At 36.4% G+C, this 60,767-nt stretch overlaps 3 protein-coding genes across 5 annotated transcripts; 1 reads left to right on the top strand and 2 right to left on the bottom strand.

The window, feature by feature from the left end:
• Positions 1 to 10,822: 10,822 nt before the first annotated feature.
• LOC113041406 (hormonally up-regulated neu tumor-associated kinase homolog A) lies at positions 10,823 to 32,255 on the top strand. 2 transcript variants are annotated; one of them, XM_026199900.1, is made up of 10 exons: positions 10,823 to 10,935; positions 21,675 to 21,967; positions 24,320 to 24,375; positions 24,855 to 24,993; positions 25,117 to 25,244; positions 25,950 to 26,085; positions 26,189 to 26,366; positions 27,092 to 27,175; positions 27,280 to 27,502; positions 29,616 to 32,255. In XM_026199900.1, exons 2-10 carry the CDS (start codon positions 21,735 to 21,737, stop codon positions 30,371 to 30,373), a joined length of 1,935 nt encoding a protein of 644 aa, XP_026055685.1. In that variant the 5' UTR covers positions 10,823 to 10,935; positions 21,675 to 21,734; the 3' UTR covers positions 30,374 to 32,255. The 2 variants fall into 2 exon arrangements, with proteins under 2 accessions (XP_026055685.1, XP_026055684.1); XM_026199899.1 differs by lacking the exon at positions 10,823 to 10,935 and adding an exon at positions 19,668 to 20,219.
• A 3,068-nt stretch (positions 32,256 to 35,323) lies between these two features.
• Positions 35,324 to 44,883, bottom strand: selenoi (selenoprotein I). 2 transcript variants are annotated; one of them, XM_026199928.1, is made up of 10 exons: positions 44,686 to 44,867; positions 42,170 to 42,238; positions 41,395 to 41,503; positions 40,655 to 40,729; positions 39,941 to 40,203; positions 39,332 to 39,440; positions 39,153 to 39,201; positions 38,834 to 39,014; positions 38,485 to 38,667; positions 35,324 to 37,685 (listed from the first exon to the last, which is right to left on the bottom strand). In XM_026199928.1, exons 1-10 carry the CDS (start codon positions 44,740 to 44,742, stop codon positions 37,578 to 37,580), a joined length of 1,203 nt encoding a protein of 400 aa, XP_026055713.1. In that variant the 5' UTR covers positions 44,743 to 44,867; the 3' UTR covers positions 35,324 to 37,577. The 2 variants fall into 2 exon arrangements, with proteins under 2 accessions (XP_026055713.1, XP_026055714.1); XM_026199929.1 differs by having other exon boundaries at positions 37,620 to 37,685; positions 44,686 to 44,883.
• A 1,433-nt stretch (positions 44,884 to 46,316) lies between these two features.
• On the bottom strand, positions 46,317 to 59,302 carry si:ch211-197l9.2 (protein SOGA1). The gene is made up of 11 exons (XM_026199882.1): positions 58,337 to 59,302; positions 57,290 to 57,514; positions 55,510 to 55,665; positions 53,724 to 53,789; positions 52,426 to 53,571; positions 51,859 to 51,945; positions 51,474 to 51,635; positions 51,059 to 51,310; positions 49,354 to 49,397; positions 47,898 to 49,269; positions 46,317 to 47,278 (listed from the first exon to the last, which is right to left on the bottom strand). The coding sequence occupies exons 1-11, from the start codon at positions 59,114 to 59,116 to the stop codon at positions 47,132 to 47,134; spliced, it is 4,437 nt and encodes a 1,478-aa protein (XP_026055667.1). The 5' UTR covers positions 59,117 to 59,302; the 3' UTR covers positions 46,317 to 47,131.
• Between the last annotated feature and the right edge of the window lie 1,465 nt (positions 59,303 to 60,767).

The raw sequence follows: 60,767 nt of genomic DNA on the forward strand, positions 1-60,767 counted from the left end.
ATGAGGCTGGGAAACATATGTTTGATATTTTCAGTATGGAAAACAAAACCTTAACACTTTACTTTGAAACAAATAATTTCTATTACATTAGGTTATTAAAATTCATTATTATAAAATAAATTTTATTAACTTTGCCTAAAATTCAATTATTTTCGTTCTAGATATGGGTTATGGTTGTCTTAAATTCAAGGACGAATAATGAACCAAGTTAGGTTATACTGTTAATGTGACTTTATTATGACGGCTGTACATTATCACCACAATACTTAATTCTCGTTATCATTACTATCATCATCACCATCAATTAAGGCGTGACCACCTTAAGGAAATGAATATTCTTATTCAGCCATTACCTATATTATTATTTGGGTTTTTAATATTTGTATGTTGATTATTAATTAATGTACAACTAGTGCAACTTTGATTTGTATGTCTTTATGCTGATTTGATCATTATTGTATTGCTGTTGCCGAATATGTATAAGCTATACAACATATTCTAAATGCTCTAAACTTTTTAGAATGATGAAGTTGATGTACAAAAATATTTAGTGTTCTCCAACTTGTATAGGCGGGTTTATTATGCAGAATATAATTCTGTATTGATAAACAGTAATATTGATATTATTCAGTAATAATACTGAATATTTCAGGCTTATTTCGTTTTTGATTGAGCTAAAACACCCTCAATGCATGTGTGGAATGAGTTCAGAGAATGACACGTGCATATAACGGGCCTCTTCAGCTCATTATAACTTACCTTGTGATATAAAGCAGAGGAAACACTGCGTGCGCCTTTTCTTTATCCTGCCGCGCGCAGTAAACACATTTCTGTGTAATTGTAACTAAATTTAGGCTTATTTATAATTACATTTAACGGAGTATTTTTCATAAAAGTCTTCGAAATATTAAACTATAAATAACAAATGGCTTCCTTTTCGTCTCTCAGGTGTGAAGCATCAATAAAAATGAATTGCGCACTTATTGCACAGATGAGACTGCACTCGAGTGTAAAATGCGTTTGTTTACTAATCCTCGCTCTGTAACCTCTGGCATCACTGGACTCAAACCATGTCGGCTGGTTAAACTTTAGAGTCGGATTGCTGTGTCTGGGCACCATATTGTTAACAGTTATTTTGCTAGTGCTAATGGCCGCGTGGCAGCCAGCCAAGGGATTTATAGCGGAAGTGGCAGCGCGAGGAACGCGGGTATATGGGAGGAAGAAAAAACTATTAAGAAAAAAATCCCTTTGAAAGAAAGGCGAGAGAGACCCTATTGCGGCAGCCGCGACCGGCTGCTGCCAAATACAGAGGTGAGCCGTTATGAGGGCGCGTATGAGGAAAAAGGACCGGTAACCGACGGTTAAATGTCTGAGGGCACTGAAGCATCCTCAATCCGCCTCAAATGAAACGACACGCCAAACCATCCGTGACCCACAAACCCATTCATAAAGTTAATCTCCCCGTGAAAATGCGGTATTTCTTAACGTGCACCATATATACTGATGTATTTACCCGTATTTATGACAGTCTTTATGGGGCGGCTCGGACAGGGACCCCCAGCGACTCCACCGGTATTGACATTGGATTTCCTCGCCGCGCGTTACGACCTGTCACTCGGGAGTGTAGCGAAACACACGTGGACGGAGGTCAAATTTGTTTGTGTGAGAAAATTATTAAGGGGAAGGAAGCTGAGCTGGCATAACATATAGCCTATGGTTGGCCTTCACTGACAAAAAAAAAGTGAAAAATCATGGGGAATAGTTCAGTCACATAAGAATGAATAAAGGGGCAAGTTGATATTAAATTATTTGATAGGGTGCCCCTGTAAAAAACAAAACCTTAAACATATGGTTTGCTGGTCTTACCTTGATTAAAACGGTCATCCAGTCTGAGCAGAAAACCCTCTAAAACCAACTAGACCTGTCTAAAACTTATAAACCAACTAAATAATGTTTTCAAGCTAGCTACTCTTATTCTAAATGCTTTTGTAAGGGTGATTTGTTCATGTTGGTAGTGACTTTTAGTCTGAAAAATATTTTTTAGAAGAATGTATTAATAAATTGCAACAAAGTAATCAACAGGTTCTCTATAATTGTGAAGACGCCATTATTACATGTGTGTTTTGTGTAAACCTTAATTTTTTAATGTTTCTTTGTGTGGTTTGATTCCAAAGACCAAACATTCTTTAAGGAATAGAAACCTTTTTGGTTTGTTATAAAATGCTCATGTGTTAGAGCTGTGAATTCTGTTGCCAGAATTCATTAGATTTTATAGGTTTTGTTGGTGACCGTGTTATTAGAGCAGGTGCATATATTTTTTTTAAATGGATTTATAAATGTTTGTAAATTAGTCTGGAGAAAATCATGATAGTTTCTCGTTTTAGCCTCTAGAGGGTGATGTGATGGTTTCATAGTCACTCAGAGGGTCTCCAAGTCTCTTGGGACAACATTAGCACTGGACGGATGAAGTACCAGAGAACTACTCCCTATCGTAGAACACAATGAAAAAAGGAAGTGAGAAAGAGGAAGTGTTGAATAGAGAATGGGAAAGCGATCGTAGGTCAGATTTGGGAAGGGGGTGTTGGTGGGGGTTGGGGGATAAGATGAAAAGTTAAGGAAAAAAGAGTAGAGCGCAAGCAGGTGTTTTTTTCTTATGAACTCTACTCTCTTGAGAAAAGATAGTGAGAACGATTTAAATCCAAAAGCAATAAAATCATGAATGAGTGAACCGCTCAGAGGAAATGACTGGGGAAAGGGGAAAAAAGACAGAGGAATGAGTAAGGAGCAAAAGACAAAAGATACTTTTTCTTAGAACATGCTGAATAGGCTTAACTAGACTTAAAGGCAGTTTTTTAAATCTTATTATAAGAAGGTTTAAATTGTCACTTTTTTTGCCATTTAGAAATTATTTGCAGTTTATCTTATTCTTATTGTGAATTTTTTCTGTAGTACAGGCGGATCTGAAAAAATACAAAGCAGTGCTCCTTCGGTAATGTAGTAATTAAACTAAAAAGGGAGAGGCCGTTCCTCTAGCATTTTAAAAGCTTATGCATACTTAAGTATGTTAAAGATTAAGTTTTATGTGCCTCATGCACACACAGTCTTATTTTAGACATTTTAGAGCGGGTAATTGAATGTAATGGTATAGTGCTTGCATTTAAATAGAAACTGTAGCAAATTAATACCAAAATGTTCTGAATTACTGGAGCACAAATTCCTCCCTCCAGCTATCCATCGGCTGACTGTTTTGTCCGTCAGTCTTTTTTTAACAGTTCATTAACACATAGACTCTCACAGACACTCTCATTTAATATTCAAGGATGGGTCAGTGTGTCCCGTGCTCCTTAAGCGCTGTGGTATCCCCTGGCTGAGTATGGTTTTAATATAAATATCTGTGTATAGGACTAATAGAATTATACAGCGTCTGATGTGCTCTCCGAATTCACTCGGGCATCCTGCCTGGACACCTGCAATAACACCGCAAGGACCTACTGAAAATATCCGCACTGTCAGGCAGCCGCAGGGCAGCCCTATTCCGGGACCTGGACTGTTTGATATTTTATGAATGGAGGAGAGGATGAGAGGGAACTGGGGAGTAAGGAAAGAAAGAGAGAGATCACACGTGTGCTTATGTATACACAAAAACTTGTTTTTTCTTCCTTCACGTTGTCATTAGAAGGCCTCTCACACACAGCACACATATGAAACACTTTGAGGAATCTGACTCCGAGTCAGTGAGTGAGTGTGCGACCAGGTCTTGATTCCAAAGAGTGACATAATGTGAGGTTCAAAATCTGGGATTTAGAATCTAAATTAATCATCCTGAAAATAAAGAGAAAGTTTTAGGATTTTGAGAAAATTATACTGCATTTATTTATAACAATACCAAAATGTAAAATAAACATTAAATGCCTTAAAATGAAAAAGAAATACAAGAACGTTTACCATTTAAAATTTCACTTTGTATTCTAATATAACTTGTAATGAAAAAAATTTCCAATTAGAAAAACTGAGAATGGATGAATATCCATGTTACTTGTTTAGTTCCTTAATTTAGTGTTTCTCAACAAATCGATCGAGTACATGATTCAGTTATTTATTACTCATAAAGACAGACTCTTGTTTCTTTTCTAAATGAATATATATGTTGATGGTTAATGATACAGTGACTCATTTAAAAAATACTGAATTATTAGATTAAATATAACTCTTATTATTTGTGCCATATAAATTTAGCCTGTCAGTTTTGATTCTGAATCAGTGAAAAAAATGCAAAATAGAAACATTTAATAGCAGTCTCAGACTTTTAAACCCCACTGTATTTTATGTTGTAAAATCTGTTTATGATTGACTTTGGAGACTGGAAGAGTGAGTACTGAAGTGATTAAGTGGGTGAGTGTGAGATGCACTGTATTGTGAGTCATTCTATCTGTGTGTGTGCCAAAGAAAGAAAGAAACACATGACAAGTGAGTAACCTAAGATTAACACATGGCAAGAGAAATAAAACATCTTTCGTCTCTCTATATTCCACCCCATGTATAAAACAGTAAGTTTGCCCAATACATGTTAAAGAGGAACTCCACAGAGATATTTTAATTAATAAAATATGAGGAAATGGGAAAAGAACATGTTTATATTTCTTTCACTTTTTCATTCTTCTTTTCCTCTCTATGGGTGTGTGGAGTGATAATAGAAGGGTGGATAAAACTAGACTAAGGATTTTTCTCTGTGTGTTGGTGTGCTAAATGTGACATAGCATATAGGCTACTATATATATATATATATATATATATATATATATATATATATATATATATATATATATATAATATGTATATGTATATATATGTATATATTTTCTCACATCATGTGTACTTCAAAGAGATCGAAAATGAAAAGAGTCTAAAAAAAAGGAAAAACTAACAGAAAAAGAGCCAGAGTTGTTTACCTCTGTCCCATTTCTCTCTCTTTCTTTTTTCTTTCTCTCTCTCTCTTCCTGTTTTATAAGCCCCTTTATTCCCTTTCCTGCTGCTCAAAGCCAACCACCATGAAACCACTGCCACATTAGAGCCTTTAACTGGCTATGGCTGGCCCAACATTGGCATTACACTGGTATAGCCACCCCAATGCTGTTTCCAGTGGTGCCACTCCACTCCTTATCATTGTCAATCATGTTTCATCATCCTTCAGCCAATCAGCTGTCATCACAGACAACCTTTAAGAGAGCCCATAAACCTAAATCTCAGTTCTTGTTTCATGCTAGGCCAACACCAGTTTTATTTTTAAACAGGCACATTTTTAGAGTTGTTCTTTATTGGGCTGTGCGCAGAATGTTTGGATCATGGAATGATGGAATGGTGTCGTAAAGACCAGCTGGACTGGCATGACTTGGACGTTCTGTTAGAATGAAGTCATTAGCATGAGATGACACATTTCTGTAGGGTCATTTAAAAAAAAAAAAACAAGGTCCATTGCTGTTTCTTTCATGGTCACATGTGGTCACAAAACACCCCCACCCCCAGAAAACACATGCATATACAGTACACATCCACACACGTTACTCCATATGGTCACTCCTATAAACCTTCTTCTCTCAATGATGCCATCACTTAATCAGCCAGAACTCACCAGTTCAAAAGCATTCATCTCAACATGTGGTCAAAAATGATGGGTTCTTGTCAGCCAAACCGATGCGTTTAGATTTTTTTTCTATTAGTGAGACTCTAGAACAAAAGCAAACATCCAGCACTATTAGTGTTGGTTTCCATTGAGTATGACTCCAAATAATCAAGTGGACAAAAGTTGAAACTGGTGTATGTCATTATTCATGGTCACTGCATTCATTAGAAGCTGCGGTTGGGTTTTAATCTAAAGCGAGCGAGAGGAAGAGATGAAGTATGTGTGATGTTAAGGTGTACGAGAGTAAAAGCTGTGAAAGATAAAGCCAGACAATGTGAGGTGATCAGTCTTTATGGGCTAATGCTGCAGTGTTTATCAAAAACACAGCTGGACATAACGAGACAAAACAAGACCTCGTGCGTGTTTGTGTTTTTATGATCCACTATATTACCTGACTGTGTGTTAGCAGGTGGCGAAAGTGATGAAATGAAAGAGAAGTGAATGTATTGTGCGTGTAAACCTGTTTGTCAGCGCTTGTGTTTGTGTATGTGTCCTTCAGATTGTTATTCACCTCTAATTGCCTGTGGTGAGCGCTTACTAATTAACTTTAAATGTTGCTCTTGAAGTTTTGACAAACAACCAAATAACTATTTGCACATCTGCGCCTGTCCGACACATTTCACTCTTGGATGTAATCACAAGGCTATCGCGTATAATAGCGTAATTGCACTCAATCTGTAAACAGCCATTTAGCTCACCATTTACAATTCAGACTGTAGGAAGAATACACTCAACATTTGCAGCTTTTCAAACATCATCAGGCCGTGCTGAACCCCACAAAATGTCTGTTTGTAATAAAAAAAAAACCCTGGCCATCTAAATACATATTTATGTCAACAAATTGATGACAGAGTTTTGACCAAATAAAATCCCTGTCATTATACTAAGAACCATTGGCATGCTGCTTGTCTAAACCAATTTAATCTGCAGCGTTAAAAAACACAAAGCAGGCTTTTTCCAGCTCTCATTTCCTGCCAAATCTATATACGCCTCAGCACAATCTCTTACAAGGGGAAAATATCCGTCAAAACTGAGACAAACTTGGAGTAATAAACTATTTAGTTTAGACATCATTACAGGAACACTCATGTAAACAACATGACATATTTTGTCACAATGTGGATCTATATAGTTTTCTTTTTTTTTGTTCGGCAAGGATGCATTGTTGATTAAGAGTAACAGTAAAGACATTTATCATGTTACAAAATATTTCTGTTTCAGATAAATGCCGTTCGTTTGGACCTTATATCCATAGAAATAAGTAGAACAACTGTTTTCAGCATTGATATTAAGAAATGTTTCTTGAGCAGCATATTAAAAGCATTTCTGAAGGATCATGTGACTAAAAATAAAGTTTTATATCAGAAAATAAATACAATATTAAACAAATATATTAAAATACAAAAGGTGTAAAATACAAAATTTATATTTCACAGTATTACTATGTATTTTTTATTTATTTTTTTAAATGTCTTGGTGAGTGTGAGAAACTTAAATCTTACTAACCCCAACCTTTTCCTAGTGTATACAGTAGTGTTAACATAACTGAGCCTGACACATTTAAACATATGCTTATTTAAATGTATATATAAACACTGCAGCAGAAAGTATTTTTAAATCAAGAAAAAAACTTAAGTCATGTTTAAATGACCCATATGGGAAGTGTCAGGGTCAATCTACATTTTGTTTTGGTCCTTGCCTGGATTTAAGCCTCTGCTGCCAATATCCAGCCATTTCGCAGACTACCATATTTAGACGTCTGGCACTGTCTGGCAGTGATTTCAGACTCGCGCAAGCACAGTAGTTGGACTGAACGGTTTCTGAATGAGACAGAGTAATTATAGTCTTACGAGTGTTTAATGTTTCTCACATCTAATTCTTATTTGCTTGAAAGGCACTGTGTTTTATGCTGAAGCGTATTATTTCATGTGGTGGATTCTCTGATAATAACTGTCTCGTAGTTGTGCTTTATCACACTGTTGTGCTGCTGTGGTCTGAGCATAATTCATTTCATACTGAACCTGTGGACAGACTCTCAGTGGGAAGAGGGATCATTTTATTCTCCCCTGATCATTTAATAAATCAAATCAGTGGAAGAGCGAAGCCGCATTGTGAAAACAAGGCAACCCTCGCTGTCACATGGCCCTGCGGTGAGGACTCAGGATCTGTGCTGAAATATGATAGAGAAGCTGCGGTTCTGTCCTCTCTTTCTATTCATATCACATTCAACCGGCTACAGGAAGTCTATGGTGGCCCTGTGGGGACAAAATTAATTTGCATTGAAAGATAATGTTGTGTGGATAACCAAAAAGTGAGGAGACGGCGGTGTGGTGGCTTTTATTTGATAAATGAATCTAAATGAGTTGCCAGACAGCTTGGGTTTGGTTTGTACATAGGCGTTCCAAAGTGCTGATGATTTGTTCGTTACTCATAATCTCCATTTTGCTGCCTGTGTTAAACTGTTGTTGTTTACTTGGACATGTTTTTGGTCCTTGTCTTCACATCTGATCGTTGTTAGGTGGATAGTGTAGTGATATTTGTTAGTGTCTGGACTGACTGGGCAAAAGGAAAACTCGTGACAGCATGAAGAAGACTCTTGCAGTCGCTTCTGACCTTGCTGAGAGAGTAAGAGCAAGAGAACATTAATGACATGTTTGAAGACAGAGAATGGCTGCCTTCCCGGATCACCTCATGCTGGCTGCATGGCGCCATCATCAGACATTAAGTGGAATGTCAGCACACAGTCAAAACAGCCCGTTTTCAAAAATACATCAGGTTCCATTGTTTTTTATTCTTAAAATAATTGTAATATACAGTGAACCCCAAAACCACTATTGAAAATGCTTCTGTTTTGATACACAAATTCTTATTCAAAACTGTATTATCATCATTAATTCAGTGAACCATTGTTTTTGCTTCAGAAAATCACGCAGGATATTAAATGTTTCTTCATTTTAGTTTGTAATTATTTGTCTTTTAGAATTCAAACTGTGATGCTAAAGCTATTTATTTTCATACTGAAATAGGGCAAAAAAAATGTCACTGCAATCTTACATTTTTATATGATAATAATATTAATAATACCACTTAATTGTATAATTAGTTATAATAATTATTAATTAAAAATAAACGTAATTAATTATATTGTTAATAAATTATTACATAATTATGTTATTATTATTATTTTTATTATTATATAAAATATATATTTAGTATTATTCCAATACATACGAAACATCATTGTGTAATCTCAAAAAGAATGAAATAAAATGTTGTGATCCAGAATGATCCAAAGCTCTGGCTTTTAACGATGCCATAAAATCATGTTAGATTCTTCGGGGTGTCCAGCAGTCATAAATCATGTCAGACACTTTGTCTCTGGTCTCTAGTAAGCAGGGTTCAGCTGATCCTGACTGTCCTTTATGACTCGCTTACACCCTCGACTGTTTCTCCACTCAGGGTCTCTTTAGTTCATGTAGCAGATGACTCTCTGGCCTCTCTCAACTGCTCAACTTCCAACAGAAAAGATGCTATTGAGTGGCAAAGCTGAACACTTAGTGAAAATGGAATGAATATATTAAAGAAAAGGTGAGAGAAAAGTGTATTGTGATATTATTTGCTCTAATACTTTACAGACTGATCAGTGCTCCCCATCTCTCTCTCTCACACATATACACACATGCTTTTTTTCTCTTATATAATATGGGATTTTTCTTTCTGGAGTGAATGAGCGTTGAAATTACATTTAGCTGAATTTTCCATCATAAAACGTCTATGCGGAATTACTTCTGGCTTTCGACATCGCACTTCTCCCTGCTTTCTTCTCTTTTTTTGTCAACAGCTCTGTGAGAGAAAGGAGTAATAAAACATAAGAATTTTAACCAGCTCTTGAAGCAGTCGTTTTTAATTTGCTCTCCAGTGGGATTTCAAGGGCCTTGGGCCCTGTTGATCCCCCTCGACTCGACCCGAACTTGTTCTGAGCACTCAAGCATGATGGTCTGAACTTCACAGAGAGATGGTGATAGGCAGGGCTGTTTTGCTGTGTGTGTGTGTGTGTGTGTGTGTCTGTGTGTGTGTGTAGCATGTGTGCATAGAAGCCTGTGCCTAAGCTAGAAAATAAATGATCTCATTGTCATAACGATCTGTCTCTTTTACATTTTATGGTCATGGACTGGCCTTAAATTGTTAAGAAGGAACATTTGTTTGAACGAACAAAGTATGCCTGATCATCATATGTTTTTCTGTGTGTGTGTGTGTGTGGTCTGTGATCCTTAGTCTTCCACCTGCAGTGCTGTCGACTCTTCACCCTGGGGTTTATTTAGATGAGAACTTACACAGACACACACTCACACTTCAAGAACAGTCCTCCTATCATGTGTCTCCCAAAGGAGGAAGTTCGAAATTAAAATCAGCCTTATACAATTGAAAGAAAGAATTTACAAAGAAGAAATAGGCACTTTAAACTGAGGAATGACTGTTTGACATCAGAGAGGTTTCCCTGATAAAACGAGATAGAATGTGTTCTTGGATGTCTTGTACAGAACTCTTTTTTTTATCATCATTTTTTAATTTTTCTTGCTAGTATAGAGGTAACCATTTAACCATTTGATTTTCACTGTGTGTGTGTGTAGTTTGGGATCAATAGGATTTTGTTTTTAAAAAGGAAGTGTCTAATAAAAATATGGTATATGTTTGGAGCCAGTCGGATTTGTAAATGATTTTTAAACTCTCTAATGCTTAAATAAAATTATAACACTGTGAAATATTATTAACACTTTTGTATGATTTAGAAATCCATTTAAAATTAGTGATTTTTTATTTATTTTAATATCAATTAAAATCAATTAATGTTAAAAACTGGTGGTCAATGTGATACATTTTTGTTCTGGATTATTTGATGAATACAAATTCAAAAGAACAGTATTTTGTTAGTTTTTTATTCTAAAAACTCTAAAAGTCTACATAATGGTCATAATGGCTACTTAATATAGTTTCTAAGAATCCATGTTAAATTATCTTTAAAGCATGTTCCTTTTTTTCTCAAGTTGCCCCTAACTCAGTTTGCTACTGAAACACATTAACACCAGTACAACATGAAGCTGTAGCCTCATACCCCTCTTCTCCTTTTTCTCCACAGCTCCCTGCAGCTCAGGTCACTGTCCAGCTATTCCCCAGGACTTGGTATACTGCCCTCTGTTTTCACTCTGGGATTTGCAAAGGAAGGAAAAGTGTGAGACGGAACAAAAAACAGCCAGGTGAAGGCAGTGTCGAGAGTGTGTGTGTCTGGCATCCGTAAGCCTGGTGTGTGTGTGCACTTGGCACTGATTTAGCCAATGTGTCTGTGTATGTGTGTGGAACGAGTTATGACCTGCTAAAACAGCCACATCTTAGTCTGCACATTGTAAATCAGCAGGAAGCACCAAACACAGCAGGGTGATTGGTGATGTGAAGCCACGCCCCCTAATTACTGGAGTCCGTCATGCCAATGTGCTAACGATGTTCCTCACAGCCAGTCTTACTCCATTTAACCTCACTGTATTTAATAAGTGACCTGATTCCAATAACAGAATTTACCTTCCTTCCTCTTAAACAGAATTGGAAAATAGAACAGATATCTTTTAACTGTTTATAAATAAGTGTTATTTATATACATTAATAATACTGACTTTTATCTAGTTTACTACTTTACTCAAATTTTCATATATATATGAATTCATATATATATATATATATATATATATATATATATATATATATATATATATATATATATATATATATATACATAATTATACAATATATATATATATATATATATTGTATAATTATGCTGCAGGTAATTATATTCTTTCAGTTCCTTCAGTTGTGTATTTAATAGTCAAGTTTATTTGTACTGTAAAGCGCTTTTTACAATATAGAGCATTTTTTACAATACAAACCATTTTTACTGAAATTCATGATGTTGATGTTTATAATATCTTAGTATCGCCATGCATTAATCACATTTAGTGAATTAGAGGTTGCTGATAATATAGTTTACATTTTGCGTCCATGCAGGCATTCAAGAAGTTGTGATATGCTATTTAATATATATCACCCTATGTACTATATACTTTATTTATGTGGATAAAGTTAAACATACTTGCATATCAAGATTTCCAAATAAACTGACATACGGAAATGATTCGAATCCATTTCTGAATATGTCAAGAAAGGCCTAAAAAGTATGGATAGATCAAACTAAATAAAAGAAGATGACATGTTTAGCAAATAAAATAAAATATATAGATAACTAGGTTTTTAGTAGATATGTATACATCAGTCTCAATACTCTTGTCACATAAATCACACAATAAGCTGTTGATCTTAAAATATATTCTTTAGTTATAAAAACAACGGGTTAGTTTTCTGATTTATAATAACGAACAGCAACATAATTTGCAGATTTACTTCTCATAATTGTTATAACTTTTGTTATAGTGCAAAAACACAATTCAGAGTGTACATTCTGTTCACCAGCCATGGCACTGAAGGTGTTAACCTGTTGCATGTGAAGCTGAAAACAGCTACGAGTATTAAACTCACACATCATTAGTGAGGTGTAAATCCCCATCCCACACAGACACACACTCACACACTGAAGATTGTTTTTGTGGGTCCTGGAGGCATACCACTGAAAATGGACCCAGTTTAGCACAAGTTGATTTAATTGGCTGTTTCTGCCTGGCAAACAAGGTGTGCCATTAACAACATAACACACAGAAATATCAGACAGTGAAAACTCACTCATACACATACATAAGCTCTAAAGCAGAGCTAAGTGAACACATCTCTGATGATTGTTCTATCTAAATGAATTTCCCATCCTGAATTGTTGGCAGAGGTTGGCAGTGCAGTGTCCTGGAACTTCTCTTATAGATGTGTTTACAGCAGCAGCACAGTGTTCAGTGAGAGTGAGAGAAAAGCGAATGTGGATGTGGGGGTGGCATCCGTCGATTTCTCATGCTTCGAGTTGAGCTGCGGTTTCTTCCCCATCTTAGACCCGATGACTTTATTAAATTCTGGTTCCTTGGCAACCATCACCCTTCCACACACATGCTCTTTAACCACACGGCCAGCTGCTGAGTTCAGGTTTGATGTGGCATGGCCGACCGTATCTTGAAACCATGTGCCGAAAAAAGAAGAAAGACTGGGAACAGAGGAGTTTATAAGGCACTGCATTTAAATATACACACAAAACACATGTTTAAGGGCAATTTGTAAAAAATAAAAAAAATACAAATACAATTATACACAAAACATTTTGCAGCAAGTTTAGTTTTATCTGAAAATATATAAATATTATTATTAATTAAAATAAAAATATTGTTATAATATATGTGGTTGTAATATTATTAGAATTATATAGATGTTGTATTTAATATTTATATTGATTTACCTAATGCATAATTGTTAAACGCATACTGCATATAGAGGCTTCAAAAACATATTTAAATATGCATAAAATATTTGAATGTATTTGGATTATATTACAAAATATTAGACCTAGTGGCACAATTTTAAGAGAAGACGGCATAAGCAGAATTCCTGAAAAAAAGAAAAAAAAGTTTGTTAGGTTTTAAATTTAAATGTGAACCAAACACATTATATCACTCCAATCCCTTTCTTATTAATTAAAAACATAATATTTGTTCTATGTATTTATATGCTTACATATGGAATCTAAGCATCTTTATACAAACTTTTCTGTGTCTGCAGCAAAAGTAATTCTTACAAAATTTCATACACTCATTTACACTTAATGACAGATTAGCAAAAATCTTTTGTTCAGTGGAGCAGATGGGCGCTTGACTGCTGTTAAATTTGGCAACATATTTAATATGTACATTAAAACAGCACAAATCTCAGCAAATTAAGACCAGATTTTTGCTAACACCACCATGCATTAATGATTTCAGCACCCACACGTGCATGCACGCACGCTCATTAACAGTACATTTCAAGCCATCTCTCATCTCTCCTGCTCTAGGACTCTCTCTCAGCAGGAATGAGTCTGTAGTGAGGACTCATCAGTACACAGGTTGTAATTCATTTGTAAGAATTTGGCCTGAGGAGCAGAGGAGTCTTTACAGGCCTGAGAAAACACACGTGTTGTTCCAGTCTGTTTCCTTTCAATAAAACCCAACACTTAGCACTTCATTTCAGGCCACTTCTGATAAAATGATGCAGGTTAGTTAAAGAAGGAAAACAAAGGGAGCTAGGCGAAGAAATGGAGAAATGGGCCGAAGAAGATAGATAGAAGAGTCAATCATTCAGAAGAGCATTTACCTTTTTTTCTTCAAATAAGCAAGTCTTTCTAAATGGAGGGTGGGATGGAGGTTGATAGAGGCGTTGCTCAGCACAGCGCAGGGGGAATATTTTACAGCTTTGCCTTCATGCGCCTTTAAAACTGCCTCTAAATTAAGAGTGGGCTACAATATATTATAGGCCATTATCGACCATTCACACATACAAACCCCAAAGCCCACATCGCATAAACATCAGATCACAGGTTACAAGATGGATAAACGCTGGGATTACTAAACTACTGCCAAATATTTAGAGAGGTGAACATTTATTCTGCAATATAAAGGTTTGTGTGTGAGTGTGTGTGTGTGTGTGTGTGTGTGTCTATATATATATATATATATATATATATATATATATATATATATATTTTATTTTTTTTTTATTTTTTTTGTCCCCATTTAGTTATTTAGCCTCTAAATGCTTATTTAAAGCCAAGCAGCTAAACTGTACAAATGGAACTAGTTTTCAGAATGAAATGGTCTCTTTCCTTTCATTTGTTCCATTCAGTTTTCACAATCCGTTTGCATATTCTATATCTAGAACTGTCCATATACATCTCTCTCACTTGGACGCACATACAGAGGAATCCCTCCAAACCCACCCTCAGTTCTATTTTCAGGAGGGAAGCCAAAGGCAGCCATTAGCCCACCGCACACTGCTATTAAACTTAATATAACACCCTTTCCATAAAACACATCCATTATGCTGTATGGTCTCTCTGCTGTTGACTTTGGGTGCACGGATGACCATATGAGCAGGAAATCACTGGTATTGTGGTAAAAAAAAAAAAATCTGTGTGTTCAAAATGAGGCAGAGAGAGTCAAATAATTGTGAATTTACAGTCGGGACGTTTATGGAGAGATGGTTGTCATGGAAGTCAATTTTTTGGGAAGGTTTTTTGCATGAAGAATGCTTTTGTCACAGCTTGCTGCTAATCAGTGACAGAAAGGCCCTGAAACAAGGCATGAGGGGTATAAACACTGTTTTTTGGGTGTGCAATTAATGAAGAGCACAGAACAAAACCCCCTTTCTTGTTCTAAGTTTGCCCTTTCAGAATGATTTTCTAGCGAAACTTAAAAGCTGCATTTTTATGTGTTGTTCAGAGCGGGAATCATGAAAGAAAGCTAATTCAGTAATGGCTTGTTTTAGCGTGAGTTTTACAGTCACCACTAAATGAATTGTTTCAAATGATTTATTTTACAGGACTATGATACAGTTCCAATCCAAACAACGAGTTTGTAATTGTTTTTTAATTAATTTATTTATTTTTATCTTTATTAGCTCTTTTGTGCTGTTTGATTCATTTTTGAGCTGTTTAGATGTTAGAAACCATGAGATACTAATCCTAGTTTAATATCAGGACGAGTGACGTCCAGAAAAGGAATGAAAACATATGCAATAAAGGTCTAGAAACAAATTAATTAAAATCAAATATAAAATATAAATGTTTCAGTATTTATTAAAACAGAAAAAATTATATATATATATATATATATATATATATATATATATATATATATATATATATATATATATATATATATATATATATATATATATATATATATAAATTGCGCTCATGTTTTTAATCAAAAGAAAGCTATGTTCTATATCTAGATCTATATTTATATCTAATTTTCTCCCAGAGTGTTTAAGGAAATAAAAGAAGATGAGTTTCTCTCTAGTGCCCTCTTCTGGAAACTACAGAGAAATATTCTAATGGCTCAAAACATGGATGACTCTCAAACATCTGGGGTTTATGCAAGTTTTCCCATATGCAATAGAATAGTCTCTATTTTTCAAATCCACACGCATTCTTAGATGATTAATGATGTATTTATCTAAGTTTAACATTTTCACATCTGGTACAGCACATCCACGTTAGCACATCATTCGCTCTAACAATTCCAAATAACATCCACTATACACCAACTAATCTCTAAGGAGATTTTTACTGCAGTTGCACTCTGTTGATTTGGGCCCTAAATTCTGTGCTTTTAGCTTTTTTAGCTTTTTGCACACACACACACACACACACACACACACACAAGCAACAGCCCACATCCTTTAGAAGGTGTGCAATTTACGAGCTGTGAGCACAGCGTGGCAGTTCCACCATCTGAGCTGCTCACAAACTCACACACAGCTTTTCATTAGCACACAGTAATTAAGCCACTCGCTGCATCACATGCAAACACACACGCAGAACACTCACTAAAACATCATTCAGTGTTATTTTATCCAACTCTGTCCACAAATAGTGCGGTTCACCCTTTAGCGGGACGTCGTAATTAAGTTTTGCAGAGCAGCTGTGTCTGAGTGACCCTTGTATTGGGATTAATGAGAACTAAATGTCTGACTTATTACACACCAGTGTGTGTGTGTGAGCGGGATTAGATGAGGGACGTAGTGTGTGAGACATCTGGCCATGGTGCGCAGGAAATGACTGCTTCACTTCACTGCTGTCATCACCCTGCCCCATGTTACGCTTTGTGTGTGTGTGTGTGTGTGTGTGTGCACCCAGCAGGTCTTCATTAGCTGTGTTGAAGCATTTTCAATGCAATTATGGTTTAAAGTCGATCCCATCTACAAGCTTACAGACAGGCAAATCTCTGTCTCTGTTTCTCATTTTTATTTGCTTTCCTTGTCTTTCTTGTGGAGTGTTCTGTTGACAGCACTAGGCCTCTAAACAAGCTGTGATGCTGGCAGTCAATGAAGGTGTTGTTTTTTAATTGAGTCTTCATCAGGGTGTTATATGATTAGGACTTTGTGTTTGAGTCAGGTATGTAATGAAATATTAAACTAATTGGCTGATGGTATTCCAAATCATATATGATTCATAGAAACACACACACACACACACACACACACACACACACACACACACATATATATATATATATATATATATATATATAATACATGATTCATTTATATTTACTGGAGAAACGTGTGCGACTAGTCCCAGTTTTTAGGGATTTAGCATAATATGAAAAAAAAGACTAATATATAATTTATTACTTACGTTTATATATATTTCATAATATATAATAATGTGCTTCTTTGGCCACAAGAGGGCAGTGTTCCCAACTGTTAGTACTTGTTCATTCTGATCAAGGCTGACATGTTGTTGAGAGAACATGCTGTATGCTTTACGCAAACTTAAAGCAATTGTTCTCCCAAAAATTACAATTCTGTCATCGTTTATTCATCTTCCTTATATTGTTCTATATAAAACCGTATATATTTCTTGTTTTCTTTGCGAGATATTTTAAGAAATGCCTCTGTATTTTGGGGCATAATGCACAAATTAATATTCTGGCTGATACAGATAAACAGATAATTATCTTAAATATAATCAGTAAATTATTGTCTGTGTAATAAATATTTATACTATGTATATATATATATATATATATATATATATATATATATATATATATATATATATATATATATATATATATATAATGTAAATTATGTTATATATATTATGTACACATACTGTATATATTATGTAAACAAAAACTCTTTTGGATGTGATTAATTGCACTAATTATATATATATTAGCATGTTAGCACATGGATGCTCTAGCAGGCTTTTTAAAGGTTATTTAGTGTTAAGATATGCTTTAATGGATTGCTGGGGATTGGTTTCTTACAGAGCAGGAAATGGACAGAGGTTTTCAGCACTATTAATTTGACCGCGCAATGTGTTGCCAAAGCCTCAAGGCTGGAACACATATTTTGGGGGTGAACGCAAACCGTTCTGTTCTGAGCATCTGTGTGTTTGCACTTTCTGGCTCTTGTTGTCATGGCCTGCTTTGAACCATGGATATTAAACATTTGAGGCTCATGCACACACAGCTTTAGGGTCTCTCTTTGTTTTCTCAGAGTGGATACTAGAGTAGAAATGAATGAGAGTTTTTTATTTTACTTGCTGCAATGTATATATAAATGCGTGTGTGGGGTATGGTGGTCTCAGATTCCAGCCCCTTGCTGCTCAGTTCATCTCCCTCTCCGGTGGATGAATAAGTGAGCGAATAAGAAATTAAGAAACCTGACCCCAACCACACACTTATCCAACAATAGCCTCTCATTCAAGCACACAGACCCCTACTAACACACTCTGGTCCAAGGCCAAAACCAATCACATAGATGTATGTGTACTTTCCTTTCTAAAGCCATTTATGATATCAATACCAATATAGCTGTTTTTTCCTCATCGTCATAAAAGGATCTCAAGTGATGTTCGCTTTGACAAGCCTCTCATTACAGCATGTCATTATTAACCAATGAAATCTGACTGCTTCATTCAAGAGGTTTTAGAGTTGGTTTATTAGATGATGTTGCTTTTTGAGTCATTGTAATATCCCAGGATTATTACTTGGGCAATATGAGACTGTGTGATTAATGGGGTGTTTATTTCCTTCATGATTTAATTTCTAGTGTGGTAGAGGATATTAGTCTTTATTGATGATATCCAAGAAATATATTACTGGACCTTTGAGAGACAAGCTCCTACAAAAAGAATGTTATTCTGACAATATATGAAAATTATTGTGCATAAAAAGATGTTGACTGATAAAGTGTGAAAGAATATATATAATTTTTTTCTGTGCTATAAAATAATTTTTACATGTATGAGGTATCTAAAAAATTTGCTTCATGTGTCATTCTGTGTATTTATTTAATTAAATTTTTTTTTTATAATTTTTTCACATTTATTTATTCATTAAAATATTATGGACTAACATACAAATAACACATACAAAATCTAATTAAAATGCTTTTGAAAAAAGAGTAATATAATAAGTAATGTAAGTAATATATGAAATCTTACTTTTCTCATAAAAACAAAGGAAAATAATTAATTTGATAGAAGAAAATATATGAAAAAAAAAAATATATATATTATATTATATTTAATATTTAAGCCTGGCAAATTATTAAACACGATTAATCACATCCAAAAGAAAATATATTGTTTACATAATATATGTGTGTTTACTGTGTATATTTAGTGTGTACTGTATATATAAACGCACATGCACACACATCTATATATTTAAGGAAAATACATTAAGAATTAAATACATTTATTTAGAAAATATATTATATTAATATATATCCATAATAAATATACACAGTACACAAACTTATATATATTATGTAAACAAAAACTATTTTGGATGGGATTAATTCCATTATATTATATTATATTATATTATATTATATTATATTATATTATATTATATTATATTATATTATATTATATTATATTATATTCCTAAACTTTAAATACAAAAAGTTATATTTTAATTTTAATGCTTTAATTAACAAATTTTAATGCTTATTAGTATGTGACGAGTAAAAGTTTAGAAGTAAATACAGGAAAAACCATGCTTGTGTGCTTATAGTATATTTTCGGAACTGTTTTTTTTTTTTTGTTTACGTTCTCTGTGTGTGTGTGTGTGTGTGTGTGTATGTGTGTGTGTGTGTGTGGGTGGGGGGTCATTACGGTGTAGTGTGTCCTCTCACTACGCTAGGCTCACAGCATCAACCTGAGACCAGATACAGTTAATTATCTACCAGCACGCACACACACACACACACACACACACAGAAAGACAAGGGTGCATGAACTAACCAGAGTGACAGAAGAACCTTCCACTGGACACAGAAGAGACAGTCTAGATGGAAAAGACAGATAAAGCGAGGTAGATCTGAGGCTAAAGACAAGTAAAAGACAGAAACCTGGTCCCAACACACAGCATGTGATTGTGGATCAGCATCTGGACTAAAGAAAAACACGAGAGGAGCGAAGACTGGATATTCTCCTTCTGGACAAGACAGACAAAAACCAACAGCAAAAGAAGAACCAATGAGACCGGCCTCCCTCACACATGCCCTCTCTCTCTCCATCCTCGGTTTCATCCTGTGGATCTGCTAGCAGAAGCACATCACTGGCATCATGCCGGCTGCATTGAAGTCATCTCTGGATGGGAGCATGACAGATTCAGGGGAGCTGGATCAGGCGGCAACTCCCTGCTTTGGGAAAGTGCCCCGTGACCTGCTCCAAAACTTTCCTCACACCAAGCGTGTGGGCAGCTACCTGGTGGGCAAAATGATCAACAAAGGCTCATTCGCCAAGGTTATGCTGGGCATGCACATCAGTACAGGAGAGAAGGTAACAGTCTCTTACATGCAGACGCCTGTCAATCAAAGGCAAAGTGTCACACACTAAGGGTGTCAGTCATCGGTGCGCTGAAGGCTGTCATCCATTTTTCATGCTGTCTCGCTCTCTCAGCTTTCATAGCGACTCCGTCACCGCAGTAATAATCCATCCACACGAACACACGTACACCGTTAGAGACATTTATTATTATAAAAGGCACTTTATGTTTGGGGAAGGAAGAGTGATCATGAATTGTGCGTTGGCTGTTGATGTTTTGTCACTCAGTAGTGTCTCTGTATTTATTTTGATCGCGTAATAGATCTGATAGATTTTTAGCATACTAAATAGTATGTATTTTGTCTCCACCCTTCGCTGGTAAGCGAGTTATAACAGATGTCTTTGTTTGAAATAGTTTGTAATGATTTGTAATGGTATGATTATCATTGTTTCAGTGATTTTGCGTTTAGAGCCTGCAGAAATAGTACTTTACAGTTATTTGCTGTAAAATGTCACACATGTGCCTACTTCAGTGTTAATGAAAAATCATGGTTCAGTTTTGTCATGGTATTATAGATAAATCATGTGGCTGTAATTGCATGATTATATTGTGTTTACATATAAATTACAATATTTATTTATGTATTTATTTAAAAATGTATTAGGATTTATTTATCTGAATACATTATCCTGCCAATATCAATACAGATCTTTTGCCTAAAAATTGAGAAGGTGTGTGAGTTTACTTAGTTCTCGTTTGGGGATACATTTTGGATTTAATAAATAATGTTTCTAAATCAATAGAATTGTTATTAACATAAAACCTAATAATTATATTACAAATATTATTTATATTAAAAATACCTCTGGGTTCATCATGATAGACAAACAGAGAGAGAGATAGAGAGAGAGAGAGAGAGAGAGAAGAGTCCTCCTCTTCTCACTGTGGTGACCTGAGCTTTCATGGGTCAGTAATTGCGGCCTGTGTGCGTGTGTATGTTACCAGCTCTTATACACATCACTGAGCCCTTCCTGACCACTCTGTTTTCTAGAACAGGTTGCTGTGGTGATACACAAGCACACATCACCCCCAGCTCAGTCCTAGAATTTGAGAATGTAAATTATTATCTTGGAGTTAAAGAGAGGGACTTTGAGCTTTGTGCCATTAAACTCAGCAAGCTAATCTAAATCACTAAGTTTTGATATATAGTATACCAAATACTATTTACTATAGACACAGGAAAAATGTCCCATAGAAAATAAAAATCAGCTGAGATCTTTTGATTTTTTTTCTTTTAGACAGCAATGAGGTTAATAAAGATTGATTAAAAAGAGTAAATAAAGCCATCCACTTCACAGATTTAGTTTGATGGCCCTTCCAAACTTACTGTAATTTTACATTTTAAAAGAAACACCTGAGACAAAGTTGATACTAAAATGACAGATAATGTTTCTCTCACTGTCTGTCAGGTGGCGATCAAGGTGATAGATAAGAAAAAGGCTCGTCAGGATTCATACGTTTTAAAAAACATGAAGCGTGAACCCCGGATCCACCAGCTGATCCGCCACCCGAACATCGTCTTGCTGCTGGAGACGTTGGAGACGGAGAACTGCTACTACATGGCCATGGAGCTGTGTGGAGGAGGAGACCTTATGGATCGAATCTGTGAACGCAAGCGGCTGGAGGAGAGAGAGGTCCGCAGGTACACCCGCCAGATACTGTCTGCAGTGGAACACCTGCACCGCCACGGGATAGTTCACAGGTAATGAGGGGACATTCTTGCACAATGACACAGCTGGACCCCCAAAAATGAAGTGCTGAGATCATGTAGTTTGTAAGGGATGTAAGGATAGTGGGGTAGCACTAGGAAAAAAAGAAAGGAAAACGCTGCGAGGGTGCTAAGCTCTATAGCGGATTCTAGTTATATAGTAATGAAGTGCCGCGTGTCATAGAGGAGAGAAGTGCGTGTGACAATGGATGAAATCAAAGCGCAAGTATATGTGTGTGGATTTTCTTGCCTGTAGTACGGGGATATTTTTAGGAACAAAAATCCAATAAATAAAAACGATTAAATATTACTAATATGAAATAATTTCTCTTCAGCATCTGATATTTATAATAAGAAAAAATATTAATGGTTTAAAAATTTTGAATGTTATATAATTTATTTATAAATTCAAATTATTTACTTTTCTCAGAATAAAATGTACAAAAAATATTTTCTATTCTTGTATGTCTATTCTTATAATTTTACATAATATATATATACCATTTTTGAATGGGCACATTACAAAAATTATTATAAATTTATACCTCGATATAATATAAATGCAATTTTTACATAAATATAATATACTACCAACACCTTATGTTTTTTAGGGTTAGGTTATAGTTAGTCTGTATTAGGATAGTTCGATTAATGTATGAATATAAAATTAATTATATCATATAAAAACAATAGAAGTCTATGGTGTGCCCTTGTTAATGTGTGTGTGTGTGTGTGTAGTTCTTTGGTCTGGCAGGGAAGCCTAATTGAGGCAAGAGTGGGAATGCCATTAGATTCTCATGACATCATCAGCCAGAGCCACTATGGTTAACACATCATTCACTGACTTCCTTACTAATGTAGTCCCAGGATGAAGCTTCATAACGCTGAGGTCTGTTTCACACACAGTCCCCTCAGTACAGGCCTTTATTAATGTATGCCAAGGATCCAAGATGTTCATCAGCCTACATGCACATACACACACTTGACTACCCGCGGGGTTAATCAACATATACAGTCCCTATGGTAACGAAGGGAACCTGTGGGTTCATGTCCATTTCAGTTCAAAAGTTCATCCACTTCGAATGGCATTAATCAACCCAAATCAAACTATTTTATCAACTGGCTCCACAAACACTCACTTTATGCCTTTGAGTCTGTCTCTACTAACCTCTCTGTACGACACACATTAATAATACCCCAAAAACCCAGTCAAACTACTGGCCGGCGGTCCAGTTTTCCCCTAATACACGTCATGTCTGTCAGACAACTTTAATACGGGCAGATTTAAAATAGTTCTTCAACTTTTCTTTGTACTTTGGACATTTTTGGGACAGCGTGTGCATGTGTATGTGAGTTAAGGAACATTAGGCCGTCCACTGGGCTTTGAGATGTCAGCCATGTCAGTAAAAATGGAGAGAAATGAAAATAACTTTGAGGGCTGTGATATTTTTATAGGCATTTCATACAATTTCATATTAAATGTGAGGAGCGTGCGGTCGTCAAAGTGAGTGTGAGTGTTTATTATGAAGTGGAAAGAAAGGGGGAAGGCGGGAGTAAGATAAAAGAAAAAGAGAGGGGAGAGTGTAAAAGTAAAACTTGGCAGAATGACTGAACATCCAGGACCACCAAGCTGTGATATCACCAACAATAAGTCTCGTGGCTCTGTTCTTTAATACAAATCCCCTCTTAATTCACATTTTTCATTACATTTTGTGTGCTGCTAGGGGTTCTTGGCTGGTCATGTATTTCCACACATGAAGTAAGTTGATCTGAGTTCCCGTTTCAGCTTGACCCTTATGGCTGTTTGTACATATGTACAGAATAAAAATAGGGTCCTAAAATATGAGAACACTTGAAAAAAATTAATCTATTTTGCATTTTTTTTGCTAGTTAAGAGAGTAAAAGTTGGTTCTAAAAACATTTTGTGCTTCAATGGAGTGTTGTTATTGTTAACTAAAACTAAAACTAATAAAATTAGCTTTTGGTGAGAATGAAATGAAAAAAATATGTAATATATATATATATATATATATATATATCTATATATATATATATATGAACATTAGATGTTTATGATCTAAACTAAAATGAAAAATCTACACTAAAATGAGAAATGTTGCTAGTACTAAAATTCCTAAAACGTAATTGTAAAAAAATTAAATAGAAAAAAAAATGACAAAAACACATAATATAACTATTAAAACTTTAACTAAAATTAAAATGAAAACTTAAAATGTACTTTTATGCAGAAATATATAACTAGGTTTAGTATCATAGTTACCCAACTATGTGGTGTTTTTTTTTTTTTTACCTCCTTCATTTGTGAACTTTGTGTTTGTTAACCAGGGACTTGAAGATTGAGAACTTCCTGCTGGACGAACACAACAACATTAAGATAGTAGGTCAGTGTTCTTGCTGTTTGACCCTCGCCATTAATGTACATCTTTTAAAGTGAGGAAAGTTTTTGTCAAAGCATTCCTACTGTAATACAGTAGCTTGACCTTTGACCTCTGAGAATGACCAACCATTACGGATACAGACGTAAGCACACAGGAGGCACATCTCATTTACAATAAGTCGCTTCACTTTTATCGAAAGCCACTTAGTAATTAGGAATATCATAACTCATTATATGGTCATAATCGCTGTGATGTGACTGAATGAGTCAGTTCCATGGTTCACAGTCTCCTTCATCCTTGTATTCACGGATTTCATTGTAGGCTTCTGAAATCGGTATGATTTGTATATAATCCTTAAAGCTTAGTTTAAAAAATGTCTAAGCAAGAAAAAAGCTACTTATAATTAGCCTGCATATAGTCTGCTATTTAAAGTTTCTGCATCAGTATAATGTATGCATGTATGCACGTTTGTTTGTGTGCAGACTTTGGTCTGAGTAACACTCTGAAGGCAGATTCTCTCTCTCTGGAGCTGCTGAACACTCAGTGTGGCAGTCCTGCTTACGCGGCGCCTGAACTGCTGGCCCACAGGAAATACGGCCCTAAAGTGGATGTGTGGTCTGTGTGAGTACACAAAGTATATGTGGATGTATTCCATATGTATGTAGTATACATTAACTTTTTTTTATTTATAAAGACGGGTTTATTTTTAATGCTGGTTGTGTGTGTTTCTGTGTGTATGTGTAGGGGTGTGAGCATGTTTGCCATGTTGACTGGCACTCTGCCATTTACGGTGGAGCCCTTCAATATTAAGCAGCTTCATCTGAAAATGGTGAATGGAGAAATCAGTGCGATACCATCAGACATCAGCAAAGGTAAAGGAAACACACACTTCCAGTTGAATTATCCATTTACTTTCTAAAGACATTCATTTTTTTATTGAATTAATAATGTTTTATTTATTTATTTATTTATTTTTTAATAATGGCCAAAAACCTAACCCTCACAGAAACATTTTTGCATTTTCATGAAAACATTATTTAATGTTTATTAAGCAGTTTTCTTCATGTGAGCAATATATACAGGTATGTGCTTACACACATCCAAGTCACAGTAAAGACTATATAATATAATTGTAGATTTTTTTATTATATATCATATATTATACTTATATTTTAAATAAATGAATAAATAGTTTTTACTGTATTTAAGATTAAATAAATGCTACCTTAAGTGAATGAGTAAATGTGATCGTCACTGTCTGCTGACACAAACACTACCCTCACCTCAGTGCACACACACACACACACACACACATCCAGTGCAGTGCCAAACTGGCACTCTGATCTGTCTCCCCCCAGGCTGAGAAGTTGAAACAGGGGAGCAAAGTGCTTCTTAAATCTGATCTCCCCTTCTGTAAGAGAAACCTTGTGAAGTTCAGTCTGGGTCGGGCACACACACATACACTCACTCCTCTGACAAATCAGTGTTGAGATCTTCTGTGTAAGGTTAAAACAGAGTTTTGAGACTCATTTAGCAGCTGCAAGATGTCAATGTGCTCGTTCTTTATTTCTCTCTAGCGGCTGTACAGTTTGTCTTGTCTCTCCTGGAGCCAGAACCAGCAAAAAGGCCAACAATAAAAGCAGCAATGGAGGATAAATGGTTGAATGAGGGTTATGCCAAAAGACCCCTTCATACTGTCACTCATAAAAACAGGTACCTGTAAAATGAAATGGAACAGACATAGAAATGCACAAAAAAAACAAAAACAATCACATTTCCTGATATCTGTGTATGTGGGTTCTTTGTAACTTTTTAGGCTGTGTCCAGAGGATCTGAATACAGCTGTGTTAAACTACATGACTGAATCTCTAGGTTACAGTCTATCTGATACCATCCACACTGTCATCATTAACAAGCCGTCAACCATTATGGCTTGCTACCATCTACTGCTGAAAAAACTCACTAGGCATCAGAAAGTAGTGAGGGCCATGAAGGTAAAATGATACGTGCTTGATTTATGCATAATGTTTTTACTGTTTTCAGAACAAGTCTCTTATGCTCACCAAGGTTGCATTTATTTGAACATAAATACAGTAAAAACGGTCAAACTGTCAAATGTTATAACTATTTGAAATAACTGTTATTCTGTTTTAAAATAATTTATTTCTGTTACTTTTACTTACACCAAACCTTTGAACAGTATTGTATATCAGTATCACATTGGTTATAGGTCAATATTTTTATAATTATATTTAAATATTTTATTTATATTTATTTTTTCCCCCAACACAGGTCAATACCAGCCTATACTGGATATTAAATTTAATGTCATATTTAATCTTTAAAATACTAATAATTAATGCTACCATAATAATGTTAAATGTAATCTTGATCAAATCTCAACATACATACAATATGTGACCTACATACCTAAATTAGCTTATAGCATTTAAAATAATTAATTTTATTTAGAAAAAATATTTTTACATTCACACAATATTATTTTGAATGTTGAATTTGAAAGCATTTATCTGTTTATCTATAATTTATCAGTTTATTAACCATAAGATGAAAAAAATCAGTATTTCAAAATTGATGCATCCTTGTGCTTGTGTTTCTCAGCATTTGAAAACTGATCACAATGCATGCTATGATGCCTTCTAGGTTGGCTAATTGTAAGGTTTTGGATCACTGCTAACATGTTAGTGATTGTCTTCAGAGAGAAGAGAACAGTGAATGGAATCTTCTGAACAAGGGCTTGTCAAGAGGGAGAAGCAACGCAAGTGCAAAGAGTCAGCAGCAGGTGAAGCATCCAGCAATACAGCTCTATCCAAGAATTCCATTCTGTCTCTAAAATGATAGAAACACAAAACACTTAACAAACTATTTCTTCACTGCTCTCCTCAGAGTGACGCAGCCAATGAGAGGAGCTCAAGGCAGGCCACGAAAACCCAGTGGAGCCAGTCACAGGACAGAGACGCCCAGAATGACACCAAAAGAACAGCGGAGACCATCAGACCAAAGCAGCCAAGTCTAGTGGACAGAGCAGAGTCCCCCTCCTCCCTGCCCGTGGATACAGCTAATGAGATTGCCATACTGGCCGAGACACAAGATGGGCTGATTCCTAAGGGTAATATTCATTTCGTATATCACTAAGAGAGTGCTGCAACGAAGGTGTGAGTTTTTAGGCCAACCAGATAATCAATCAACAAACCTTTTCTGAATTTTGAAGCCTAAATATAATTGTCAGAAGTAAAAAGCTGAAGTTAGGCTATAAACAAAATACACCATGATTGTACAACTTCAACATCACCACTAAGACAACGTTTTTCAAAACATAAAAAATTAAATAATGGGGTATTACTGATGTATTTTATAGAATTAAAAGAAAGAAAGAAGAAAATGTCTTCATGTTCTAGCTAGAGTGGGGGAAATAACCAACCAATGCATTCGTGGTGGTGATGGGGTTCCTCTGATGATGACTGAACAGAGCAAAAGAATCAATGTAAACCTCATTAAAAGTTATTTAATGCAGCTACTCCAGCCAGGACTTCTTCTGGGCATGCACTGGATAAGAAAGTCCTGCTCAAAGCTGCCAAATCCAACAAAAGATGACTGGCACTCAAGATGCTCTGAATGCAGTAAACATATTTAATGTTTGCATAGTCTAATAAAGGAACAAAACTTTTTTGGGCTGTTTAAGGAGATTATTGTTTAGTATAAAATCTGATTTTAACCTACTGGCCTGCTACTCATTTAAAGGGGTCATGAAATGAGAAACCAAATTTGCCTTGATCTTTTGGAATATAAGAGGTCTTTGTACCATTAAAACGTCCTGCAAGTTTCATAGCTTAAGACGTCCTCCCCATTATAAACGAGCCATTTATTTAATCAAGCTCTAAATACAGCTCGTTCTGGATCCATGGTAAGAAGTGACGTCACGGTGCGAAGTGACGTTCCAACCATTTGCATATGACCGCCTCCAGCACAAGACAACTACGCTCATTTCGGATCGTTGTCGAGCCGCGCGCCTCACAACTGTTCAGTCGACGGACAGCGAGTGGGTCTGTGTACAGGAAAATTACAATGCCATGCAGATGTGCTGTTCCTGGCTGTGGACAAACAACATCTTTGAATACGCTGCCGAAAGATCCTGACGTCAGGGAAAATGTAGAATTGTCATTTAAGGGTATTAACAATATTACTTTTAATCACTGGCTAATATAAACACATATGTATAAGAGAATCTTGAAAATATGTCGCCTTTCTAGTAGGATTAAAAATGTTGCCTCATCAATGCTGCATCTTCAAATATGGCCTGTGCATGCATTTTTGTCCTTGGTACACCCCATCATTTCATTGAAATTAGGTAAATAATGTTAAACTGTTAGCATATTAAGCTATAGAATAATTATGCAACAATAATCCGTTTTCAAGTGTCTCGGGTTACAATTTTTTTATTAATTCAAAATAGTTTCACTTTCCATGTGGACACGGGCTGATCCAGTGTTCGTTGTTGTGGTGATGGTTCATTTTCCTCTGATTCCTCATCTGATTCCGGCTCAAACATATAAGGTTTTATCATTGCAAGAGCCATCGCTTCGAATGCATCACCCGCTACTAAACAGTTACGCTCAATCCGCAAATGTTCTGTCAAATGTCGTTAGCCAATCATAACAGTGGGCGTTAACACTGAACTCTTAAAGGGGAAACAACCCAAAACAGACTGTTTGAATCAAAGGATGAGAAACAGGGTGGGAAAATGTCATAATTCACTACATTTTAAAAGTTTTTTTTTTTTTTTACTATAGTAATACTATAATTGCACCTTGGGGACCATAATAATAAAATAAAAAAACCCATGTCATGACCCCTTTAATTAATAATAACTCGTAGCCTGAATAGGTCCTGTGAAGTAAATTACATTGTGCCCTATCACTTGAACTTGGGCAATCACTTGAGGGCCAGTTATAGAGCCGGTCTTCATTAACAAAGCTTATTTATGATTTATATTTTATTTAAAGCATGTTATCATCCAGTCATAATCAATATTCACATAGTCTTATAGTAGTACATTTTTCTCTCACACACGTCTCACACTGTCCCACATAATCACATCTGCTCTCCTGTAACATGACAATAACTAAATGGGTCACCCAATTTAGGACCCATATTTTATTAAAAATGTGGTTTACATACAATGCATACTCAGCTGACAGCATTTGTAACTGTGTGTATTTCAGTCTTAACTTTTGGTGAGAAGGAGATGCTTTGTGTCTCACCGCCTAAGTGTTCCTGCAGAGAGGGGAGTGGCACCAAACTCTGTGACTCCGCCCCTTGTGATGCCACTGTAACTATAGACACCTCTGGAGACTCCCAGACAATGAAAACATCAATCAAGTCACATGATCTGAGGCTGGCTTACTCTGACAAATATCAAGCGCTGGAATATGAACATCAGCCTGATGGCAAGTTAGAAAAGTTGCAGACGTTCTACTCCGAAAAAGGGGCTTCTCCCAGAACAGGACAACAGTTTAAGGATGTTTTACTGGCCATTGAGGAGAAAACCTTCAATGCTCGCCAACTAAGTGCAATGGAAAGCACAACACAAACCTCCCCTTTACCTCGACTACGTCACACTGGAACACTGAAGGAAGTCATGCCTAGAAAAGTCACTTGGGTTGGTCTTACGCGCCACACAACGCCTGACACAGCCTTCTCGCCTTTCATAGTAAATGGGTCCAAACCGCTATTGTTTCCATCTCAGAGACAACAAGCTCTCGTCATTAAAAACCTGAGACATGCAAAGGAGAAGAGGAACACAGGAACGGGAGGGGGAGGAGGGATCGGTATCCCCGGTAATACAGCGAAGAGAAACTCTGTTCAGTTGCGAACAGCTATACAGCGCAGAGTCACAGACCTCAACTTACCAATGCTTCCGTCTGCTTTACTAAACAAATCAGACAAAAAGACTGAAATACTCCGAATGGATTTCGGATGACATTTGAGGATCTGAGGCACTCCCAAAGAGAATGTGCTGGGTTCAGTACAAGTCAGGTTCAGTCAACTGCATTTGTGGCATAATGCTGGTTACCACATTAACAAATCATTTTGATTCATCCTTTGTTTAAGGCAAGACACTACAGGCAAAACCATAGTGTTTTATGCACTGGGCAGTTGAGCATCCCTAACATGTCAGACTAGTGGAAAGAAAGCATTTCAAATACAGTACAAAAACAACTCTTTTTGCATCTGAGATTTTAAAGACAATATGTCTTTTTTATGTTTAGTTTACATTTTATTTATAATGTGCTTTTCTCACACCCAAATCACTACAACAAAGTAAAAAGACAAGTAAAATACAAATTATACAGTATACAATCCAAAATAATACAATATATATAACAAAACAATACCCTAATCAGCAGCTGACACTTAATCATGGCCATGTTTAAAGGTCATTTTCAAAAAAAAAAAAAAAAAAAATGAATTTCAGTACACCCAACAACTTTTCAGTTTTATTCCTGTCTATATTCTGAAGGTTTATGCAGATATGTTTGATCATATATCATCTGCCTGGTTTATATACATTTTTGTTCCTTAAAACATTCTCAAATGTATTTTTTTTCTGGCTTTTGACAATATATTGTGATTTATGGAGTGATTAAAAAAATACAGACATCCAAATCCCTCGCTATTGTGAACTTTAATATATCAACACAACACAACAAGGATTTCGAACATGACTTTATTCAGTGTTCAGATTTCTGTTTGACAAAACAAAATTAAAAATTAGCACATATTTTAGATAATTAGATAATTTGCATATTTTAAACATTACATTTCATAATTTTCTTAAAGTACTGTGATTATAAATTAATAAACTGGTAATTTCTAAAAGTTAAAACTTTACCTCATTCACCTGTAGTGTTTTGCCCTAAATTGCCTTCCACTGTAAGTGCCTCACTCTAATTTGTTTGTGCTAACCAGCATTATGCCAGTTACTGACAAAACGCTATCTGCTTCAGGAATAAGAATGAGATTTGATATGTTATCATATTTAAATCAACATCTCTTGATCCCATTACCTCCCTTGTTGCACTCCATCTTTTTTTCCCTACCCTAATCCCTTGGTCCCAGGACAATTTGACTACTCTTGAGTTTTTTAATTGTCTGGCTGGGATTTGTATGATGCCTATTGTAAGTTTTAAGCTGCTATCATGTTTCTCGCTTTCTGAGTGAATGCATCTCAATGGCATCACTCAAGTATGCCAGTCAGTGCCAAAGGACAAGGATCCATAAGCCAGCTTGTGAAGAATATGAAGAATAATTGAAGCATTTTATTGGCTTTTTGTTTGATGCTTACATTACAATAAATTGGTAAACTATTATTCAGGAATGTGGCAATGTCATTTTGGTATGTTTTTGTTTTTACTTATCTTACAAATAAATTGGCAGAATACACAATACTGGAGTGTTCGCCTAATTGTAGACATCTAATTAGGCTAATTTAAGGGTGTGTGTGTTTTGTAACGTGTATGTTAAATGAGCAACTGTGTTGTGGCTGCTCCCCAATGGCCAGGAGGGTTTTGAATAATGGACATGTAAAGGAATCTTTCCCTCTTTTCAGCTGGTGAGGAGCTCATGAATTATGAACACTTTGTTTTGGTACACGATATGGTGCTGAGGGGGCTTGGCCTTTGTGTGTGCGTCTATAGATATGTGTGCTGGAGAGAGATTGATCCGAAGTGAGTGTGGCATGTCTGCACCTCAACTCAGACTTGTAACCACATAGTTCCCAAAGTGCCAAGTCAGACACTTAAGTATCCTGCGATTATATAAACCAGCTTTTTTTTTCCACAGTTTGTATGAATATTATTGTATTAGGTAACAACATAACACAACCAAGTGACATCTGCGAACAAATGCGTCTTTTTAAAATAAAACAGTAAAATCAATAATTGTTAAAACTTTTATTAAGGTTAAAAATAATTGTATATATTTTTTATTTATTTTATAAATGTAATTTATTCCTGAGAATTTTCAGCAGCCATTACTCCAGTCAGACAGCTTTCAAACTATTTAATTATTTATTTTAAACAATATGTCTATTGTTTAATAATGTAGAACCTGAAAGCTTTATTTTTTATGAGTAATTGAAATGCATTTCTTTAAAATAAATGTCACTTGGTTGAATATTTAGCATTATAAAGCAATAACTTACATTTTTACTCTATCTTATATGTCCAAGTGTGAACATGTCCAGCAATACATCAAGCAGTGGTGTGACCTCAGATAGACCAATGACCTAATGTCTGGACATTACCAGGGTGCTACCATTACATCCAAGACAATCCCATCTGTCTCCGCTTTAATTAAACACACCAAAGAGAAGAAGAACTAATATGTACCACCTCAGTGACTTAACTAGAAGGACGCTACAGGGGTATCATACTGTACCGAGCAACCCAGTGATGAAGAGGCACATCACCTCAGTTCCGTGGGAAGATCATGTCAATGTATTAAACCCCTAGAGACAGCCAGGAACAGAACATAGACCCGAACATAGTCTCTTATTATTATTCCATGGAGAGAGTTGTATTTGGAGTCAAATAAGTTGGCATATGACTTATCCAAAGCAACTTCCATAACATTTAAAGTATACATTATTATTATTATTAGTTATAGTTTTGTGCTATTTCTGGGAATTGAAACATGTTCTTGGCATGTTCTACTGTTTGAGCTTCAGGAATGTTAATAACAATTTATCCAGTGTGACACCTGTGAAGCCCAACCTTGCCTTAAACAAGCCCAGACTTGCCTAACACAAAACATAAACCATTAGCCAAGCTCGGACATTATAGATTGGACTTGGGCTACTTTTCCAAGAGTGTGGTTTACTACTAACGTTTTCTATAATACTTATATATATATAATTATAGCCTATTCCTATGAACTTTCAGGCCTGCATATCAACATTTTAAACAATTCTGAGAGACAAAATTTATAATATAGAATTAAATGCCTCAATGAATGTCTAATTTGATAAGTAAATATGTCAAACCATCATATCTTTTTTAGGATTAACCGCGCGATCAAATAGCGCGAGACTTTTAAAGGCCTACATGGTGCTTTGGTGAACTGAAGGGTCGCGCGGAGTTTAAGCCGTACCTGGAGTTTATCGTCACTGATGTACCTTTCAAACCGGTTAATCCCGGTTTGAATAAAAGATGAGTGCCGAGGTTTCTGGGTGAAGCAGAAGTGCCACCACACGGTGACAGTAACCCACGTAAAACTTAGCAAAACTACATGCATTAGCGCAAGAGGCGGGAAACACGTCTTCAAGTTCAAAGATTTCTGTGTAACTTGAGGTGCGTCAGAGACTGGACTATCAGCACCTCGCCCTGACTCGCGTTTCCCAGGAAATAACGGCCATACACCGGCCTTCTCCGGTTTCTAATGACGTGTATGCATTATTGAGCGCGCTCTCCCGGTCCCGCTCGAGGCACCAGGTCAGCCACGCACAAAACGGACTGCGCTCCAAGAACATTACACTGACGCTGTCGTTCTTTAATTCATGCAACCTCCGATTAACTGTCAGTTTAGGAACAGGACTATCCCGAATGTAACAACACTGCATGTACACGTTGAATGTCACAGCTCACTAAAGTCAAACTCCTGTACAAGATCAATGCTGACTGTATGTAACACATGTAGATCTATCTATCTGTCTGTGCATGTATTTATATTATAGACACAAGTTAACAAATTATTTACGTGGTGTAAAAACATCCCAGAATCATTCAAATAAACGTAAATTTACATTTATGCATCTAGCTTCTACTAATTGCATACATGTAAATATCTCAGGATCATGAAACTTGCTTCACAGAACGATATCAAAGAGCTATAATAAATACAAATTTTGTGCTGGGGGCAGTCGTGGCCTAATGGTTAGAGTAGGTCCAAGTCTCAGCACTGGCAGGGATTGTTGTTGGAGGAAGTGAATGAAGCATGGAACACCATACTTAGCCACAAGTCATGTCCTTTTCTTTTCATTTTAAATGTCATAAATGTCAGTGTCTCTCAGAGCAAAGAGTTAACAGTAAATAAAGCAAACTTAATCTCTCCATGTGCTAAGTTTAACATGCATTTGGAAGCACAATATACACATAATTTCCAACACTTTTTAGATAAAGGTTTACAGCATTTCAGCAGTATTCTGCTAAAATAAAAAGTTTGAATTTTAAACATTAAAAGCTCAAGAGTTTGAAGGAAGAATTTAAGACATGAAAGTGTAAAATGAAACACTGTAGTTGTATTTTTATTTACAACATTGTAATTTAAACTAATTATGAAATATTGAAAATATTAAGTTTGGTTCCTAATAACACAAGTGTGAATAATGTGGACTGAGAAACTTTGACAACTAAATTAAGGTTCGAGTCCACTTTAAACTCCATCTATGAAAGCTAATCATAATGCAGTTCACATGGCGATATAACAAAAAAAGTTTTGCAAATGATGTAAATTCAATGTAAAAATAATAATAATAATTTTGTAAATAATGTTCAAAATAAAACATTTGCTTAAAAACACTAAATGTGTTATGTTGGTTAATGACTAAACAACTAAACGTAAGTTAATGCAAGATTGTTAAATTACGGAGCGCTCACTTCAAATAAATATTTTAAGTCCAAGGGGTTTGGCTGACAAAAAAAGTCCTGAATGAAGCAAAAGGGCACAATGTCTACTTAGTTCTCTTGACAACTCACCTTCACATTTCCTCGAATGAGATGCAACTTTTTTATATAAAAAAATGTGTGTATTAACTAAAGAAAAAATTCCAAAATGTGCAATGCAATGGTATTGTCTTTTACAATAAGGGTTCGGAGTGAAATCCTGTCTGTCCTGGGACTGGAGTTTCAAAATCTGCAATAGGACAAAATGATACTGTGGATACACTTACATTTAATGGGGCAGCACAAGATAATGTTACAACATGGATGGATTTTGTTTTACAATATGCAGAGGTTTAAGAGGTTTCACCCCACTTTAAAATAAAAAATTTAAATAAAAGTTACATTTGCTTGTTCTCCGAAGCATCACACAAATGCAGTTATACAGCACTTGATAAGAGACCTCCTGCAAACAAAATGGTCACATTTAAGAGTGGTTTGTTTTAAAAATGATGAGGATAATAGTGACACAAACAAAACACATCAAGCAGCCACACTTGACAGCAGCAGCCTCTGATATTCTGTGCACTACATTTTTTTTTTTATTTGCCTAGTGATTTTGACCCTCAAAGGCACTACCATCAGACTCTATGTTCTACTGCATAAAAAGAAAAGCGCCATCTTCTGGCTAAAAGCTTTCTGCTCTAAATTTTGCAGGAGTGCCCTTAGAAGTGAGTGTCATCACGTAATTTTTTAACAAATAACATATTGCTGGACAGTAATTAGATACTGATGTAATAACAAAGACAGACGTTACTTGGGACTAGCAGCTAAAGTATGTAGATTTTTTAGCCATGTCATTTCTCAATTAATGTGAAACAGGTATTTGGAGGATAAGAAATATGCATCCTGTTATATTATGAAGATAAAATAATAAAAGCAAGATGAACAGCAATACAATGTTATAACAGCATGAATAGACTGTACATGTTTAAACATTATTTAACCGGGTCTCATTTCAGAGAAACAGGACATATATTATGGAGGCATGAGGTTTCTAGAGTGAGTGTATAAGCCTAAAACATACACAGATATATACATACAGTACATATGCGCGCGCATACACACACACTCACTCATCCATATATTTACACATACTGTACATTCAACTCACACAATACACTTCAGACAACCATTGAAAGTAAAAAAAAAAAAAATCTTATTACCGGTACCTATATAAGCCCTCAGTCCACCAAACAGAAAGTAAGATACGTAAACTAAACAAAAGAACAGAAAACCGACTAAATGCTGGAATGAGCTTGATGCAGACCATGACACCTGCAGTCTGCAGGTTTAACGGACATGTCGGTGGCACACAGACTAGTGCTTTTATCATGTTTATAGACGGAGCGAGGTTTGACTCGCTCACTCCAAGTGCACCCTCTCCTGTTCAGGGTTTGAAGTGCACTCTTCATTCAAGAACAAATAAACTTAATAAAAGCCGACTAGTGAAGCAAATAAAAAGAGAACCAGAAGAAAATGAAAATCGGCACGCGGACACACCATCACCAGTGTAAAAGGAAACGAAAACAAACAAATATCCCAGTTGAAGTAGTTATACAAATTCAAATCGGTCAGGTGAGATTGTGGTTTGAGCGGTGTGATATTATAGATAGATATATGTGGTTGTTTAAATTTGTCTCATGTCATTATTACAATTTTGCATTATTGTAGAGATCAACAAAAGCACCATAGATTTAAATAAGCATCTAACATCCCCGTTCTCTCATACATATGTACAAGTTTGATATTAACTGAAAATTAGACCGTTTTCACAGCTGGCTTATACTGTCCATTATAGAAACATAATTTAATAATGCCTGTTACTGGAAAAAAGAAAACTCCCCAAATTGAGCAGTTGAGGCCAAAATTAAATGTAAATAAAATCTTCAAATCGAATAGGCTTAAGACATTCATCACATCATCATATGTGTGTAATCATCATCATGTGGTTTGCGCGTGACTTATCTGAGAGCGTGTAAGTGAGATTAACCATTCAAGGCTCCTAGTATCTCTGCTGAAAAGCACATTTCCTTAGGAAACAAGCAAAAACCCCAGCTTCAAGGATACCAAGCAACCAAATTGTCTCGGCTCGGAGTGAGCAACACGATACAGCTTTTTCTGGGAAGAATGGGCCCTGATACACAGCTACAAGGTCGAGGCAATGTAGATCCTGGGCTCAATGGGTCCTGTTTTTCTGAGCTATTGAGTCCCATAGTGTAATTGTGTGTCCGAGCCCAACATATCCTATGGTGCAGCTTCACCTCTGGGGACAGTGGGTCCTGTGGTGCAGCTCTGCCTCAGGAATCAGTGGACCCTGTGGTGCAGCTCCATTTATTTGTTGATTGAGCAGCATCCTCAGAATAAGGTGGCGCATTTGGTCAGTACAATTTGGTTTTCTGTTGTTAGCAGTGTCTCCTTGGTGATTGGTGAGAGTCGGCTAGCTGAAGAGCATGCAGAGATAGCTTAAACCTCAGCAGCCTTCAGGCCGATTTTCTCCTCGTCTTGTCAATCTGAATTGGGTTTCTTTAGTGAGAAAGCGTATATGTTGAAATGATCACTCAGCTGCTTCACCTGCACAATGAGACAGAAAAATAAATAAATAAGACCATAATGAGAAATATTGTGTGCTTGCGCATAAAAACATGACTGTTGCAAAAGATAATTACATAATATTTATTATATATTATTAGGCTAGTAAATGAATAAAAAGTACAAAAAAAATTATAGTATTAATAAGTCTTTACTATCACTTTTCCATTTTCCAATTAACACATCCTGGCTGAATAAAAGTATTAATTTCTTTCCTTTTTTTTAAAGGAACGGAAAAATATTATGAACCCCAAACTTTTGCATAGTAGTAGTGTATATTGTAACAACATTTCTATTGTAAATAAACACTGTTCTTTTTATTTATCAAAGGATCCTGAAAAAAGCATCACAGGCTCAAAAAATATTAAGCAGGACAACGGTTTAAAACCTTGATTATAAATCAGCATATTAGAAGGATTTCTGAAGCATCATGCAAGGCTGAAAATGATGAAAATTCAGCTTTGCTCCACAGGAATAAATTATATTTTAAAGTATATTAAAATAGTACAATTATACAATAATATTTCACAAATTTCTGTATTTCTGATCAAATAAATGCAACCCTGATGAGCAAAAAGGAACAGTATGTGTGTGTGTGTGTGTGTGTGTGTGTGTACACACACATACACACACACACACACACACACACACACACACACACACACACACACACACACACAATTTATTATAAGTAGTAGTTTAATATATAACAATCTTATGGTAAATTTAAAGATTCTTCATGACTAATGAACAAATGAGCAGTCTGTGTGACTTTACTTACAACTGATACTCCATAGTGTATGTGAGTGAGGAGGACTATGGCGGTCCATATGTAAAGGACAGTAATTTCTCCATCCTGCAAAGTCCCAGTTATCACTAGCAACACCACAGCTGTCATCGGCAACAACAACAAACTCAGTGGCTTGCATCGAGTATTACTCATCTGGCACACAATGAGCTTGCACTGAGAGAGAGAGCGAGAGAGAGAGAGAGAGAGAGAGAAAGAGAGAGCACATGTCAGGAGCAGACATCTGACAAAAGGTTTTCGAATGGAACTGAAAGACATCCATTGTCTTGGCTGCACAACTTGTTTATCTACAGCAGAGAGCTAGAAGACTGATTACACTCACAGTAACATTGGAGAAGGCTGTTCCCACCATGAGATAAAAGATTCTGGGTTGCTTCTCGATTATGTCTGTAGGAGAGAGACTGATCCACAGTGTAGACAGCACAAACAGGAGGACGGGAGAGAAAAACGGTAACAAGGCCTCATACACTGAGCTGTGCTTCAGGGTGTTATTACGGTACGCCCTATAATAATACAGAGAAAGAGTGAGAACAAATATCCCTGTTCCAAAGCATTCATTGTTTAATAGTGTATCAGTAAGCTACACGGTACGAGTCATTTTTATGTAGTCCAAGGCACAAGGGGCCTGGAATTAAACTTACTTAAAGACATTGTAGAGGCTCATTGGTAGTGTGACAACAAATAAACAACCTGTTTAAAATAAATAAATGAATGAATGAGGAAATCAGATCATCGTTTAATTTGCAAGTTTGGCTTAAAAGCAAATGAAAACACTGCATCTGAAGTATTAACTGTCAAAGACAGGGCAGAGTTCACTCACCAACAATCAGAACAGTGAAGAGATTTCTGTAATGAACATTCCCAATGACAGGCTTGTACCATGTTTCCACACCAACCACCGCTGTTACTATGTACACGACAGAGATAGTCTGGTATAGAGATGGGGGAAAAAAAGACATTAATATTAACTGTAAAATTTATTTCCATTCAAGTACCACTGCAGTTTCCATGTGCGGTGTGTGACATGTTCTATCCTCAAGAATTATTTATTCTATATTTTAAAATACAAAACTGCTCAAAGTTTGGGGTCAGTATGATTTCTTTTTTACTTATTCCTTAAAATGTATGGTTTTATTCAGCAAGGATTCATTACATTGCTTATAAAATGACAGTAAAACTTTTATAATGTATAAAATGTTTTTTTTTTTGGGGGGGGGGGGTACACACACACACACACACACATATATTCATATTATATTGGAGACTATTATTACAAGCTAAATTATTTATACATTAGTATACTTTTGTATATTATTACATATTACTAATATAATATTAATATTGTATAATATATATAGTTTATGGTTATATTTTAATAGTATATAAAAACATTTTCTTTTCATGTGCTTATCTTTAGGTAATAAATTACCACTTGACTAATGTCGTAGCCCCAGGGCAGGAACAAAATCCCAGTGTTGTACTTCTCCCAGTGAGACAGTATGAAGGAAAACAGCACGACCCATAACAGATAATACAGCGTCACCACGCTGACACCAGACTCTCCGCGTCCGAACACAGAGTACACTGTAGCGACGAAGAACACACATGCCCAGCTGTCCAGGCCGTGGTCAAACAGCTCACCCAGCGGAGTGCTGGAGTTTGTTCTCCGAGCCTGTTTGCCATCCACACCATCTGCATATACACACACAAGACAAGATATATTTCAGAGTCATATATGCAAGCATACACACATTCTCACACAAACATGTTTCCAATCTGGCTACCCCATTCACATAATGTTTCAGAGGTTCTCTGGATCCTAGACATAATGTTCACAGCTCTTCCCTTAAAAATCTACAGTATTAAGAAGCAAGCCTCTGCAAATTTGTGTTAAATAAGTGTTCATATTTTTATATGCAAATGTGTCTTCTGTGGCTGTATTACAGTCAAATGTCCTTCTTGGCTAAATGGCTAGTGAATTAATAAAGTATATAGGATATGTCAGTAGGTTTATAAATGTACACAAGTAGGACTAAAAATAAGATATGTTTTGCTGATAATATTAATCAAACAATACTACTGAAAATAGGTCAATTAACATTAGTGCTATTTAAAAAAAAAAAACAAAAAAAAAAACACTTACCTAAGGTATAGGCCAGAAAATTGAACAAACCAGCAGCTATCCACACCCAGCTTGGCACATGTGTATGGCCTTTCCCTGTGCCACAAAACAACACCCACAAAGTAATCAATGCCGTTTACAAGTAGGTACAATATCAATTAGGATAACAGCATCGAACTTGAAAATATTTAACAAATTACTTTAAAAATTAAACCTAGATACATACATAACATAAATAATGTGCTCAATTAATTATGTAATGTAATAATATGTCATTTAAAATAAGTCCAAAAATAGTTAGCAGCATTTACCTAAATGAATCGCTACAAAACATACCCATAAAAATACCTAATTGTTTTGTTCATTTATGAAGAATGAATTTAACTTTTCAATGCTACACATCAGTGAAAAACACTATGACTTCAATATGTTTTGTCTTTATTTCTACCTAATGGAATCAGATGTGTTAATAGGACTACAAAAAATTTTTTGTAAGCAGAACATGTTTGAATGATTTACTCTACAGCACTGCATGTACAGTGTGTGTATATGTGAGAAAGCTGCTGTTTGTACAGGTGTAGCTGTCTATTAACAGATGGTTAGTTGATAACTAAAAGAATGATGAGCTGGAATTGAGACCTTGATCCATGTCAACAAATGTTTTAAAGTCTCTAAGCTTTGAGAAAGAGTGCTTACCCACAATACTCTCTCACTAGCACATCAAAACCAAAACAAACATACAAACAGTTAATTGACCTCACCTGAGGCATAAAAGTCAAAGTCGAAAAAGGACAGCAAGGTGAAGGTTAGTACCAGGAACATGAATCCTGTAAATGTGATGAGGTTTGGGGCAAGCCATGTGGGCAAGATCTGAGACGGAGCGAGAAAGAGAGAAATTAGCAAGCTGCAAATGGTCAGATGTTCTCGCAGGTAATCAGAGCCAGACGGAACATTCATTAATGTTGCATACATGCAATTCAATGAAAGCAAAACACCAAGTAATGTCATTCTTTTCATGTAAAATACCTACATTCATGGATTCAAAATATGTTAATAAGGATTGACAGACAAATTACATTTTCATGAACGCATCTTTATAACACAAAATAACATGCAGTAAAAACTATTTAATAATAGTATATTATTTTAATATGCAATAAGAATAAATTAAAAATAATAAAATTTAAAATTAAAATAAATTACAATTAAAATAACAAATAATATGCTATATGAAATGTTAAAATAATTACTAAATTGTAAATAGAAATATTACAATTTGATAAAACTGTATAGTTAACAATATACAATTTTAAAATATTACAATTAATAAAACACTGCTGTTTCATAATCACAGTTTTGAGTTTTAATGCATCCACTTTGATAAATAAAATAAATGCATTCTTTAAAAAGTACATTTAAATAATACATATAAATATGAATCTATAATAATACATTATTATTATTTTATCTCATATGAGAGACTGGATGCCCTTGTGTATTCTGGGTAACGTTCAAAACGACAGTCGTGACACTCACCTTCACTACTGAGTTCCAGAAAGGGTGCATGACGTAGATAGAGAGGGGGTTGGAGTCAACCGCACTGTACTGTAAAAAGGAGATGACAGGATATGAAGAGTAAGACAGCACATTAACACTCGGGTCCAGAAGTGTGAATGTTCAAAAAGTGTTAACAACAGAGTGTTTCTGCCATCTCATCTGATATTGCACTGTGTCTACAAACTGTCAAATTTTTCAGCAGTAATTACTCCAGTCTTCAGTGTCACATGATCTTTCAGAAATCACTCTAATATGATGATCTGACTGGTACTCAAGAAACATTTCTTATAAGTATCATCATTGAAAACAGTTGTGTGGCATAATTCTTCTGTGAAAATCTGGATGAAGTTATAATAATCATGAAAAAAAACCAGATATGGTTTATGTAATCAAAGGGGTTAATAATTGGATGAAGAGAGAGCTTTGCATCTCAATCGTTTTGATGATTCCAATGACAACTACATAATATCAATAAATCTCTCATTAGATTCTACACAAGTACCAGGTACGACTTGACAATAAATTCTTAAGCTCAAACCTAGAGGCAGTTTAAATTGGCCTGAATGTAATAATGTCTATCAAATCTGAAACTCTTCACTGCAGCACATGATAGTAAGTGGTATGATTCAGTGGTGAAGGCAGATCACTTTTCAACCACTTCCCCAGCATGTGTTCACTGTGTGAGCTCACACTTCGAGATTGGGCGGCTATTGCAGCCTTGAAAACATCTGGATCTGGGAAGGCCTGAAAGGAAACCCTTGAACCCCTGAAAAATATGTACATGTACTTTCTAAAATGTACATGTTTATTCAGCCTAATATGCTTAGGTAAAAACACAGTTTGATGATAAAAACCAAACAAAGACATTTTATTAGGAAAATAATGTATACAGAACCGCTAATTAAATATACACAAAAATGCTGAAAACTAAATATGATAACCCTGATCAGATAGTGTACAGGGCTAAAATAAACACACTGCGGTAGTCATGTGGGGGCAGTCATGTATGTTCAATGACCCCTACAAGTATGTGCAAACACGCAGAGCAAGAATAGCACATACCAACTCAGCAGCCTGTACAACGAACAGCCCAAATCACTGGCAGGAAATAAATACACCTTATCAGACCAACAAGACTTTACACCAGAAGCGCTCAAGGTCACAGACACTTTCATTCACAAGCTCTGTCAAATCAGCAGTCAGAAAAACACAAGAGTCTGCGTCACACCCAGGAATTCAACCTCTCAGCCCCTTCAGCTCCACACCCTTAAACCAAAAGATCCCCTTCAGAGATGCCTAAACTTTAAGATTTGTTTATTTCATGGATTATAAATTAATAATTATCAGACAATTAAAAACATAATATGCATTATAAAAATGTTTTTCAAAAAATAAAATTATGGAAAATGACTGAAAAGCAATAATACTGTTTTTGTTGGTTGTTTGAAACAATCATTTAGCGATTTTATATTCCTTTTGGGCCATTTTTCGTTCATTTTTAGCGAAGAATTCGCACAATTAATGAATTAAATAAGCACATTCTATTGAACACACATAATGGCACTGTAAAATTGTAAATAATATTCTGACTTAAAATAACTGTGTACCATTTTAATATAGTACAAATGTAATTTATTCCTGTGATTTTAAAGCTAATTTCTCAGCAATAATTACTCCAGTCTTCAGTGTCACATGATCCTTCAGAAATCACTCTATGATGATCTGGAACTCAAGAAACATTTCTTGTAAGTATCATCTATGAAAACAGTTGTGTGGCATAATATTGTTGTGATGATAATAATAATGGGAAAAAAACAGATACGGTTTATGTAAGCAAAGGGGTTAATAATTGGATGAAGAGAGAGCTTTGCAACTCAATCCTTTCAGGTGCTTCTATTGTAAATTATATCAGAGGACTCTACACTGCTATAATACAGTAACACCTGAATTTTCAATGAACACAACGAACAATTACAGTGAAAGCACGGGGAGCTTCTGACTCGCATGCAAATAATGTTCTTACCAAAGATCCTTGTTAGGAGGCGGAACCAGGAGCCCATCCCTTTACAGTTCAACCCAATTTACAAACTAACCGACAACATAAAGCATGTAACGTTAGACCAACGACAGCCAAACTGGACACCGTGTGTGTTTATGTGGTAAAACAATGTTTAGAACTGATGATTTACTTTCACCGGCGGTTTCAAGTCATTGTGGTACGCCAGTGAATTAACCGCTTAATAACACTGATATGTCCTTAAAACCTTTGAGTTGGATGTATATATACACTAATAACTAAATGGTTTATCATTTCATCCAATAAATTCAAAGGGAAAATTTAGTATTCCTCTTTAAAAGCGACAATAAGCCACCGTTGTCCTTCCTAGAGAGCGGCACACACCGGCAGACAGACCTCATGCTTCATGATAGCATTAACGGCTAGCCGACACCCTAAAGTCCAACGTTAAACATTTTGCCGAATAAGACGGCCTCACCTTATATTTATCAAAACCTGAGAGTTGCTCTTGGGTGACATAGTGGAAGAGAGCCATGATGACCGCAGCACTGCTCTGAGACGGACCGAAATTCACCACCGTGTCGGCGTACAGTATCCGCAGTGCTGCGCGTGAGCGGCGGCGGCGCAGTGGCGTGACGACGCCTGAACTGTGTTCTTTCATAATAAAAGCCGACGTGGAACACCAGAAACACGAGTTTCGATTTCTTTGATGCTACGGAAACTTCGTGACAGGTACATAGATCTAAAGATTACAGGTTTTGACTGTCTACACACAAAATCTGAAACCGGACACTCAAAACCAGAACCACAAACCAAATCTGCAAAACCTTTTGTCAATTTCATAAAAAAAAAATTATGCAAAACACAACACACAATTCTCTATGTAACACAAAAAAAACTAACAGGAAGTATCTTGAGTTCCATTTTCATACACAACCAATCAAAATGCCACACTAATTAATCAATTCATCAGTCCCTTTGCTCACAATAACTCCTCACTTGTGCAAACACTCATTGCTTTACTTAACACCAACCAATCATGGCTTTAGAATACATACACAGCTACACATGTGTGAAGTATTTATTTTATTTTGTACTGTGTAATACTGTATTCACAAACGCTTAACAGTTAACTAACTTGAAATTTTCAACATCTCTCTGCCAGTTACTTTAAATATTGTACAGAAATGTACATATGAGCTCATGACAGAGGAGCTTTAGGTTTTGGAATATGTGTGTATATGATATATCTAAAAATTTATTATGGCAAAGGTGTGTGCAATGTAAGACACATTTGTGCTTTTGAGATGTGTTTGTGATATTTTGAGAGCTTTATTTTGCAAGAGATGTCTGGCTTTTTGTGCCTGGGCATCTATATTTTCTTTAATACAGCCCCCAAATTAAACTGTAAAATTTATATTCTAAAAATAAAGTTTTTTTTTGTTTTTATTTATTTATATTACTTTGTTTATATATATATGGTATATGTGTTTATAAAATATGTTTTATTTGTTGTTGTTGTTTTTTGTTTTTGTTTTTTTTGTTTTAGGGACCAACCACGGGGAATCTTCGGAACTCAGTCTGAAAACCCCTGGACTAGTCTACATAAAACATTAACAAATGTTCCACCATATAGACGAAATATGCACAGTGTTAACACTTATTTTACACTACGTGATCTGGGAATTGAGTTAGTTTTCACACTTTTTATTTTTCATTGTAAGTTAATTGTATTTTTCCCTATAGGCAGACACCTTAAAGTTATGGATAAAATAGCTATTTAATAAACTGTTTTATACTAAATGTAATATGTATAAATTAAATATGGACACGCTTCTCTACCCACTAGGTGTCGCTACAAATTCACGAATCTATAACAACTATAACAAATTAACGCCTCTGTAGAAAGGTTACTTCTGATATAACTGCATGTCTGTCGATTAAAACTAAATACATTTCTCGTGCATTTATAAAACATTTCGATATACACACTTAAGATAATTCATGAGTGATTGTGTGCATTTTAGTCTCAGGAAAATTTGAATGAGCAGCTTTCAGCTGAGTTAAATATAGAAGCAGACAAAAACTGACAATTTCCTCTGATATATCAGGGTATTTGTTTAATTGCATACCTCTATACATTGTTTCATGGAATTAAAAGTAATGCAAATTTTAAATGACTTACATTTTCCTTATATATTTTTTTCTTTCTCTTTGTGGCTATAGGCAGTTAAAGAGAAAAACCTGAAATATCATTAAGTTGACATATCTTCAAATTCAAATACAATGTCATGACCAGTATTTATTAACATGCAATAAAAAGTGTCACATTTCAAATAGCTACAATTCACAAACCTAAGCTCTGATTAAGGTGCTTGGCCCCCAAATATGTTGTTTGCAGATATAAAGCACAGGTCATATTACATTTAAGACAGCTATGAGAAACAGGTCACATTCAAAAGGCATCTAAAAACATTTAAACAATAATGTACACGCGTTCTATTATGCATTAATGTTGCATAATTATATCTATTTAAAAATTAACAAAGTAAAGTTCATCAAGGATCTAGAAAGTAAAAACTGGATCTTGCTGGAATCAGGAACTTCAGCACAATAACAGCATGGTTAATTCTGTACAAGCCCTACTTAGTTTCTCTATTAAATTAAAACAGTAACTTAGCCTGGAGACAGCCCAGAAGGCATCTACAAAGCTTTTTCATGTTTTTTACGCTGATTTTAAGGGAAGCTAATGTTTGTGGAATGGATTTTAACATGCTAAAATGGAACTGAAGGAACTATTAATTTAGCCAAACACACAAGGTGTGGGGAATATGTGGAAATGTATGAATGACGGGCATTCCAGTTCTGAAGAAATCTGTCCATGCAGGCCTGTAGATCCCAGAAGTGACATGGTATCAGTCCCATTAAGCAAGAGAATCACCTTTACCACGGGATGGGGGGTGTTCGTGTGGGAGGGGCTTGTTTTGACTGGGAATGTGCCGGATGTTTTTTTGTGAGGGTCGAGCAAAGCAGGATGTCAAAGAGCGTGAGCTGTAGTCACAGGCTCCTTCCTGGCAAAGAGACGGAAAAGAGTGAGGAGATATGCTCAGCATTATAACAAATCATGTGACATTAAGACAGAGACTCTGCAAAATAGTAATAATATATTTTCTAGTTGTATTTAATCAAAATGAGTTCCAATTCTGATTGTATGGTTCCCATATACTGTATATATTACTGTTTTAAAAGAATATTTCTGCTTGTTAAAAATAAAATTAATTGAAATATTAAATATGTATCTTTAAAATCATTGTCATATGGATAACCAGTCATTATCACTTGAATCACAAATCTATACATAACATACCAAGAAATAACTTTTATTGATGAAGTCAGTTGTGAACTCAATAACGACTCTGCGCAAGTCTGATTCATACAGTGACTAACAAGTGAGTCCTAGGCCATTTCTTCAATCTCAGATTCGCAAAAAAAAAGTTTATTCATGAGAATAATTTGTTCCTGAAAAAAAAAAAAATTGAATATGGACACACAGATTGTTTCCAGAGTGACTAGATTTCAAATTACTGTCGCACTTATTATTTTTTGCAACCATTTTAGTCTCACTCAAATATTACTCCGTCAACACCTTCAATTTTAATGTTATTGAAGGGGTTAAACTTTGCTACTAACCTCCAAGCCCTTGCTCTTTCTGACTGAACCCCTGTCGATTTGACGCTGAGTTTGGACCTGGCTCTGACACACAGTCTCCTCTTTTTGGCTTTGTTTCATAAATCTGCGGTTCACAATCTTGGTGATGCTGTCATTTCTGACCAGTGGCACCGCTGGTATACGAGACGGTGGGTGCTCGGATTTCTTTGAACCCACCAGACCGATGTGATCCCTACGAGCTGCTGGCACTTTCTCCAATTCCGGGTTGGCCTTTTCTCCTCGACCACAGACATTGCGCAGAAACTCATGGACCAGACCGTATTTGTGAACCCCTACATTTTTACGGCTGCCATGTTTATCGCTGCCCTGCACTGATACTGAACTCGGCCTGCTATTTATCGGAGCACGTTGTGGCAGAGCCCACAAACCACGGTCTTTTGCTCCATAATCCATTCTAGAGGAGGTGCTCAGAGATGAGGAGGAGGACAAAGAGGATGTAGTGAAAGAGGAAGAGGATGAGGGGGATGTGGAAGAGGAAGACTTTGAGGAAAAGGGAGAGGATGCAGAGTGTCTGCGTTGTATTTTTGGAGAGGTGGTCTGTGGTTGAAACCGATCTGCTGGACCAGGGACCCTTTCCAGTGACACTGATGTCTGCGGGGTTCTTGAAGATACAAATGAGGTCACTCTGGGCGACCAGTGCTTCGCAGCATAAAGACATCGAGGACCATCGGTTTGTAGCCCAACTGTGGTCACCTGTGGTTGGGATTGAGTTTGCGTTCCTATGCTCACAACACTCACCATACTGCTCCCAAAATCCTTCGCTCTTTTTCTCTCCAGAGGGCTGGATTGGGAGGTTTGCAGCACACTGGCTGTGATTTCCTTCATGTCATCACTTAGGTTGGCTGAGACGCCCAAGTTATTGAAAGCCAAGCGTGAAGGGGATGTCATACTGGAGATCTGAAGACCAGAAGAGGATGTAGAACTGATGACAGCGTTCGAATCTCTCTCCATCAAACTCTGGCAGTCAAACGGCAGGCTACCCAGCCAGTTTTCATACGCAGTGACCCAGTCTTGGTTTACAAGGCTACAGGAAACAGCACTGAAATATGGTTCCTGGCTCTCCTCGAGCTCTTCCTCCTCTGCTGCTATCAGAGAGCTCATTTGGATCCTTTTTGCTGATGGAGGGCTGTAATATATACGAATGCTGCTTCTCTCTGGAGCAGTGTGGCTTCTCTGGGTCAGCTCCGGGTTTAAGTTCAGAGCAGGGAAACTGGGAGGCATGATGGGAGAGTCCCAAGTCTTGCAGGGGTCGTCTCTGTCCAGAACGGCAGCTTCTTGACTGAGGTACTTCCAGTTCTTGTTGCGTTTTGTCATGCTATTTTTGGGTGGCATCCTGTTGGAAAAGGAAACTCGGTTAAGGAATTAATTCAGATAATTTGAGTTCAAACTATGGTGCAAACAAACGAATCAAGCTTACCTCTCCATTTTTGCATCTTTGGTCAACATCTTGTATCTGGGGGACTGAAAATGCATCAGAAGGATTATTATTTGTTCATGCATAATTAGTTCAGTTGTGTTATTTATTATATATTAAATAGAATATATTCAATAAAAAATACTTCAAAAACACCTTTCACATTAAGAATTAAATAAAACAACAGAGACAGAAAAATATTGTATGCAATGCACTGCAATTTAACCTTTCAGCAGAAAAAGACTGACTCGTTTTAAGACAGGGAATTCTTCCATTTTGTTTAGGGATGAGCGATTTAAGATAAACTGCATCAAATGAAAAAGAATGTCTTATTCAAAAAAGTGTGTCAGAGAGGTAATTAGGGATAACAAAAAAAATAAAACCGCAAGTAAACCATTGGATCAGGAAAAAAAAAATATTGGCAAAATTCCTTTGCACTCCAATCCAGGTTTTACTTAACCCAGTCAAATTGTCACTGTCTGCATTCCACTTTTATTATTAGCATCTATTATAATAAACAAGACTTTCTGTTTAAAGGAAAGAATGAAACTGCTGTAAACCTAGAGAATGAAAATTAAAAAAAAATCCATTATGCCTTTGTTCCTTTGTATGATGCTTCCTTGTTTCTCTCTCGCCTCCTTTTCTTAACCCTGCACAGTTATCCTCCATTTACTGTTAAAGAAAGTAAACTCCTTGAACTGCAGCTGAGCCTTGATAAGTCTCTCTGTGGTCACTGTGGTTTGGATAAGCCCTTTTGAGTCAGAAGTTGTGATTGAAGCTGATGTCTGCACTCCGCCTGCTGTCCTACAGTCCCAAAAGGGGATTAGCCTAAATTCAGTTGCCATGCGGCCTTTTCACACACACATGCTCATAGCTGATAGTTCAGACTTCAGATAGCAGAGAGCATAAACTACTGTTCAAAAGTGTGGAGTCTGAGATATTTTAATGTTTTTGAAAGAAGTCTCGTGTTCTCCAAGGCTGAATTCCTTTGATTATTTTCATTAAAAAAAAAAAAAAGTTTTCTATTTGAATATTTCTTTAAAAAATGTAACTTATTCCTGTGATAGAAAGATGAATTTTGAAGGAGTCATACTGTCACATTATCCTTCAAAAATTATTCCGATATGCTGATAAAAAAAATACTGTAAAAAATACTGTATATATATATGTATATATATATATATATATATATATATATATATATATATAGTTCTGTAATTTTTATCAGTTTAATGCATGTTGAAAAAAGTATACATTTCTTTAAAAAAAAAATTACTGATAACAAACTTTTGAGTGGTCGCACAAAGAAATGCCAAAAAAGACCTAAATAATGGAAATATATAGCACTATGCTCTGATTCAAACACAAGTTAATACGTTATCATGAATTATTTTCTACATAACGTGTTCATTTCTGCATATAGTATTTTTTATTTTTTATTTAAATAAATATTAGTTAATTAATATTAAATAGTATTAATTAATAGTAAATTAATTAATAGTAAATACGGTAAATGTATTCACATAGTTTATAAATTATTTATAAATGAACATTATACTTAATGTTCATAAAAATTACTAACTAATAACAAACTGAACTTTATTATAAAATGTTACCAATTAAATAATAGTTGACCCGTAAGATCTGTTTTGATGGTTGACCTTTGACAGTTGAAATCATGTCAAAGTACACAAATTTTTGCTCTGACCTGAATTTTTCTATTTTGCTTAGCTGTCTTCAACCCTTCACACTCTAGACGCACACGCTTCAGGTGTTCTAGCAGTTCTTGCCGCTCAGAGCTCCAGCTGCTTTCACGGACCTTCAGCTGTCTTGTCAGGTCCATCACTGCAGTGTAGGACTCTGCTAACAGGTGCTGAAGCTTCTCAATGTGGTCCTTCTGCAAAGCCACATTGGGGTCTGATGGACCCTTTACTCCTGCCTTCCCAGCTGAACCATCCAGCTATAAACAAACACAAACAGCTTGATGACATTTCTGCTTCAATTTCCTCCATAAGTCCCTACAGACGCAAGAATGAAGAAAGAAGAGGAGACGACATGAGAAGCAGACAGCAGGTTCATTGATACTCTCTGAAGGGAATTTAAACGGATCTTCTAGTTCTCACCCTGCTTATGAGGCTCTTGAGCTCTGCACACTCCACGGCCCACGCTGCTTTGGCATTAGCAAACTGCCGGATGACAAACTGGGCTGCCCTGTGCTGCTCCATAAGTTCAGAGAACAGATCCGACAGAGCTGTTCTGAGGTCTGACAGCAGGGCACTGCTAACCTGAGAGACAAACATACAGTGGTGAATGAACACGGGGCAACAGGAACACAACCAGATTAATTGGAAATGAGCAACAGGTCAAGGAACAATGCTCTTGTTGTATATGTTCAGCTATGGTATATAAGAAAAGGTCACATTTTTGAATCACGTGCTTTCAGGCTGAATGTATTGCATGTTGAAACACTATTATTTTTACTCCAGTAATCCTCTTTCTTTTTCGTACCTGATTGTTGCACTTCTGTTGAGGTTTATACTTGCACGCTTTTGACTCTGTGTCCATAAGCAGATGACGATCATTCTGACAATACAACTGAAATGAAAAGACATAGGTTGTTTATAAATATATATTAGCTCAAACTATGCAAATGGTGTGAAAAATATTATATAACTGCCAGTTTAGGACAAATTAAATAGTAAACGTGTAACAGAACATTATTAACACAATATATGATGAGATGGGAAAGATTTAATTGGGAATGCATGTATACATACTGTATCATTGTTAGTGGGTGAATTAAATACATCAATAGTGTGTTTTAGGTATTCAAAGGGCCCAAAAAGTACCCAAAGTTGACAAAACAAGCAACTACAGAACATATACATATATGCTTTTGGCAGGCATTTTTATTCTTTATTCTTGTTTTCCCTGGGAATAGAAGCCCTGATCTGATGTCTGAACTACAGGAAAGCATTTACTGTTATTTCGACTGCAATTAAGAATCATTATAAAGAATTACCATTTTCATCGATAAAGATGGTTGACCACAATAGAAATGTTCACCTAATTTACCTCAAACAGACTCTTTCCATCAGCTGGGGGTCTCTCTCCCTGCCTCCACTGCTGGACAAACCACCGGAGCTGCAGAGTGAGCAGCACTAAGCTGTCCTGGTTACACTGATTTTGAACATTTCCTTCACATGGAAGTTCTCGACTTTCTAGATTCTTTGCGTCCTCTTTCATTTCACTTAAATCTTTGTCGAAATGCAACATATTCTTCTCTGTAACAGGCCCAGGGCGCTCTGAATTGGAGTTTGACAGCACCTCCAACTTTTCCACAAGAGCACGCAGTTGGGCTTGTAACACCTCTAATCCGTTGGTCAAGGGACTCAACATGGGGTCCAAAAGCCACTGATGTGTTTTGCACTGAGGATCTACTGCAGTTTTGACTAAGTAGGGAGCACCAGCAGGAGTGTTATGGGTACATGTAGGTGAGAGGCCATTTTTTGCTGGGGTTGTTAGGAGCTGGATAGTCGATCTGACAAGCAGAGCCTGGTCATGGATGGCAAGAAGACTCTCTAGATCTTTCACACCAAATGTGCACTCTGACTTACACTGAGCTTGTCCGTCTTCCTCTTTAGTTTCTGCAGAAAGCTCCTGTTCCCCACCAATCGGCCCTTCTCTGTGCATGTTGCTAATTGAAGATTTCTCCACAAGATCCTCCGCTACATGCATCTGGTTCTTCTGCATATTATTGTGGTTTGTTGTTGCATCTGCATTCTCTTTCTCATCCAGACATCCACCTCTAAGCTTCTCCCCCTGTTCCCCAGTTTGGAGAGGCACTGCTAATCCTTTACTGGCCCTCTTCATCGTCTCCTCTTCTTCCAGGCTTCCTCCTCCTCGTTCACGCAGTTCACTCATCTCTGCTCGCAACCCACGGTTCTCTACCTCTAGCTCCACTATTCGACGGCTCAGAAGCGTGGCTTCCTCCTCCACCAGCCGCAAGTGAACTTTGACCTCTGCTTCTCGGGTGTGGGCGGAGTTAGTGGCACCTGCTGCAGCCTGGGTTTCATCCACCTCACCATAAAGCAGACGGTATTTGGCGAGCTCCTCCCGCATCGCCTCACTCTCCAGGGCCATCTTTGTTAGTTTCTTGCACATGAGCGCAGACTCTTCTTTGGCAAAGTGGAGCTGGCATTTCAAATCAGCACTGTCATCCTGTAGAAGACACAGGTGTGTTAAAACAGTTGGCATTTATCAAAAATCTGAGGAACTCTGATGACTAATATTGGCCCTCTACCAAGATCTGCAACGAACTATCACTGACCTTCACAAATCGATCATCAAGACTAATGTAACTTCCAACTCACCTGTGGAGAGAGCTTCTTTTCACTCTTACTGGATGTTGATCTCAAACTTCGTCTCTTTAGAGAATTCTGTGAAAGCACCATATCCATAATTAGTCTGAAGACATTTCAGCAGCTTAAATAAACCCGGGCTTACTATGTATAGGTGAGTTGATGCAATTTGTCCCATAAGATGATGTTCTCCTATGGGAATAGATGTACATTTATGTATATTATATTGATCATAGTTGTTATTTTCCATCATACCGCTGTCCACTGGATTCCAATACCCAATGAAATGTGTGACTGTTAGGAAAGCATGCACCCAATAAACACACTCAATCATGTTCGTGTACTGAGATGGCAAGATTACTACACCAAACATCCATACTGCTCCAAGTATGTCAAGAATGCTGGCTAGAGTCAGTCTATCTGTCTGCTGCTTTGTCTGGGAGGCTCAAACCCTTAAAAGTACAAAGAGCAGAGGAGGAGCATGTAGACTTCAAATTATCTTCTTTAAATGTTAAAAATAACTTCATCGAGTCAATCCAAGCTGTTGAGTGCAACACCAAGTTAAAGGATAAAACTCATCTTATTATAGCTTGATGTTTTGAGATGATAAATTAGTAATTTAACTTGTGGATTTTGAATGGATGTTTAAAAAGTGTTTGCGTGTAGAAGATCATGTTTCAGGTAGTGTCAGGCTCACATGAGTCCTTGGTAATCTGGTTGTAGCTGATTTGTTCTGCTGGTGAGGATCAGGAATGGGCAGCAGCTGTCTGAGCTGAGCTGCTGGGATCCACTTCTAAGCACTGAATCCTGGATTAAACTGAATGTGTGCCGTTATTAAAGACCTACAGGCCTTCATTGCCAATTAAATTTGACTTGTTCGGTGCATTTTGTTGGTATGGTGGCGTCCTATATTTTTTTGAGAGAAAGTGATAGCAAAAAACATGCCTTCTTTTTAGTATTTTTAACATGTATGTGGTAATTGAACGTCATAAGACCCCATTTAAGCATTATGGCTTGCAGCCAGAGTTGGACAAGGATCTCCCTTTTAGGTATATTTCTAAGTGGTTTCTTCCTCACTCTCTTCCACCTTTCGGTTGCCCCATTTTTTCTCTCTTCTCCCCCTCACTTCTACAAGGAAGAATGACAGCTGCGGTCTGAATTCAGACCTTAGATCATTCTGTGCCCTACCCAAGCAGTCAGCTGTTGGTAACACCCAATACATACAGTTGGGGTAAAGGTCAGATTGTATTCCTAACGGCATCAAGAAACTAAGGAGCCTAAGCAACAAACAAGTGCTGCTTTAAGGTGATATAGGGCATAAAGTATATATATATATATATATATGTGTGCTACCATTCAAAAGTTCAGGGTCAATGTTTTTTTTTTTATGAATATTTTATCCAGCAAGGATGCATTAAATTGATAATAGTGATAGTAAAGACATTTATATAGTTACATTTATATACATTATATACAATAATTATATCAAAATTATAATGTTCAAATAAAAGCTGTTCTTTTAAACTTTCTATTCATCAAAGAATCATGAAGAATTGTATCATGTTACACTAAATTCAATACATGCTGAAAATTCAGCTTTGTCATGACAGGAAAAAGGGACATTTAAAATAGAACAGTTTTTTATTTTATTTTTTGTAATCATATTTCATTATTACTGTTTCTACTATTAAGTCTTGGTGAGCATATCTGTTTGATTTATTCAAAAAAACATAAATCTTAAACTTTTGAACAATAGTGTTTATATGTAAATACAGGAATGACTTTGAGGTTATCCCACCTGTGATTTGTCCATCTCAGCCTGAAGAACCTGCTTTGCCACCTCCAGATCCTGCAGCCGTTCACGTAACTCCTCATTTTCCCATTCCAGCCGTGAATTTTTCTTTTGAATGGCCTCAAGTTCACTGTGTAGACGAAGGGACACGCTTTTTGCCACCTGGGAAAACAATATTAATTTAGAGTAAAATAAGTGCACCGCAAACCATGTGTCCATGCTAATGGTCCACAAAAATTTTGATGTTAATATGATAATTATCTAATGTAATTTCATTCTCTTGGGGATCACTGTCACAAGAAGCTCTATATTTATAGAGAATACATTATCTGAAACTTTATATGGAACATTGCAAGATGAGGATTAAGTTACCATGTTTCAGCAGTGGTTTGTGACATTGAGGATGTAAGGAAGTAAAGTGGTTAAGTAATTGTTCGGGATTCAATATGGGTCGACTCTCCTATGATCTCCCTCCTTACCCTTTGCAAAGCATGTGTCCTCTTGATGCTCAAGAGGTTGCTAACAATTGCAAACAATGTCAAGGGAAAACCGTTAGAGTGCATGTGATTACACCACAGCATTCAGCGCATGACTTTTCTTTTTTTATATATTGCAGGGCGATTATTTTCAGCATTGAGTTCCAGGAGCAATTTCACAAACTCATATTTCTCTGTGAAAAAAAGTTAATGATGGAAATATGGAGTACAGCAGATCTATGAAAAGGATGCTGTTGGATATCAGATTGCAGGACACTCCCGTGGGGGTTGTTAAAGACACAATATCTTGACAGACTGCTAGTGAGGCTGCTGAGAAGCGGTGGACATACACTGGCCCAGTTTGTGAAAGGAGGGTATCTATTTCGCTCACATGTCTTTAAAATAGCCTGGTCATGGACATACCCACAGCACACACCAGCAGCTGTGCTTGGACACTTCCCCTCTTGGATACTCTGTGGCTATACTCCCTGACTCATATACAGCACAAACGCAAATGAACACACTCTTTCATTCAACCTTGTGTATACTTAACATTGTGTTTCTCTAAAATACATTCACTCTTGATTCTGCGCAGACAAAGGGTTCAGAAGAAACCGGAGGAATTTGTTTTGCATAGTCTGGAAGCAGATTTCAAAAGAAAACAGCACTTTTTATATCGGTCGCCTTGTTGTGTAAATTCGTTTTTAATTCGTAACGTTCCTACAGAAAGCTCTGTCGCTGATTGGCTGGGAACTTCAAACTAAAAAATGCTCAGGCTGTGAGTGGCCCACCACAAACTGAACTACACCAATTGTCTGCCAAACAGAAAACCAAGGGTTTTTCTCCTCATTTTACTAGTTGGACCATTTCCAAAAATAAAACCACTCTCTACACATGTCAAACGGTAAAACAAAATCATATTTCAGCTCTCACTAAACCCTTAGTACTATGATTTGTGTCATGAACCACAGTGGAAGGATTACACAATTCCTCTGAGTACATGCAGATTCATTAAAAACAGAGTTTTGACTCATTTAGTGACTTACTATTCAGCATTTAATTGGCACTAAGCGTTAAGCAATTTAGATAAACATCCTGTCCCGATAAATGCCATGGACTGCATCCAAAACCCTAACAGTGGTTTTCCTGTACACACACAACTGTAGCTTAATTGCACCCAAATCATGAGGGAAACATCTATTTAATTAGACCCTGAATGTCAGGGATTGCTCTTTTTGCTTTATTTGAACTCATATGAGAACTTTCTCACAGAAAACACCAGCAAATTATGACTCTGAGCACATCCTCACCCTAATATCATGTTCGAGTGTCCTGATAAGCTCTCCGTCCACTTGTCCCGTCTGGGCTACACGCAGGCTGCGTCTCTCTGCTTTCCTAAGTCGGTACTGGAGGATGCGACAAGCCTTGTTGGCCTGTTCCAGCTGCTGTCGGAGTTCCTGCAGCTGGTAAACATCCTCCTCCATGTACATGTCCCTCATCTCCAGCATCTCCGAGCGGAGCTCCTCCATTTCATCCTAAAAATGGAGTCAAAATGGTGTCTGTAAACATCAATGTCATAGAACTGAATCATATGTGGCAGTTTTACAGGCACCATAACTGTTTTCTATATTGCTATCAATGTCAGTCTTCAGCCAACTCATCCAAGACTGTATTGGCCTTACATCTTGAGTGCCAGCATGCTGTTCACATTAACCCACAGAACAAGGGGCGCATGCCAAAAATGACACGCTGCCCTCCTTGGATGCATTGGTGGCACTTCTGTTGACTTCTTGATTTCTACTGAGACACCTTGCGCTTAATCACAGTAAAGCTTGTCTCGTTCTCTCTGTGAACCCATCCTTCTATTGCATGTCAATACAATAAGGGATGACACAAGCCAATTAGTGAATGTATAATCTTCTAAGAATAGAGTAAATCTTACAGTATAAGCCATATTACGTGCAATTTATTTTTGCTTTGTTTATGTGACTGCTAAAATGTATTATACATGTAGTAGACACTGAGATTGTTTTGATTTGCATATTGCAGCACATCATATGACAAGGCTTATGCCATGGTGGCTGATGATATTAGATGCTTAATAGTCATAATCCACCAAAACAGGCTGCATTTAGTACTCTCCTTTATCTAACATGGGTAAAGTGAAGGTAACTAAAACAGATGCTCACAAATAATTATAAATGACTTTAATTTGATTGTCTTGTATGTAAAGAGCAAATAATGTGTCCAACTTTACCTACCTAAACCCTCCCAAGCAAAATTGACACCATGCAAGACCATTTGCAATTAATAAACTAACAAATAAATAACTGAGTAAATTAATCAACAAATCTCACCTTTAAATATTCATTTTCTGATCTTAAGTCATCAATCTCTCTCAGCAGATCCTCATGCACCCCAACAGCAAAGTCTCCAGTAAGATCCGAAAATGCCACAGACGCGCTCAAGTTCAAGCGACTGTCCAGAGAGACGTAGGACCTCTGGTCTCCAGGAGAGATGCTTCCCTCTCCGAAGCCAAACCCTGGAGACAGGGTGGCATTAATCAGACCATCTTCTTCTCTGTGTTCTGATAATATTTGCTCAGCTGAATCGTCCATCATCTCTTCGTCAGTACATCTAACTTCGCCATCCTGTGACTGAACATCGGTGGACTGCTTATGGTCCTCAGATGCGTCTGAGATCTCAGAGCTGCTGTCCGTGGAAGACAGTTTCCCGGCAGCACAGCCAGAGTCTTTACTTAGGTCATCAGACGTGATGCTGCCATCCGACAACTTTCTCCTCCCGCACGATTTACTGCTATCGGAGCGTTTTCTCGACTCTGGTCTCATCTCCTTTTTCCCTGTGTGAATGTCTGGCGTGACAGATGCTCCACGCTTGGGTTTCTTTGACTGAACCTCGTTGGATTTGCTCTGTGATGCTGCTGGGATGATTTTAGACCAAGCGTTCGCTTGGGGTTGTTTTGACGTCATGTGTTGCACATGATGCCTGTGGATTTGTCTTGACGGCTGCTGGATGCTCGTGCTCGCGTCCCCGCAGGCTTTATCCTGCCCGTCCCGTCCGTGATGGGATGAGCGTGCATTAGACTCAGGATTTGCCTCAACTTTTGTCTTTGTCATTGTGTTGGCGTTCAAAGATGGTAATTTCCTCTCATTTACCTTGCATTGTTTTTACGAACAGAGACGATTAATCGCCAGTAATTTTATAAACGATTCCAGCAGAATCCTCTCAAGAGTTTGCGTGAGATGAGGTAAAGTTAAGGTAAATCCGGGTAAAGCCGTTAGTCTAGTGTTTGAGTGAATGTCTATACAGTGTGTGGCCATGTGCTATAAAAACTCCGAAATCTCCGCCCCAAAAGCAGGAGCTTACACTCTCTCTCTCTTTCTCACTCAGAGTCAAAGATAACTCAGCTTTACTGGCATTATTACGAACAGCTATAATAGTGCCAAAACAGTTTTTTACTAGCATAATATAGTAAAACTAGCATAAAATATGCTAGTTTTCTCCCAATGCATATTTATTTAATATTAATGTAGTAATCGGCTATTTTGCATATGATGGTTTATAATGGAAAACTTATAACGGTAACAGTGTCTTTGTGATTCATTCATAAAATCTAATAAGATGTAAGTTAATTGATTCATGGTTTGGGAAAGTCTCTTTTCTAAAGATATAACTTACACCGGTTTTCAAAAGGAAGACAGTTTATCAAAATTCACGCTTCTTCAGTGGCACGGAGCTGAAAATCTCCTAACATTGCTCCGCTGACATCTAGTGGCTTCGAATGAAAGTAAAGTTTCGACGCATTCAGGCGATGGGGCTGTCGCCAACAGGTCGCCAAGCGAGGGGCATATCAACTTCCTGCCGACGCAAGAATATTTAGTAATATTATATTATTTAGTAGTATAATCTGTTTATTATGACCTGTTTTATTACATTATGAATTCCCCGCTGGAATCCAAATTCTATCAAACATTAGTGTTTTTTTAGTATCCCTCACAAACTAGAAGCAGACTCACAAAACACTGATGGCTTTAAATATAAGTTTAGACTAAACACTAAAGTTTTTTTTACTCTGCTGCTTAATGTTTAAATAAATTATTGCTTATTAAAAATAGTATTGTGCAGACTTACCAACTATTTTATTTGTTATTTGCTCTTTATTTTTGTAATATATTTTGGTGTATTTTTGGACCTATTAAAAAGATTTATTTATGTTTGTGTTACATTCTTTCATTGTTTCCCCGAACTGCACGTTTTACACTTATGTTTTTTTGTTATTTGCTATTTATATTTGTAATATAATTTGATTTTTTTTTGGACCTATTAAAAATATGTATTTATGTTTTTGTTACATTCTTTCATTTTTCCCCCAAACTGCACGTTTTTCACTTGTGATTTTACACTTTCACTAATATCTTGCACAGTTTTTCTCCAGTTTCTTGCTGCACAAAATAAACTTTTTAAACATTTACATAAAGTCTTTAAATGTTTAAATGAAATGACTTATTTATAATTTTTTATCCTTATTTTAATTAAGAAACTGCATATTGTATGACTTGAACTGCATAAAAAAACCATGTGATTAAAATTGAAAGCAAAATGCTTTCTCTTAAAACCATGAAACCATATGTTACACGATTGGGCATCATTTATTTTCATGCTCTTGTTAAAGGCCACACTCCTTGTCCTGTTTCACAGCACAAATAAGAATTCATAAAATATGCAATAAAGTTGTAAAACATCTGTCTATTTGTGAATTCATTTAAT

Source organism: Carassius auratus, chromosome 23 (assembly GCF_003368295.1).
Source record: "Carassius auratus strain Wakin chromosome 23, ASM336829v1, whole genome shotgun sequence".
NCBI lineage: Eukaryota > Metazoa > Chordata > Actinopteri > Cypriniformes > Cyprinidae > Carassius > Carassius auratus.

Excerpts from the sequence above, each read along its gene's own strand:
- LOC113041406 (XM_026199899.1), top strand. The coding sequence starts at position 20,004 with ATGCCGGCTGCATTGAAGTCATCTCTGGATGGGAGCATGACAGATTCA. Across the intron at positions 26,367-27,091 it reads AAGTAGTGAGGGCCATGAAG|AGAGAAGAGAACAGTGAATG; the intron begins GTAAAATGATAC and ends GATTGTCTTCAG. Across the intron at positions 27,176-27,279 it reads GTGCAAAGAGTCAGCAGCAG|AGTGACGCAGCCAATGAGAG; the intron begins GTGAAGCATCCA and ends TGCTCTCCTCAG.
- si:ch211-197l9.2 (XM_026199882.1), bottom strand. The coding sequence starts at position 59,116 with ATGACAAAGACAAAAGTTGAGGCAAATCCTGAGTCTAATGCACGCTCA. Across the intron at positions 53,572-53,723 it reads AAAAGAAGCTCTCTCCACAG|GATGACAGTGCTGATTTGAA; the intron begins GTGAGTTGGAAG and ends TGTCTTCTACAG. Across the intron at positions 49,270-49,353 it reads AAAGATGCAAAAATGGAGAG|GATGCCACCCAAAAATAGCA; the intron begins GTAAGCTTGATT and ends CTTTTCCAACAG.
- selenoi (XM_026199929.1), bottom strand. The coding sequence starts at position 44,868 with ATGAAAGAACACAGTTCAGGCGTCGTCACGCCACTGCGCCGCCGCCGC. Across the intron at positions 42,239-44,685 it reads CAGGTTTTGATAAATATAAG|TACAGTGCGGTTGACTCCAA; the intron begins GTGAGGCCGTCT and ends TCCTTTTTACAG. Across the intron at positions 39,202-39,331 it reads CTTCACTGTTCTGATTGTTG|GTTGTTTATTTGTTGTCACA; the intron begins GTGAGTGAACTC and ends TATTTTAAACAG.